General features: G+C 37.4%; 1 protein-coding gene across 1 annotated transcript; it reads right to left on the bottom strand.

Moving 5' to 3' along the window:
- Positions 1-24,265: 24,265 nt before the first annotated feature.
- Positions 24,266-56,465, bottom strand: LOC140146429 (RING-type E3 ubiquitin-protein ligase PPIL2-like). The gene is made up of 18 exons (XM_072168275.1): positions 56,285-56,465; positions 48,032-48,081; positions 46,983-47,031; positions 46,007-46,121; positions 44,741-44,792; positions 43,776-43,867; positions 43,107-43,272; positions 38,397-38,497; positions 36,961-37,005; positions 35,690-35,765; positions 32,457-32,563; positions 31,657-31,746; positions 31,059-31,092; positions 29,855-29,972; positions 29,197-29,253; positions 27,506-27,641; positions 25,249-25,412; positions 24,266-25,038 (listed from the first exon to the last, which is right to left on the bottom strand). Exons 1-18 carry the CDS (start codon positions 56,314-56,316, stop codon positions 24,930-24,932), a joined length of 1,593 nt encoding a protein of 530 aa, XP_072024376.1. The 5' UTR covers positions 56,317-56,465; the 3' UTR covers positions 24,266-24,929.
- Between the last annotated feature and the right edge of the window lie 9,900 nt (positions 56,466-66,365).

A 66,365-nucleotide genomic window follows, 5' to 3' on the forward strand; every position in this document is an offset into this window, starting at 1 on the left:
CCAAAATTTCAGTTGATTCCGTTATGCGTTCGCGAGTTATGCATGATTATGTGTATTACACTGCTCCATAGACAATGCGTTGTAATTTCGTTCTGGTGCACCAGAACGAAATTCAAATTTCACGATATCTTTGCTAAACGAATTAATCTGCAAGAAATATTTTGTACATAAACATTATGTAACCAGAGGTTTCCAGTGATGTAAGAATCTCAACTTTTTTGAGAAAAGTCGGGAGATGAGGCTGTGGATCACGAAATGCCCTGTTAAAGCCTTAATGTACGATTTCCTTTAAATTTAAATTTTGTTATTCTTTATTCAAAATGTTGAAATAATATTAGTAATAACTGACGGGAAGGGTTGATGTCCATTTTAGGTTGAAATAACAAGGCAAAGTGAAAGAAACCCCACTGGTTATTTTGGCCATTTAACATGCAGTTCTATTGGAGGACATATTATCATAATTTTTAAATTATGATAATTATTGGGATTTTGCTCTGTTGACCTACAAAGACAACAAATTTGGCCGATTCCATTTAGGTGCAAGTTGGGACATGTGTAAACATTACAAATATGCAAAACAATTAGGTTTGAAAAAAATTAGGTTTGAAAAATTAGGTTTGAAAAAAAGATCGTACAATTATGGCTTTAAGCTCCTTTTTGCAGCTGCTCCAAAGTATGATCTTGAGTTGTGGTGAGTGAGGAATGCCAAACTACATCCGCGTATTCAAGTAATGGTCGAACATATCCTTTGTAAACTGAACATAATTCCTGGGTATTAAAACCAAACCTTTTAAAGATCCTAAGCATATACAACCGACGATTGGTGTTGGACACAATTTCAGCAATGTTTCTATCCCATTTGAGATTGTCCTGCATCCAAATACCCAAAATTCTTGCTTCAGAAACAAAGTTGAGAGGAATGTCATTGATTTTGATAACATTATTGGGTGGAGTCATCTTAAAGCAGACCTGTAGGGCTTGACATTTCAAAGGATTAAGTTTCAGATTATTATTGGCAGACCATTTCACTGAATTCATCCAAAACATCTTGAATTTGGCTGGATTTGGGATAGATACCTTTCACGTGCCCGTACGATTCACATTAGGCCTATCCTTCTTTGGTAACAGTCACACTCGTATAGTTAAAATAAAGTGAACTTAAATTGCTATATCAACGAAAGGAGGAATCTTGCAGAGTTTGGACTTATTTTACATTGCTCAATCTGAATTAACATACAGTTGAAAATAGGGCTACTGCTCGTTTGCGTGTAAAAAATGTATTTGCTTCGTCAGAGCAGTAATTGCATCATTTACATGTTTTATTTTGTAGCTATCAGTCAACGTTACAAGAGAAACTTGCTTAAGGAGTCAACGTTTATTCTGAATAAATATTTTTACTAATTGTAAGTTAAATATGTTTTTGTTGTAAATCCGGTAATTATTAGGCGAATAGTAATAATAATACCATTATAATGATGAAGGAACGCCTTACTAAGTGACTACGTGGATGCTGTCGAGTATATTTTACACTTTAAAAACTAAAAATTACACACATACGGTTGATTTTTACTGCACCCATTGATAGCAACAGCAAAATGGACAATGAAAATGAAGTGTACTACAAGTTAGCCGAGATCAACAGAGGAAACAAGATAATACACTTATTCTTCTTCGTTGAGTCGGTAGATACAGTTAATATAATTAAACTGCAGTTCACCAACTTTTGGGTCATGGCCGCGGATATATGGTGCGTGTCTCTATCTAGTTGTTCTGCTTGGTTGCATTGTTGAGCCGGTTCTTGAAGTTGGGTGTCAATTGTGCTTACACAAGAGTTCAATATTGCTGCCAATCCGAATACTCAAAAATTCTGATTTATTTACAGATATCTTAGCTTTGTCGTCATACTAACTATCTGGAAGGTTAAACGGAGCAAGTGAAGGTAGGAACATCGGCGTGTCATATTTGATTAAAGTATCGACATACGCTCATTTGTTAAATGTAAGTATATGGTATGTGAGAAATAAGAATAGTCATTTCCAACAATATGAAACATAATTTACCATGATTCTAGGATATTTTTTCAGAAAACCCAGGTTTGGCGTTATAACGCTGTGTGCAATGAAAATCAACAAACGAAGTTTCATTGAGGTTTATGACGACACAGTGATGCAATACTTACCATGTTGCTACTTAATTGGTATGCATTAAACGAGACTTCTAGCTATACCCTGCTGCCATAGAGCACATTGATAAAAAAAAGGGTAGTTTTACCTTTTCACAGAAATTGGTTTCCAAAAAGGCGACTAAAGTAAGTCTTCTTATTTACCATGTTTACATAAATATCTATTTTTTAGACAGTTATAGACGCAAAGACATAGACCTGCAAAATGCCGAAGAAAAAGTGTAACATCGTGTCCAGCTTTATTGTGGATCTGCTGGTAGCCTTTTGTCTTCAGGCAACTTTAAGAATAGAGATCTCATCTGTCTTTGCATTGTCTGAGTGAGTAGAAATGACAAACATATTATTGTATTACAGGTAATGGAAAGTTTGCATGACGGTGTGGCTATTCTATGGTGTAAATGTACCGATTTCGTATCTGTGCCTTTGTGTTATTCTTTGATATGCATATAAACCTTCTTTGCTAGTAGTAGTTATTTTCTTCCCAGAATGAGCAAAGGTGGTCGGGTGCTGATACAGACTTGACATTTAGTATGGAATATTTTTTCGAAAAACATCAAGACTGGTCTGGAAGGGGTCTGCATAACCCGGTTGGGCTAAATATTAATTGGGGTGTGTCGGGATATGGTGTAAAATGTAGCGATTCTGCCTAAAATGGCGGATTTAGGGAGGCTGAATTTGAGCTTTGTGGGGGACACAATTTCGGACTTTATGCAACATTGTTCTGTTATCATCAAATTGATAGGGGTTTGAGGTAATATTTCCTAAACTTCATCAGCAATTGGCATTCATCACAGCTGAAATACACTTGCAATGTACCAATTTTTTGAACATGGGAGGAGCTTAAAATATGGCTTTTAAAAGTGGTACGTACTTTTGAAACTTTAATGGACTCTCTGAGGTCAAATGTTATAAACTTAAGGTACAAAACAACTGCGCGGATTCTTGGTTGTCCACTGAGCTCACGCTGTTTCTTTGTGTACAGTAAGTTTATAACATTTGGCACCAGGGGACCATTAAAATTTCTGAGTGCGTACCACTTTTCAGAGCCATATTTTTAGAGCTCCTCCCACTTTCAAAACTGGTAGATTACAAATGCATTTCAGGTCTGACGAACACTTATTGGTATTTAGGTTCAGTAAATATCACCTCAAACCTCAATAAATTAGATAATATCAGAATAATGTTGCTCAAATTCAGAAATTTTAACCCCCACAAAAATCAAATTCAGTCTCCCTAAATCCGCCATTTTAGGCTAATTCACTAAATTATGAGAACCATAATTTAAACTAATGGAAAGCACATTTTCTGTCAAAAAATTACTTTACACCATCTCCCGACACACCCCAATTAATATTTATCCCGTGCGGTTTATGCAGACCCCTCCAGACCAGTCTTGGAATTTTGCGAAAAAATATTCCATACTAAATGTCAAGTCTGTACAACAAAGATGTTATTTAATTGCGCTGTATAAATCCGAGGCCTTTTGTCCACAGTCCATTCATATCGATCAAGTGTCATAATCATGTTTATTTAGTAAGGCGCAAACATTCCATTAAATTAGAAAAATATTAGCAGCATAACCTTTAGAGATTTATAGCAAAATGTCTCAAACTATAGCCAGTAAATATCAGTAGCATGAATATTCTTCCGGAAAAATGAAGGTCATAAGTTCTCGATTTTAAGATGATCTACAGTCATGGACAAAAATTTGGAATATTTTTATTTTCTAGCATAGCCCTGTTTATAAGTGCAGATTTCTTATCATCAATGACCCGTCAGCCATGCAAAATGGATCACGGGTGTCTGGTAAGATCTTGGGTACCATTCCATATCACACATTACGTAATGTAGGACAATGGCTTCTTATGCCTGACCAATGAACCATGTGGCATCCTTTTTGCAGTTATTTTAGCGATATGATTCATAAAGTTACATTGGCTTTTACATTACCGTGTGAAGAAACCAGCTTTAATTTGTTGCATCTGTCTGTTGCATACGATATTTCTGATCATGGGGTGCGAGATGAGCGCAGATTTACGTAATCGCGGCTACAAACAGAAGGATATTGGTGCCGCTTTAGGAATTACACAAGGTGCAGTTTCTAACATTTTGAAGAGACGTCGAGAGACCGGAACTGCTACACCTAGTTCAAGGTCAGGTCGGCCCCGAAAGACAACCGCCAGGGAAGACCGGTCTCTCCTGAGACTTTGCGGCAATTGCCGCACGAAGCCTGCATCTCGGCTACGAACAGAATGGTTGAGTTTCATAAACGCGCCTGTTACCAGTTAGTGCAGATTCTCGTAGGCGACCAATAAGAAAGCCGATACTTCTGTAAAGACATCGGCATGCGCGCTTGCGTTGGTCACAGAGACACAGGAATTTGACGGTAGGCCACTGGCGTAATGTGATCTTCAATCCTCCTAGATCCTCTACAGACAAGATGGCCGATTCAAGGTCCGAAGACAGGTTGGTCAAGCTTGAGGATTTTATCCTGCCTAGAGTCCAGGGAGATGGTGGTGAAATCACAGTATGGGGAGCATTTCACAGTAGGTCAAAATTACACCTCTACATGCTAGAAGGACACAGGAATCAGGACCAATACCTGCATGTTCTTGATACAGTTATGCTTCCGTTTGCAAGAAGAGACTTAGGGAACCATATCGTGATTCAAGATGACAGCACCACGGCGCACAGAGCCCGACGCGTGAGGGAATTCCTTGAAAATGATGAATGTAGAACACCTGGACTGGTCGGCTTTGAGCCTGGATATAAACCCTATAGAGAACTTATGGGCAGAAATATTCCGCAGGATAGTTAACATGGACAATCTACCAATCACCCTGCAGGAACTTACACACGCATGCTGGCGAGATATTCCACAAGGAACCTTAGCAAACCTGGTCGAGGGAATGCCACGTCGCGTACGTGACCTTGAGCTGACAAGGGTTGGACACACCTAATATTGAGTTGTGTTTTCTCATGCACGAGACGTATCTGAACATGTCACAGTGAGAATTTTAGTTTTTGTTTAAACAATAAAGTTTGCTAGTGTCTTTAATCTCATTTTGTGATACAAAGAGACCGCCAAAAAGTGTTGCAATTGTGTGCTCCTCCCATTGTAACGCGCTTCCTCAGGTAATTCTTTGTTTAATTGACAAACAGTGTGATGTTAACATCAAAGGACATTTGTATCTTTCAATTAAATTCAACTGGGTACTACTCCAGAACAATAAATCTGTTCCTAATATGATTGAAACCTGCATTTGATACAAAAACAAAAATATTCCAAACTTTTGTCCATGACTGTATAAAAGAGCATCCTAGCTATTGTTTCGTCGAATTCATCGAGACAATTAACTAGGCCTACTGGAAATAAAAATCGGTATAATTGCTACTATAATACCTCCATTTTTCATAGGAGACTAGTAAAGGCGGTCGTGACGCGTGATCAGAACACCAAGAAACAATATATTGTTACAATACTGAATACTCCTTACGGCCAGTTCTTTTTTATTTACTTACATTCCTAATTTCGCCCTCATTTTCAGAAACAGTCCTAATAAAACGCAGAATTCGTCCACTTTATGCGGCACTGGAGTTCATCTTGATTTACATAATTCCTCATCGGAATTCGTCATATCTAATGCTTCTGATGAACCCTGCAACCTCACCGTCTCCACACCAGAATTGGGTATTCGTCTTGATGTCATCCACGCATATAACTGGTCAATATATGACTACTTGTACATCAAGACGAATGCACAAGATAAATGCTGGGATACTGACCTACTAGCCTTCACCAGACAGCCGGAACCGTGTAGCGTCATATTCACTACTCATAAGCTAGGGATACGCATTAAAGCATCTACGACGGTTAAATTATCGTATTTCAATGTAACAGGTATTGCAGAAGGTGTACTTTGTAACTTAACTTTATCAAATTTTGACCTCAAAGAATGTCATGATTTGGAACACTTTGACAGTGTATTCAGAGTTTACGAAACGATCATATCGTTTGATCAACTCCTAAACTATAATAAGGCACTGAATGAAATGTATTCAAATATTCATATCAAGACCCTTGATTCTTATTCCTCGATGTCCTCAATACCCCAGCCCAAATATGTCCAAATTGCAGAACTACCCTTCGCACATAAGATAGGCTGCTCAAACGTACTTCATTATAAAACCTTCGAGAGTAACTGCTTAGATATACCAAAAGGTGACCGTTTGTTTCTCATTTATAAAGATAATGCACAAACAATACCTTCTGTGCTAGATGGTTCGGGAAGAGAAGTGTCAAGCATTTCGCCACATTCATTTCAAAATATGTCCAATTTCAATTATTTACTTCTTCCTGGTAACAAATTAACATCCATTGACAAAGGAACGTTTTCAGGGCTTGAGGAATTACAAGTGCTAGATATTTCAGAAAACAGACTGCAAAATTTGTCAAGTGGTGCCTTTGTATGTCTAAGTTCTTTGCAGCAGCTCTATTTGGATGGAAATTTATTGACTGAAATAGACTCTCGGATCTTTTGCCCGTTGACGAATTTGAGAGTGTTGCATTTAAAAAGAAATGAACTAACATCAGCAGCGTTTAATACGGACCAAGCTTTTGCGTTCAAATGTTTGGCGAATTTGCGTTACTTAAGTCTTGCTGAAAATAGAATCTCGGAGCTTTACAGCAATGCATTTCAATCTTTAAATAAACTCTCATTCTTGGAGTTACAAAAAAACCAATTAACAACATTACACGCAGGGGTATTTGGTGGTTTGTTTAATATAAAGGGTCTGTGGATCGATGAAAATTACTTACTTGGTATGGATTCCGGTACATTTGACAAACTTGAAAATTTATCTGTTCTGAAATTGAGTTCTAACGATCTTCAAGATTTGCATCCTGAAGTGTTTAGAGATCTTGATAATTTAACGGAACTAGCCCTGGATAATAATCTGTTGAACAATTTACAGAGAAATATATTTAAAGGATTGGGAAAAATGTACAAATTAGAACTGAATTCAAACCGATTAAGGGTTTTAGATCCATATTTATTTAAAGATCTGGCCAATTTGTCAGAATTACTGTTAAATGACAATAATCTAGCTGAGCTTAAGGTCACCTTTCAGAATTTGCGAAAAGTCTCTATCTTCAAACTATCTTTTAATCAAATAACCTCGTTGGTGCCTGGACTATTTTTTGTTAATGTTGAGTTAACCTCACTCTGGTTGAATGGAAACAAATTAAGTAAACTCGATGTCGCCCTATGCAAAGGCTTGAACAAATTGTCTATATTAGCTCTGCATAAAAATCATATGATGGCATTACCAGCTGATATATTTAACGGGCTGGGCAGTCTTAATAAACTATATTTGCATGAAAACCAGTTAATGGAGGCCGATGTAACCTTATTCAAAGGGTTGTACACATTGTCTATATTAACACTGAGTACAAATCAAATCAAAGCATTGCAACCTGGTACATTTAATGGGTTAGGGAATCTCACTGAATTGTATGTGTATGACAACCAGTTGACGGTAGTCGATGTCACCCTATTCAAAGACCTTACCAAATTGTCTATATTATCCCTGCATACAAATCAAATCAAAGCATTGCAACCTGGTACATTTAATGAGCTGGAGAATCTCATTGAATTATATTTGCATAAGAACCAGTTAACGGTAGTCGATGTCACACTATTCAAAGGGTTACATAAATTGTCCATATTAGGACTGCACACAAATCAAATCAAAACATTGCAACCTGGTATATTTGAGGGGTTAGGGAATCTCACTGGATTATGGTTATATAAGAACCAGTTGACGGTGGTTGATGTCACCCTATTCAAAGGGTTACATAAATTGTCCATATTAGGACTGCACACAAATCAAATCAAAACATTGCAACCTGGTATATTTGATGGGCTAAGGAATCTCACTAGATTAGGGTTATATGAGAACCAGTTGATGGTGGTCGATGTCGCCTTGTTCAAAGGGTTGAACAAATTATCTATATTAGACCTGAGTACAAATCAAATCAAAGTATTGCAACCTGGTATATTCGATGGGCTAGGGAATCTCACCAAATTATGGTTATATGAGAACCAGTTGTCGGCGGTCGATGTCGCCTTGTTCAAAGGGTTGAACAAATTATCAATATTAGACCTGCGTACAAATCAAATCAAAGTATTGCAACCTGGTATATTCGATGGGCTAGGGAATCTCACTGAATTATCCTTGAATGACAACCAGTTGACGGTGATCGATGTCAGCCTATTCAAGGAGCTGAACATATTGTCTATGTTAGACCTGAATACAAATGAAATCAAAGCATTGCAGCCTGGTACATTTGATGGGCTAGGCAATCTCATTGAATTAGGGTTACATGATAACCAGTTAACGGTGGTCGACGTTATCCTATTCAAAAGGTTGAACAAATTGTCCCTATTAGCCCTGAATACAAATCAAATTAAAGTATTGCAACCTGGTATATTTGCAAGTCTAGGCAATCTCACTAAATTATATTTGTTTGGCAACAAGTTGACGGTAGTCGATGTCACTCTCTTCAAAGGGTTGAACAAGTTGTCTGTTTTAGGCCTGCATGCAAATCAAATCATAACATTACCACGTGGCATATTTGATGGACTTGGGAATCTCACTAAGCTATATTTGCAAGACAACCAATTAACTTTGCTCGATGTCAAACTATTCCAAGGGTTACATAAATTGTCTAGATTATTACTGCATACAAATCAGCTGGTTGCATTGGAACCCGGTATTTTTGATGGTCTCAGTAGTTTAACTGAGCTATATCTATATGAAAATCATGTGACGGTCCTCGCTGTTGACTTATTCCAAGGTTTACATAAATTGGTGATGTTATCCCTACATGACAATAAACTAACTGCATTGCAATCTGTTATACCTAAGGGACATATAAGTCATGATTCTAGATCATTACAAGTACCAATTATTATCAACCATTTGTCTCACTTACAAATACTTGATCTAGCCCTAAACAATATTTCGACTCTTCTACCAAATGATTTTGCTGGGTTATATGAACTAAGAAGACTAGAACTACCTAACAACAGATTGCAATTGTTACCATATGGTGTTTTTAGTGATCTTGCTAATTTGACTCATCTATGGCTTGATCTTAATTCGTTATATAAGCTTGAGTCGGAAAATTTTCAAGGGTTGCGTAAATTGGAAGTACTTATATTAGCAGGTAATAAACTTACACAGTTAGATTCTTTTACTTTTCAACAATTGAGTAGTTTGCTTTGGATTCATTGCCCTTTCAATGATATATCAATTATAGAAACAAACGCTTTCAATGGTTTATACAGTTTACACATGCTGAATTTGACTGGGAATCCGCTTGTTAAATTAACCCCAGAATCGTTTAGTGGGTTGGGAAATCACACGGTTATTACAGTAAATTCAGCATCTGTGTGCCAATGCTTCCTGAATCAAAGCGATAGCCCTAAATGCTCTTCGGAGGAAAACATATCTCCGTATTTATCATGTGAACAACTTCTGTTTAAAGACATCATCAAGGCAACAGCGTGGATAATTGGGTTCTTCACACTAATCTCAAATTCTGTGGTTATCATTTGGGGATTTATTCAATTAAGGAAACTTGTCAGAGATGAGGTCAAACAAAAACTACTAATTGTAAACCTTGCAACAGCTGACTTACTCATGGGTTTCTACTTGTTAATTCTTGCAGTAAAGGACAGCATGCATGGACGATATTTCCCCCTGTATGCCATGAAATGGAGAACTACTTCATTGTGTAGATTTGCCGCAGTATTGTCTATTTTGTCAAGTGAAGCATCCCTATTTTTTCTGACACTGATAAGTCTTGATAGGTTCTGGGCATTCAAGAATATCTTTCTTGGTTCTTGGACATTACGTCATCCACTGAGATATAATTCGAGACATGTCGTTTTCCGATATGATCCACGGAATATGTTGTCAACTCGGATGTCAAGAGTTATCGCGGTGATAGGGATTTGGACTGCTGCATTTACACTGAGTATTGTACCTTTGCTTTTAGACGACCAAGACTTTAAGTACTCTGAAGTGTGTATTGGATTGCCATTGACACGGGGTGTTTTATTTGACAGAGTGAATGAAGAATATTCAATCCCTTTAAACGATAGTGAGCGAACAAATCCAAATATTACCTTTCAATCTATAAACATAACAGGATCAACACTTTCCCCATACTATTCAATTGGTTTATTTCTAGGCGTCAATTTCCTTTGCTGCATCACATTGACATTTTGTTATACTGCAATATTGTGTATATTTTCTTGTTCATGTTTAGTTCCACATATGATAATGAATAAACCCAGATGGATATTGGAAGTACGCGCAGCATTGAAAATGGGACTCATCGTTTTAACGGATCTCTTATGCTGGATGCCAATAACTATATTAGGAATTCTTGTCCAAATAGAGTACACAACAGTTTCTCCTACAGCCTTTGCGTGGATCATAGCCTTTGCTTTACCAATTAATTCAGCAGTAAATCCATTTCTATATGCACTAGGACAAATTGTGTCTAATTATTATTTCAATCGCAAACAAAAATCAAATGGGGAGTATGCACCGCTTCATACTGAAACACGTTTTTGATAATCTTGTCAGTTTGTCACTTAATATTATCTTCCATTTGGTTTGGCTCTATTACCTCCTCAAAATTTTCCTGTTTATTTGAGCAATATTTTGCTATTCACTTCCTACTTCACTTTTAGCAAAATGATTCGTGGATTCAATATTTTACAAAGTATCACAGAAAACAGCTGTTTGGTAGTAACATTATGATTCGAAAAGCAAGCCTCTATTTAATGTTCTAAGTTAGACTTGAGTGATGATAACAGTTATCAAATTCATGTTATCTGATATTTTTGCATTATTTATGATGCTAATTTTTTAATTAATTAATTTATTTATTTATTCACAAACTATAATATTAATAATTTTGTAGAAATTGAGAGCGCTAATTTATTGGTTTAATTAAAAATAATATTCTTAATTAAACCAATAGTTTCAGTATTGTTGGGCATTGTGATTTATACATTTGCTCGTGCTATTCATATCATTTATGATTTTTTCCTTTTGGTAAATGGGCATTCAACAAGTCTTAAGCCCCTGCAAATATGCAAATTAGGTTTAAAATAAAAAATAAATGTGAACTTTTTTATCATTATAAAAATCTTCAAGACTTGTGGTAACCATGGTAACTGGATGCATGTGAATTGAGTTGATGTCATGTCAACCTAGCCAATGAAAGCGTGTACATTACTTTACTTGCCCATCCACAAATAGATTAACTTGAAACGTGTTCTTTATTATAAATTTCATGTTTTGTATGTCATGTGCATATTTATATAAATTTTAAACATTTTGCATGAATCATATATGAGCTTGATTGCGGCAAGGAATCCTTGGTATTCCAGCATGACTAATAAAATTATTCGTTGTTTCCCTACCATATCAGTGTTTACGCTGACTGGTTTAGTACTTTCCCTTGTATACTGGTATGTCTCTATTCCTTTTTTGGCAATCATGCTCTTTTAAGTGTTTTAAAGATAATCACGAGATTAGAAACAGATTAGATACTAAGATATGTGTAAAAAACTTATACAACGCTCTGTGATCTTTTTGATGTTAAGCGTATTTTTTTTATCGTATTTGTAATTATCATGATAAGCCCTTTCGCAATTTCGGAAAACTTGGACTGTGCATCATCTGCGCATCAACATCCGGGTGTGGTTGGAGATAGACATCTCAATCTCCTCCATTGACGAAGCGTTTGATGAAGCGCGCATGAAAGGGATTCCCCGATGATTTTGCTTTCCCTCTTTCACACTAGCAGTTTCTAGCTAGCTCATCAATACTTTCCTTATCTTCTGCAAGTGTTCAGAAGACATCAAGGCCAAATAATTTGTAAAACACAAGTAGGAAGTGTTTCTTACAAAGGGCAAAGTTCGCCCTAATTGAAATACTGTGGCGAGTCCTCAATGTTTATCTTCCGAGCATATTGCACAATGCACTTTGAGCTGACACAGCGAAAGGGTTTATTCCCGCGTACTGACGAACCAGAGATAACTATCTACCGTCTAGTTGTATTATAATCACTATAGAGGGCGATGTTATATACCGTATAATTTTTAACAGCACAATTCAGTTTTTGTCAAGGTACTTCATGGGATTTATAGGGACGGTTTATAACAATCTGATATTTGTCAGAATGTGTGAAATCACCAACATAGTTGTAGCTGTGACTGGCAAAATATAATAAACAAGAACCTTTAAATTTGAGCCTACGTCATAGAAGGTATTTGATCAATTTACTTGGTATTGGTAGAAACAACAGCTAACATAAATTACAGTTATGTCACGTTTCACAGACACTTGCAATAAATTTCGGTTCAATGGGTTTTTGTGCAGTATCTAATTTCTCGATTTTTTTACCTTTTCGTTAAATCCCATAAACCTTTGCGGGTAGACATGATATGTCGTCATTTGACATCGTTACTACGAACATCGTTGAGCAGTATGCAGACTCCGAGTATTAGACGTATAATATTGTATGTAACATATCGACGTTATTTAATCTAGTCCCATTCTATTTCCAGTAATGTTTAAGTTCTAACGAATGTTTGATGACGTAAATCGATAATATATTACGTATAATATCTGGTAGAAATATATTATCGATTTTACGTCATCAAACATTCGTTAGAACTTAAACATTACTGGAAATAGAATGGCAATAGATTAAATAACGTATATATGTTACATACAATATTGTAATTCTAATAAAAAGTCTGCATACTGCTTTACTGCGAATTTCAAAGCCGTGAAGTGCGCACTACAATGTGCGCATTGGCGTGACGATATCACAGGTCTACCCGCAAATGATTATGGGATTGACCGAAAAGGTCAATAGCAGAACTGACTCCTGGGTATTAATGTCTTCCCAGAAACACGCTGTGCCCTAGGATACTCATTTTACTACCAGTATGCTTTTATCATTCTCTGTTTTGTAATTTTGTTTTATGTATTGTATATTTGCTATATTCATTGATGGATTGTGGATGTAATTATAATAATATAATAAAAAAATAAGGCTTTGGCTATTGAAATATGTGTGTAAAGTATTCATATGTTAATATTTATTCATTCTTATCTTTCGAGAGTGTTGTCTCTGCCTTGTATTTTACTAATCACTATTAACATTTCATGTATCAAGTTTTATTCTATGAAATAAAACTGAATTGAATTGTTAATTAAAGCAAATCCATATGTCAATTCGAGACCATTTTAGTTATTATCGAAGCATTGTTAGGTTTTAACCCACGTGGAATCCAAAATGTGACCCCTGTATAACCATTTAAAGCCATAACTCTTTTTGAAGCAAGGTGCATTTTTGCCATCAAAGATTTTCTGGTATTTCAAGGTATGCATCAAAGATTTAACTTTTAAATAACAAAAACAAATGCACAACATTAGAACACCGTACACTTTGCAACTGTATTGATTATTTAATATCATTTATCATCAATTTCCAGTAATTACGGACAAGACTACCACATCAAAATGCAACATATTAATAATTGTTATAAAAGGCATGAGATCCAAAGTTGCATATTAAAAAAAAGCAAGCTTGTCAATAAAACCCTAAAACTGATGTGTACCAATCATTCTATGTACCTGTACCGTACTTGTATCAGATAGGTTATCAATGCTCACATCTACTGCTGATATCAGTTTATTATTGCTCACATCTACTGCTGACCAATGCCTGCATCTACTGCTGATATCAGGTAGTTTAACAATGCTCACGTCTACCGCTGATATCAGATAGTTTATCAATGCCACGTGAATGTGACATGATCAATGCCTACACCTACTCCTGATATCAGGTAGTTTATCAATGCTCACATCTACTGCTGATATCAGGTAGTTTAACAATGCTCACGTCTACCGCTGATATCAGATAGTTTATCAATGCCACGTGAATGTGACATGATCAATGCCTACACCTACTCCTGATATCAGGTAGTTTATCAATGCTCACATCTACTGCTGGTATCAGGTAGTTAATCAATGTTCGCATCTACTACTGATACCAGATAGTTTATCAATGCCACGTGAATGTGACATGATCAATACCCACATCTATTGCTGATATCAGGTAGTTTATCAATGCTCACATCTACTGCTGGTATCAGGTAGTTTATCAATGCCTACACCTACTCCTGATATCAGGTAGTTTATCAATGCTCACATCTACTGCTGGTATCAGGTAGTTAATCAATGTTCGCATCTACTACTGATACCAGGTAGTTTATCAATGCTCACATCTACTGCTGATATTATCAATGTTCCCATCTACTGCTGATACCAGGTAGTTTGTCAATATAAACACCAAAAACTGCTGGGTACCAATCATTCTATGTACTTGTATCAGTTTTACCAGGTTATCAATGCTCACATCTACTGCTGATATCAGTTTATCATTGCTCACATCTACTGCTGGCCAGTGCCTGCATCTATTGCTGATATCAGGTAGTTTAACAATGCTCACATCTACTGCTGATATCAGTTTATCATTGCTCACATCTACTGCTGACCAGTGCCTGCATCTATTGCTGATATCAGGTAAGTTATCAATGCTCATGTCTACTGCTGATATCAGATAGTTTATCAAGGATTTTATTTTCTTCTGAGGTTTTTTAGTTTATAAATGTCCACATCTACTATTAATTTCAGATAATTTTAGCTAATATCTAATATCTGATAGTTCATCAATGCCCACACCTACTCCTGATATCAGGTAGTTTATCAATGCTCACATCTACTGCTGGTATCAGGTAGTTTATCAATGTTCGCATCTATTGCTGATACCAGATAGTTTATCAATGCTCACATCTACTGCTGATATTATCAATGTGCACATCTACTGCTGATATCAGGTAGTTTATCAATGCTTACATCTAGATCTACTGCTGATATCAGGTAGTTTGTCAATGTTCAACTCTACAGCTAATATCAGGAGTTTTTAATGCTCGCGTCTACTGCTGATATCAGGTAGTTTATCAATGCCCACATCTACTTCTGATATCAGGTGGTTTATCAATGCTCACATCTACTGCTGATATCAGGTGGTTTAACAATACTCTCGTCTAACGCTGATATCAGGTTTATCAATGCCACATGATCAATGCCTACACCTACTCCTGATATCAGGTAGTTTATCAATGCTCACATCTACTGCTGATATCAGGTAGTTAATCAATGTTCGCATCTATTGCTGATATCAGGTAGTTTATCAATGCTCACATCTAGATCTACTGCTGATATCAGGTAGTTTGTCAATGTTCAATTCTACAGCTAATATCAGGAGTTTTTTAATGCTCGCGTCTACTGCTGATATCAGGTAGTTTAACAATGCCCACATCTACTTCTGATATCAGGTGGTTTATCAATGCTCGCATCTACTGCTGATATCAGGCCACCTACTGCTGATGTCGGGTAGTTTATCAATGTTCACATCTTCTGCTGGTATATGGGGGTATCAGATAGTTTATCAATGCCCATAATCTACCGCTTATATCAGGTAGTTTATCAATGCTCATATCTACTGCTAATATCAGGTACTTTGTCCATGATTTATTTACTACTGAGGTAGTTTATCAATGCCCACATCTACTGCTGATATCAGGTAGAGTATCAATGCCCACATCTACTGCTGGGATCAGGTTGTTTATCAATGCCCATATCTACTGCTGGTATCAGGTAGTTTATCAATGCCCATATCTACTGCTGGTGTCAGGTAGTTTATCAATGCCCATATCTACTGCTGGTATCAGGTAGTTTATCAATTCCCATATTTACTGCTGATATCAGGTAGATTATCAATGTCCACATCTACCGTTGGTATCAGGTAGTTTATCAATGCCCACATCTACTGCTGGTATCAGATAATAGTTTATCAATGCCCATATCTTCTGCTGATATCAGGTAGTTTGTCAATGTCCACATCTACCATTGGTAACAGTTAGTTTATCAATGCCCACATCTACTGCTGGTATCAAATAGTTTATCAATGCCCATAATATACTGCTGCATATATGCTGGTATCGGGTAGTTTATCAATGCCCACATCTACCGCTGATATCAGGTAGTTTATCACTACCCACATCTACCGCTGATATCAGGTAGTTTACCAATGCCCATATCTACTGCTGATATCAGGTAGTTTATCAATGTCCACATCTACCGTTGGTATCAGTTAGTTTATCAATGCCCACATCTACTGCTGGTATCAGGTAGTTTATCAATACCCATATCTACTGCTGATATCAGGTAGTTTATCAATGTCCACATCTACCGTTGGTATCAGTTAGTTTATCAATGCCCAGATCTACTGCTGATATCAGGTAGTTTATCAATGCCCATAATCTACTGCTGGTATCGGGTAGTTTATCAATGCCCATACCCAGCAAACACAAAAACGTTTTAAAAAACGTTTTAAATAAGTTATATTTTGGCTTTTGGTTTAGGTAAAAACGTTTTAATAACATTAAAATGTCGGGTTATATAAAGGTCATGATAACGTTTTAAAACGTTTTGTATGAAAACACACTACAACAATATTTTTTAATGTTTTCAAAAAATGTTATTGTAAACTATTTTTACAAACATTTTTGCCAAATATTGTGTCAATACTTAAATAACATTATGTTAAAATGTTTGAATCCAGCAAACACAGAAATGTTCTTAAAATGTTTTTTCAAAACCTTTTAATAACATTTAAATGTCGGGTTATAAAAGGTCATAAAACGTTTTTAAAACGTTATTGAAAATATTTTGGGCAAACATTTATCGCAAAATATTTTTTAAACCCCAAAATAACATTCTGTTTAGAATGTTTTGTATAAAGTTTTTAAGAATGTTTTTGGAATGTTATTAAAACGTTTTTATACCCTTTATATAACCCGACATTTAAACGTTTTCTGTAAAACATTTTTGTTTGCTGAGCAGTAGATTATCAAAAATGTTTTTAAGGTTATGAAACATTTTATACTCTTAATATACCCTTTATATAACCCGACATTTAAACATTTTCTGGCAACCTTTTATAACCTTTTGCGAATGATGTCGAAAACGTTTTGTGTTTGCTGGGATCTACTGCTGGTATCAGGTAGTTTATCAATTCCCATATTTACTGCTGATATCAGGTAGTTTATCAATGCCCATATCTACTGCTGATATCAGGTACTTTATCAATGTCCACATCTACCATTGGTAACACTTTAACAGTTAGTTTATCAATGCCCACATCTACTGCTGGTATCAGGTAGTTTATCAATGCCCATAATCTACTGCTGGTATCGGGTAGTTTATCAATGCCCATATCTACCGCTAATATCAGGTAGTTTATTAATACTCACATCTACTGCTAATATCAGGTACTTTGTCAATGATTTATCTACTACTGAGGTAGTTTATCGATGCCAACATCTACTGCTGATATCAGGTAGTGTATCAATGCTCACGTCTACCGCTGATATCAGGTAGTTTATAAATGCCCACATCTACCGCTGATATCAGGTAGTTTATCACTACCCACATCTACCGCTGATATCAGGTAGTTTACAATGCCCATATCTACTGCTGATATCAGGTAGTTTATCAATGTCCACATCTACCGTTGGTATCAGTTAGTTTATCAATGCCCAGATCTACTGCTGATATCAGGTAGTTTATCAATGCCCATAATCTACTGCTGGTATAGGGTAGTTTATCAATGCCCATATCTACCGCTAATATCAGGTAGTTTATTAATACTCACATCTACTGCTAATATCAGGTACTTTGTCAATGATTTATCTACTACTGAGGTAGTTTATCGATGCCAACATCTACTGCTGATATCAGGTAGTGTATCAATGCTCACGTCTACCGCTGATATCAGGTAGTTTATAAATGCCCACATCTACCGCTGATATCAGGTAGTTTATCAATGCCCACATCTACTGCTGGGATCAGATAGTTTATCAATGCTCACATCTACTGCTGGTAACAGGTAGTTTATCAATACCCATATCTACTGCTGATATCAGATAGTTTAACAATGCCCATATCTACTGCTGGTATCAGGTAGTTTATCAATGCCCATATCTACTGCTGATATCAGGTAGTTTAGCAATGTCCACATCTACTGCTGATATCAGGTAGTTTATCAATGCCCATATCTACTGCTGATATCAGATAGTTTAACAATGCCCATATCTACTGCTGGTATCAGGTAGTTTATCAATGCCCATGCATATCTACTGCTGATATCAGGTAGTTTATCAATGTCCACATCTACCGTTGGTATCAGTTAGATTATCAATGCCCACATCTACTGCTGGTATCAGATAGTTTATCAATGCCCATATCTACTGCTGATATCAGGTAGTTTATCAATGTCAATATCTACCGTTGGTATCAGTTAGTTTATCAATGCCCACATCTACTGCTGGTATCAGATAGTTTATCAATGCCCACATCTGCTGCTGGTATCAGATAATAGTTTATCAATGCCCATATCTTCTGCTGATATCAGGTAGTTTATCAATGTCCACATCTACCGTTGGTATCAGTTAGTTTATCAATGCCCACATCTACTGCTGGTATCAGGTAGTTTATCAATGCCCATATCTACTGCTGATATCAGGTAGTTTATCAATGTCCACATCTACCGTTGGTATCAGTTAGATTATCAATGCCCACATCTACTGCTGGTATCAGATAGTTTATCAATGCCCATATCTTCTGCTGATATCAGGTAGTTTATCAATGTCAATATCTACCGTTGGTATCAGTTAGTTTATCAATGCCCACATCTACTGCTGGTATCAGATAGTTTATCAATGCCCACATCTGCTGCTGGTATCAGATAATAGTTTATCAATGCCCATATCTACTGCTGATATCAGGTAGTTTATCAATGTCAATATCTACCGTTGGTATCAGTTAGTTTATCAATGCCCACATCTACTGCTGGTATCAGATAGTTTATCAATGCTCACATCTGCTGCTGGTATCAGATAATAGTTTATCAATGCCCATATCTTCTGCTGATATCAGGTAGTTTATCAATGTCCACATCTACCGTTGGTATCAGTTAGTTTATCAATGCCCACATCTACTGCTGGTATCAGATAGTTTATCAATGCCCATATCTTCTGCTGATATCAGGTAGTTTATCAATGCCCACATCTACTGTTGGTATCAGTTAGTTTATCAATGCCCACATCTACTGCTGGTATCAGATAGTTTATCAATGCCCATATCTTCTGCTGATGATATCAGGTAGTTTATCAATGCCCACATCTACCGTTGGTATCAGGTAGTTTATCAATGCCCACATCTACTGCTGACATCAGGTAGTTTATCAATGATTTCATCTACTACTGAGGTTTTTTAGTTTATAAATGTCCACATCTACTATTGATTTCAGATAGTCTACTACTGAGGTAGTTTATCAATGCCCACATCTACCGCTAATATCAGGTAGTTTATCAATGCCCACATCTACCGCTAATATCAGGTAGTTTATCAATGTCCACATCTACCGCTAATATCAGGTAGTTTATCAATGCCCACATCTACCGCTGATATCAAGTAGTTTATCACAACCCACATCTACCGCTGATATCAGGTAATTTACCAATGCCCATATCTACTGCTGATATCAGGTAGTTTATCAATGTCCACATCTACCGTTGGTATCAGTTAGTTTATCAATGCCCAGATCTACTGCTGATATCAGGTAGTGTATCAATGCCCATAATCTACTGCTGGTATCGGGTAGTTTATCAATGCCCATATCTACCGCTAATATCAGGTAGTTCATTAATACTCACATCTACTGCTAATATCAGGTACTTTGTCAATGATTTATCTACTACTGAGGTAGTTTATCAATGCCAACATCTACTGCTGATATCAGGTAGTTTATAAATGCCAACATCTACCGCTGATATTAGGTAGTTTATCAATGCCCACATCTACTGCTGGGATCAGGTAGTTTATCAATGCTCACATCTACTGCTGGTATCAGGTAGTTTATCAATACCCATATCTACTGCTGATATCAGATAGTTTAACAATGCCCATATCTACTGCTGGTATCAGGTAGTTTATCAATGCCCATATCTACTGCTGATATCAGGTAGTTTATCAATGTCCATATCTACTGCTGATATCAGGTAGTTTATCAATACCCATATCTACTGCTGATATCAGATAGTTTAACAATGCCCATATCTACTGCTGGTATCAGGTAGTTTATCAATGCCCATATCTACTGCTGATATCAGGTAGTTTATCAATGTCCATATCTACTGCTTGTATCAGGTAGTTTATCAATACCCATATCTACTGCTGATATCAGATAATTTAACAATGCCCATATCTACTGCTGGTATCAGATAGTTTTATCAATGCCCATGTCTACTGCTGGTATCAGGTAGTTTATCAATGCCCATATCTACTGCTGGTATCAGGTAGTTTATCAATACCCATATCTACTGCTGATATCAGGTACTTTATCAATGTCCACATCTACCGTTGGTATCAGTTAGTTTATCAATGCCCAGATCTACTGCTGATATCAGGTAGTGTATCAATGCCCATAATCTACTGCTGGTATCGGGTAGTTTATCAATGCCCATATCTACCGCTAATATCAGGTAGTTCATTAATACTCACATCTACTGCTAATATCAGGTACTTTGTCAATGATTTATCTACTACTGAGGTAGTTTATCAATGCTCACGTCTACTGCTGATATCAGGTAGTTTATAAATGCCAACATCTACCGCTGATATCAGGTAGTTTATCAATGCCCATAATCTACTGCTGGTATCGGGTAGTTTATCAATGCCCATACAGGTAGTTTATCAATGTCCACATCTACCGTTGGTATCAGTTAGTTTATCAATGCCCACATCTACCGCTGATATATCAGGTAGGGGAGAGCGGGGAGTGTTCGCCCTAGGGGCAGGTTCGCCCACCCCTTGTTTCTCAGCACTACGGCTTTCGGGGGATTTGGTGCTGGCAAAATTAGGTGACATAGGTAATTATAAACTTCTCATATTAGCTACGCGACATATAGGGACGTGTTCATCGAACTGTAGACAAAAAAAAAAAATTACACCAAAACGTAATTTTTGTTGCATTAATAATGTTGTTTTATCATTGATACATAAATACAGATGGTTTTAATGGAAATCTGTGTTGGGAACATATGGGATTTCTCAAAGATTTAATGCAGTTATAAACTCCTTATTCGATTTGTATTTTGCACACCCTGAAGAGAAATACAAAATATGTGCACAAGGGGCACGTTAAGCCCTTTGAGGATGGGGCATGTTAGCCTATATCTCCCCGGGCGGACTTACCCCCCAAACTGGAGGGCGGACCTGCCCCATCAGCGTATTATACAAAATATTGATAATTATACCATTAAACAAGGTAAAACTACTGAAAAGCATGTTTTTTAAGTTATGTGGTATCAGTATTACTCATACCACCGCTTATGTCCTAATCCATAATCTCCCGGTTGTAAACATGATACGCTTAAGCCCACTTTGGACCCCTACATTTTACCATGACCCGACCCCTGCAACAAATTTAGTGACTCCCCAGAAGAGAATGAATGCCCTGTATACTCTTGCTAAATGTTTGCATTGAATATGTTATTGTTATGCAAGTGTTTAAATCTTTTTTTGTGATTGGGGTGAACTTACCCCACCATATGGGCGAACCTGCCCCAATATGGGGCAAGTTCGCCACTTTGCAAAACTTTTTTTTTTTCTCTATCCTGTTGCTATTGTAAGGCCTTTAGTTCTGGGATTGTGGTCGTATATAGCTAAGACATAGGGCTTTCACATGGGCTAATCAGGTCATCCCTAACCTTAAAATTGACATCGCTAGGCTGGTTAGAAAAAAATAGGGCGAACACTCCCCGCTCTCCCCTAGTTTATCAATTATTTTATCTACTACTCTAGTAGTTTATCAATGTCCACATCTTCTACCGATTTCAGGTAGTTTGCTAATGATTTCATTTACTACTAAGGTAGTTAATCAATTATTTTTATCATTATTATTATTATGATGAATGTTTTATCACACAATTTATTGTTCAAAATGAAGGATAGCATAATTTTAAACAGCCATTGGTAAATTGTGATATTATTTTCAATCACAGCAATATGTTTGATATTCATGCAGGGAAACGTACTGTTTATTTATATTAGTCTAGGTCTGTATTTCAGGTAGTTTATATCTCGTTCTGGTATACCAGAACGAGATTACTACACAGTGGCCTATGGAACAGGGTAATAAACATAATCATGCATAGGCTAATTCGCAAACACAAAATTGGAATCAACTGAAATTTTGGGAATAAGCATTTTTCGTGAATATCTACTGAAAAATACCATAAATTATGGAGGATGCCAGAATCACGAAATACTAAAAATTATAACCTATTACAATTGGGACCAAGTTTCAAAAAGTGAGCAAAGGAGAGGCTTTTTAAGTTGCTGCTTTCTTTACGTAGTCATTGTTTTTTGGTGGATAGGCTCATACTTTAATCCAACAATTTAACAGTTATGGGACGTATAGGTTTCCATAATTCCGGGGTTAAGACCAACCGTAATTCCACTTTTCCTTTGTTTTCTTAATAAAGGTTAGCAATATTCACCTTACCTTGGGCCCACATCGTTCTAATAGGTGCCCATCCCAAGGGGGTGATGTAAAAATAGTGAGATCCAGGAGTTCCAATAGACCAAAAATGGTCAAATATAGAGGTAAATAAGGACAACCTGTGATTAAAAAGGTAAGTGTGTGAGACCTTGCACAGTATTGTAAGGGAACAACATTTTAGTCCCTGAACATTCACGTACATGTAGATACTTTTTACTACTAATAATAAAATGTAGGACCTTAAATGCAACTATGCAGATAGAGGATTCAGGATTTAAGCCAGTATTAAAGAAATAATTATAACATCCCCATCCAACACTATCTTGCTGACTGATTTTGAGACTCTATATTAAAAGAGGTATTTCGTGATTTTAGGGTATAGTTCAATAGAAATCTATGAAAAAGTTTATTTCGAAATTTTCAATTGATTTGGACATTGAATTCGTGAGTTTTGCATAATTACATGTATTACAGTATCCCATAGGATACCGTGTTTGGGCTGTCAACAGCCGGAAAATACAAATTAATTGATATCTTTTTCAAGCGACCGTATGTGCAAGAAAGTTTATGTACACAAATATTATGCAATGGTATCAACTTTAACATGAAACTGAAATTTTTTCACACACTGTGAGCGCAAATATCCCTGTAAAATTTGTCTGAACAGGTAGTGATGCTCACTGGGTAAACTGTTTTCTTTGACCCCCCCCCCCCCCTAAAAGTCCAGGACTGCTACTGGGCTGTGGATCACGAAGTGCCCATTTAAGAGACCTCTGGAGTTATAGCTTTATTTTGATACCCTATATATGGCTGGTTTCACAAGTTTCTTCTGTTTTGGATGAAGCTTGCAATTTAATTACCCAACCAGTATAACCCCTTCATAGTGAAAAACACATAATTGGAAATAAACGTCAGATTCACACTTTCATTTACAAATAGTTTACACTTTTATTATATATATATGTGTACATCCATATCAATGATGCACTTTGTCGGTTGTCGTGTGTCTCATTTCACATAATAGCTAGGAATAAATACCAGACTCATTTTCTAAGTGGAGGTCACTTCAAATCATCCCCAAGTCACCATGGTTAGGGAATGTTCTTTGTATTCCTAAACCATGTGACTTGGGGATGATTTGAAATGACCTCCACTTGATATGAGGCTGGTATTTATTCCTAGCTATTATGTGAAATGAGACACATGTAGCAGACGACAAGTGCATCGTTTTGATATGGATGTACACATATATTATAATACAATTATAAACAGACTATGTTCTCAGTTGTTTATAATACACATGAAGATTACACGTTTTCCCACATTTTTTCCCCAGAAAACCATGGCTGACTCTGACATCACTATTTTGGAATTAGCATGCTCACTAACCAAGAAAGTTGTCGTTGTTCTTATTCACAGGGGTGTTTACAACAAACTATACAGTAAAGTTAACATCCCTATACGACCTGTCAAGCATCTTATTCAAGGTTTAAAAAAATAGAAATACCTGAATTTTCATTCGTTTTAGGGTGTTCAGTTTTTGCAGTCACCTTAAACAGTTCTGCTAAAAAAACACCTGCCGAACACCTCCCCCTCCCCATTACAAGTCAAAACGAGTGGGTAAACCTACACTAGTTTCAAGGTGTTCTCTGAGACAGTAATTATAAGAGAAGATACTATGACCTCCATTCTGACCACAAACACAGCCATCGCATTGCGGATTATGGGCACTACCAACATGACCTTATATGTGACCTACATAGGAGTCTCGTCTCTTCTTGGCATGTTTTTGCTACCAGGCACTGAGGTCTGTGATACATAGGAGTCTTTACTCGTCTCTTCTTGGCCTATTTTTGTTACCAAGCACCAAAGTCTGTAAGTTCACAAGTAGATTTCGCTTTCTTCTGCTGTGATTCATAGAGGAGTCTTTACTGATCTCTTCTTGGCCTGTTTTTGCTACCAGGCACTGAAGTCTGTAAGTTTATGAGTAGATTTTGCTTTCTTCTTCTGTGATACATAGGTTTCTTTGTTGGGCTCTTCTTGGTCTGATGGTCGTTTACTTGTGCTGTATATAAAGGAATGTAAAAAGAAGTGTGTCAAGATCCGTGAAAGACTATAAGTAAGTAAGTAAGTCTATCTACAGGAAAAAAACAACACTTTTTTGTGTTTGCATTTTTGGACAAAATCAAGGTGCATTTTTTGGCATCCAAATGTATTGGACCCTAAAGTGTAAGTACTGCATAAACCTTAGTCTGGTCTATCTATTAAGTTTTACCTTGGACTGTCTTCCTTGGATGCTTTTGATATATATTTCCCTATCCCTGATCTATACACTGTAGGTTTGTCTTCTGAACTTAATGTCACAGCCGACGACTTGGCAGGGGGCGCTTTCAGTTTAGCTTCTGCTTCATCTTTCTTCTGCTGTCTTTCCTTTGCGATCTAAAAAATGAAATCATAGATTTATTATACAAGGGTGAGTTCTGATTTGATGGGTTCTTGCAACAATGAAATAAAGAGGTACTTTTGTAGCAAGAAATAAACATCGTAAAGACCCATTCAGTGATCCCAGCGCAAGTGAAAAAAAATTTAAAATTTTTATAAATTGTTTAAAAGCGAAGGATACGTCATTCAAATTATCATTTGGTATTTTTGAAATGACAAATTTGGCAAAAAGCGAAGAAAACAGCAGTACTGACGAAGTTGAAGCCCCATTCAAATACATGTAGCTAATTTAGATACTGTCAGTATCTAAATTACAGATTCGTAAAATGTCTTATTTTGTCTTTTAAAAATACATGGCTTTCAGCTGAATCACTCGCAGGCTACATTAGCACATCTATGACAATGACAAAGGTACCAAAATCTGAATTTTGATGATTTTTACGATCGTCCGGTTGAGCAAATCACTGAATGGGCCTTTGAATGGCACAAGTTTGCCATTCTACTGATTTCAAGCTTGGTTGGTTGCTTGGGTCGCTCCTGTCATGACTGACAACTTGTGACTTCACAGATGCAATGCATAAGTTTACAATCTTCAGCAAGAGCATAATATAAGTGGAGATGATGCCTAACATTGTCACCCATTATAGATGTAAATGTGGCAAGGCGACACTTTTTTGTTTCTTATTCCGATACATCATCCCGTATCACATACACAATGTTATAATTTTCTCATTCTGACAAACCGCAGATTACTTAGTTTAAGCAGACATGAGACAGAGGTTCAATCAAAAAAGAGGTAAAGCAATAAAAAGGAGGAAAATTAATGAAGTCTCCTATACTTTTGTACAGGGAAGAAAAACTCAAAAAGAAAGAATTCCTCTAATCCCAGGAAAAATCTCATCCCTATTAAGCCTTTGTATTATACCCAATGCAGAGGGTGACATTATCAATTTTTTTGCAGTTCAAAGGTGTTTTTTCCATGATCAATAATTGCATGCAGCATAGCCAGCCTTATAGTCATTTATCAATTTTATGTCCAAATTGTTTATTCTGATTTGTCACATTTTTGTGCCCATTTGCCACATTTTTAGTCATTTTAATGACACTTTAGCTATCTTTGCCATCCCCATTTTATCCCTAAAAATTGATGTGGTGGCAGTGTACCCCCCCCCCCACTCCTCCCTGATTATGCCACTGCTACCTCTACATGGCGAATTGTGTAAATCACTTCACAAGGAGGGATGTTTTTATGGTAATCTGGTATGGGCCAGTATGCACAAATCATCAAAATACATTTGGTGGCTAGATTGCAGAAATAGCAATCCTGCATGATTTCACAGGCGGCATATGACATGATAGAGAGAGACGTCAAAACTACTCGGAAGTAAATGAGACTGAATTTCGCAGCTGCCGTGATCACTGGTATGTGCCATCATTTCAATTTGCACATTGAGTGATCGGAGCCTAACCAACACGGCGAATTTGAAACCGTCACAGCGACTCTCACCCAGTAATAATCAAAAAGGTCAGTTTTGTGGGGTTCATTATCGAACCCCAACAGTTTTAGCTTGTATTAATATTATTTATTAACATAGGCCTACTTGTTTGTGATATTTTAAGCGTTTTTAAATTTCAAAATAATCCCATTCAATTACACGGCTGACAAAGGAAATATACTGAATTTAGAGAATGCACGGCTTTCACCACCTGTGATTTCACTGACGTAAAACAACTCGGCTCCGCCTCGTAGTTTTACTTAAAATAATGATGTCGCCCGTACCTTTATTCTCTAATTACAAATTATATTTAATTTGTAATATACATGTTAAACATTTAATTCTCGTTTTGGGGGCTCAAGCACACTGATATATGAAACTTTTGAGAGAGAGAAAAAATCAGGACTCAGCGGGGATTGAACCCTGGTCACTGGATTACCATGACAAATCTCTCACTGTGTCTAAGCGGCCAATTATACTGAATATTAAATAATGAAGGAAGCTGCCTCCTTCTTCATTTTTTTTAACATTTAATGCTGTTCACACAATTTTATTTGTATTTAAAAAGCTTCAATTTCCCCCTCTTGTACTTACCTCTTCATCTACTTCATCATAGGGGTTAACAAATACCAACGTGTCTTGAATCACAATGTCCTCTTTTGGTTTGTCTGTCTTTTTGTCTGTCTCCACACTCTCCATAGCTTGTATTGTATCTAACCCTCCAACAACCCTGAAAATGAAAGTCATGACCAATTTTTGAATTATTTGTTATTTGTATGGCACTTTTTACAGAGCAGTCACATTGGGCTATTCAAGTTGAAATCCACACTACCTCTGTGTAAGATTTTGGAAATATGTTCCATAGGGGGAGTATGTTTTTCAAATGTAATTGGTCAGGATTAAGGTGGTGTTAAAGGGAAATCATGAATTCCAACATTTTTGCAAATATCTCCAAAACCTTTCATGATACAATCTCAAGTGAGTTTGTACTTATATAGGGATATGTTGGCCATGTTATGAAGGTAAAGAAACCGTTGCCATGGTAACAAGCAGTCGCTATTGGCTTCTGACCAATTGCATTGAAAGTTTTTTCCTGTTTTTTCGCAAATCACTTCATTTGTCCCAATAAAAGTATACTCACATGTTGAGTCATGTTCCTGCGCACCACCACTGATTTTCCCGTGAAAAAAATTCCAGTGGAATTCCCCCTACGGGAAAATCAGCAGATGTCCGTTGATGAAACAATATTTGCGGGTAACTTTCTTTTTATTTATTTGGACATGTGCAATTTCAACCATATGAGGGCAGTATCCAGGTCTGAAATTTCTCGGTCCCTGAAGAGCAATAATCAGAGGAGGTAGGGTGCTGAAAACATGGCCGAAAATTTAAAAAATTATTATCTTCTTCTGTGCCAAAGATGAAAACGATCCATATACCTTTAATTTGCATTTAAAACCACCTTAATCATTTTAAAATACTCTCCCTGTATTATGGCTTTACTTATATCTTCCACAACTGGAGTGAGTATTTCAAATGGAAGTTACCCAATTGTCTATTCTATTCAAAACTCATACTCCCTCTGTGGAAGACTTTCGCTAAATCTTCCACAGGGGTAGTGTGGATTTTAAATGGAATAGCCCATTTAAGCAAGTCAAGCCAAGCAATTGCTGTTTTAGAGGATATCAGATTTGTTGCATATGTTGTTATATTTGGTACCAATGTACAGCTATAGGTCTCCTCTATCCAGTAATACCAAATTAAGTACAAACATTCTCCACATAATGTCGCTATGATATCATAATGTGGGGGCGCCCTTGCAAAGTTTGGAAATTCTGGCTATGTACAAATGTATAGGCAAAATTGATTTTCGGCTAAAAATTCTACAAACATGCGATTTTCACCACATTTTCTCCTAAATATAAAAGGAATTGACTATTTCAACATAAGTAGCAAGTAAAAGGTCGGTAGCTCTTGGAATAATTTTACAAGAGCAAAATGAAAATCATGGATTTTACTGTAGGAACCAATGGTGGGCCTCACCAACCCTCCAATGGTAATTTTTGATGGTCGGTCCTACCCCCGGGTAAGGTGCTGCATAAGGTAAAAATTTCATCACTAAAATGAGCGCAAAGGATAGATCTATGATAAGTTTAGGTCGTTTGGGCATAATCATGCATGTTTTTTATGACGGATGAAAAACCTTGGGGTGGTACACCCCCAAGCCCTTCGTAGTTCTAGGGTTAATATATTCTCTTCTTTTTTTTCAAACTGTAATTTTCACTTACCTTCCAAACACAGAATGTTTTCCATCAAGATGTTTACATGATCTAAATGTGATGAAACTGTAGAAGAAAAGGAGAGGAAAAACAAAGAAATCAACATACTGAAAAAACACAATAAGTGCCAGCTAGTGGAAATTGTTTGCCCATACACCCATATTTCCTTTAGCCAGCCAACACATAATGGCATGATTCAATTCGCTGCCGTAGTGCAAGTGGTTCAAGCTTGGGCTTGTAGACCTGTTCCGAATTATGATATGCCATAGGCTTTGTGTTGTGATCATTTCGATCAGTGGTTCGTAACAAAGAAAGCATGAGCCAGTTGACCTTGCAACAGTCATATTCTAATGTGCACTACACCAGTGAATACCACCGCCAGAGAAATGGGTTATTCCAGTTGAAATCCATACACCCAATATCCCACACAGGGAGTGTGAATTCCAAATAGAGTCACCCATTTAGGTAGTCCCATTTCAAATTCACACTTTCTGTGTGGGAGATTAAGGTCATGTCTTCTAAAGTGGGTTTAAGGATTGAAACTACAATTACCCAATACGCAGCTGTGTCACTACCAAATTCAAAGTAAAACAAGGGCAAAATTTTCTAGAATCCTCGGTAGAAACATGCTAACAGAGACATAGAAGAACCTTGTAAAAACACTTACAATTGTGATTTATTGGTATCAGGCCCTGAGTTTGCCATGCTTAGTATACCTCTGCCTGTGTGAGACAAATTAGGTTTAAATTCATCTTTGAAGGTCTTCCCCCATGCTGATTCACCTCCTGAAATTAAACAATAGAAAAACTTAGTGATAAGCATTTTGAAAAAATGACTCCAATGCTAATTTCATCAGGGCTCCTACTGTGAAACTTGTTAGGAAAAGAGATATATGGCCATAATTTTAAATTTTGGCTACAATTACCGAATAGGGTATAACTTGCTAGACTTGAGTTCAGTCCTCGTTTACAGAGTTTAGGGTTAGGATTTAGGGTTGGCCTAGGGCAGTCTTTTAATAAGACTAGTAGACTTGCACCCTATTCGGTAATTGCTCGTAATTTTAATACTCAAAATGGAAGACCAACTTATTGATATTTTGATAGCATATATCAGAACATTGTAATTATAAACACCAGACTCTGCTACTGAGTTAGACTTTAAACTCCTTTTGTTCTCACTTTTGTTGGGTATGCACACAGCCTTTCAACCACTCATGCACGTCAGTTCTCTATCTAATTAATTTTGTACTTTGAGGAAGACATGACCTTCATCTCCAACACAGGGAGTGAGAATTTCAAATGGAGGTACTTCATTTGAGATTAAGGTGATGTCTTCCACAGGGGGTGTATGGATTTCAACTGGAATAGCCCAAATATACACCCATATCATTCAGTAGAGTAGGCATGGACATCCACAATTGACCTTTTCTGTAAATCCCATAAGCCTTTGTATTTGTACCCGTATATACATCACTCTTGTGCATATTGTCAGCGTACATTGATACTGTGTATTTTACCGCCCTGAATTGTGCAGTAATGAAGCGTAATTATGATCGGTACATCGGAGTGATGACGTCCTGGTTGATCAATTCCTGTGTGTCCCTAGCTACACAGTTGATATCCATTACACCCCCTTGTGGAAGACATGACCTTAATCCCCACATTCAGGAAACCCTATTTGAAATTAACACTCCCTGTGTGGAAGATTAAGACATGCCTACAATAAGGGGTTTACAGATTTCAACTGGAATACCAAATTTTCTCAATCATGTTAACAATGTTTGTACATTTAGTTTCTCTCATTCATTTATTTCATCTTTTGGTTTTTGCTCTGATGATATGAGTCATGATATTATGTCATGCTATCCTTACCGGTGCCTGTTGCTGTTGGATCACCACCTTGTATCTGAAATGAAAAATAAGGTAAACATTTTACACTTTTTCTAGTCCCAAATAAGTATAATATTAATTTTTTATAACTAGAATTTTGTGGTTCTCGAGTTGCGCAATGCAAAGCGCCAGCCGCAATACCTCCACCTTGACACACATAATTTGAACCGGTGCAAATTCATTTGGAGCTTATAAATAAATAATAATAAATTTCGGATTTATATAGTGGGTGGACTAGCTTGGTGGAAAAAATTCAAAAAAAGGTCTTGACATTTTCTTTTATGAAAAAATAATTAATATGATCTCAAAGTTTCCTACTAAAAACGTATAATATGTGACATGATCTGGTCCATGGGGTCCAAAGGCGGCAAATTTGATATTGAAGTAAAAAACAATAAAATACATAAGAAAATACACATTACGAAACTTCAGAACTTTAGAACCAAGTATGCTGGACCTTTAGGTCTTTTCAGTATATGATAGTCTAGTAACTCAATTTCCAAAAATGCCTCTTTTGGCCCCCATGCAGCAGATAGTGTCACATATGATACTGAATTGTAAATAAACCTTCGCAACTTACCATGAAATTCTTAATAGATCTATGAAACTTGGTCCCTTTGTAGTAACCATTTACACAAAGCTTCATAAAGTTTTCACAAGTTGTAGGCACCTGAAATTAACCAAAATGTTGGAGTACAACTATCATACAAACGTCATGATTTTCATGTTGAGAGATATAACAAGACCAAACAGTTAGTCAGTCTGCAAGTAAGCAAGTAAAATACACTACTATAGGGTGTACCTTCGGTTCACCAAAAAGTATGACTGAGAAGACTTGGATGAGGTTATCATAATCCAATATTGACAGCTCTTGAACATCAAATGGCTTAACCTCAATTTCAGGGGTATTTTTTTAGAGGAGAATGTTGTTTTTTGTAAAAAGGTTTAACAATGTCATCTGAAGTGGAAAGCCAATTTTGGTGCTGAATTTTGCACTTGTGTGATACGAGTACTTGCACGAAAATTCCAACAGGTACCTGAATGTATAATGACAGGTTAAGTCTCCGCCGTAAGTCTGACATAGTCGTTCTTTCCCACTTTCTTAGTGTATAATTACCGTATTTGTTCCATTAACTGCCCACCGCCGATATATAAGTGCCCACCCAGTGACTTTGCAACAAGCAAACTGAGATTAGTTTATTAACTGCCCATGCAAATCTGAATCATGGTCTGAAACATATGACACACTGATGATGATAGATGAATATGTTGGGCCTTTTTTACCTCTTGTTGGCCTAAACAATGTAAAAAATAAGCGTCTACCCAAAATGATTTTGTTAAGCGCCCTGGGTGGTTAATGAAACGAATACGGTAGCTTACCATGTCACAATGTAACTCTACATTGAGTACACCTTTGTTAGTCACAAGTCTGACATAGCCTTTCTTTTTCACTCTCTCGTAGCGTATGATATCCTCATCAATAATTGCTGAAATATAAATGGGGAATGATTTATAAAAGTTAATATTATGATTAAGCATCATTCATTTAATCTTGTGCGCTAGTTGGTAATGTTTGAATGTTTCTATGTTCCAGTGTAGGATACGGAAGCCACTGAGCCCTGTTTATCAGGGATATTCTGTGTAACTCAAGTGGTTAGAGTGTGCGCCCGACAAGTAAAAAGTCCCTGCACTGTCAGGAACGTCTGGAGTTGTTTTCTCTGTTTTTTCTGCCTATGCATGCAGGGTTTTCTTTAAGCATTTTGCTGAAAGGGTATTTTCACATTTTTTTGACCCTTTCAATTGTGAATTTTTCCTCTGAAGGAGTCAAAAACATTGTCCAAGGGGTATTTTTATAATACTATTTTTGAAGACATTTTTAACAATATGTGTGTTTTTGGAGCCATATCCAGGAGGGGGGAGAAATCTCCCCCAATATTTTGCCAGGGGGATGGTCCATACAATCATCCCCCCCCAATGATGACGCCTGTATGTGGGTTTCTGACCAAATTAACCTCATATTTGGTCATTTTAGTCCCAAAAGTGCAAATTGTTGCGTGCTTAGTGCGAATTTATTCCACTTTTGCACCATATTTCAACAGTTTAGCTTCAAAATGGTAAAAATTTTTGTACCATAAACTTATTCTTTCGCCAAAAGGTGCTGGATTCATTATACTTCAAGACATTTTTTCACCCCCCCAGTCAATAAGAAATATACGCCACTGTTTGGAGCAGTGGCAGATCTAGAGCAGTCAGAAGGGGGTGTGGGCAATTTTAAAAGAAAATAATAACATTTAAAATAATAATAATAATAATAATAATAAAAGAAGTAAGAAACTTGTGCAAAATGAAGACCTAATTGAAGCAATTTAGTGGATCATTTTGGCACTATTAATGTGTAAAATTTTAGTTTAAAAAGCCGAACATTTGTGAAATGAGCAGTCCATGGAGCCTTTCGTGGACGGCAACTTTTCCCTATTACGGTAGGCCTATAAATTGTGTTAAACATAAATTGGCAAATGTCGAAAGCAGAAGTGAAAGTGGCCGTTTGTTTATCAACTACGCAGGGTGATGTTCTCCCCTCAGAACTTGGAAAATTTGCAAAATGAAGACCTAATTGAAGTGATTTGGTGGACCATTTAGGCACTATTACTGTGTAAAATTTTAAGTTGAGAAGCCGAAAATTGTGAAATGACGGTCCATAAAGCCTTCGTTGTCACGTTTTCCCTATTACTATAAATTGTGTTAAACATAGGGCCTAAATTGGCAAATTGGTGCATCATTTAAACAGAAAAAAGGACCCGAACCCAATTTGCAAGATTTCAAACTGACACTCTACAATTTTAGAGACTCGCAATCACTAAAACATGCATGGATCGATGCTGCCAAAATGTGATGGGCCCTACATATCGGGAGTATGTCCTAAATGCCAAAAGCCGAGAATAAATGCACAATATCGGGTGTTTCTCTATTCAAATCTTTCAATATCTGAACGCGTACGTTTTCAAGATTTTGTACGCATTGGACTTTGGGACTTTGGATTTGAAGGAGTCAGCAAAGTGCCTGAACGCGTAAATATGTGTGTTTTGTGCGTTAAAGAAAACCCTGTATGCATGATGTTTCCACTGTACTGAACTGTTAAATTGTGCTAGCGTGCGATGCATGGTTCTTCATTTCTGTGTATAATAATTATAAGCTAAAACCTGCATATGCATTGAACACTTCCTAATTCTTCTGAGTTCTGGGAACACAAAGGTAATCATCAATCACTGATGACCAATGGGTCAAACAGTATAAATTTGTATCAGTTCTGCCCGTATACACCTATTATATATAAAGACTATTGTAGGACGTAAATCAAGTTGTCCTCCCAGCTTATTTAGCATCACAAAGAAATAGCCAAGAACTGACAAACTGAGTTGTCACACCCCCTCCCCCGGCAAATTTAATGATTTGGACAGACTGTTAATTAATAATAGTAAAAGTTCTGTGAACTTTCAACTGGGTCACATTGTTGTGAAGGCTAATAAATAGCACATATCAACTGCTCAGTGCTAGAAGTGGGTTACAAGTGCAATAGCTGCCATGTGTAGCTGCCATGTGTAGACGAGTACAATATGAGCACTGAGCAGTCGATATTTGAACTTAACATGAACCCCAGGTGTTATGATTAAAGGTAATACATTTTGACAGCCTGTTTCATTCAAATGGCGGACGCTTGTTTCTGATATTCAGCGCAAGTGCATTGATTGCCTAATTTCTCAATCAACAAGCTTAGTAGTACACAGTTTTTAATACATGACAGAGAGAAAAAAATTGTTGGCCCTAAATTAATGGCAAAATTGTCACCAAAAATTCTTGTAAAATAGAAGCAATATATACAAATAGATGCATCCACTTCAAAAATTGAATCAATCCGGCAGTCGCAGCGAGTGACAGAAAACATGTTAGGGATCACACACCAGTAGCAATTGCACAATGCCACCAGCGTTCCAGTCATACAAGGCAACTGGTAATGATTTGATGCTAGGCGATGCTAGCAAACTTCTGTCTGATTGATGCATCAGCAATGTCATGTCATATAACCATGATCACACTACACTCGTTGCAACTGCTAATTAAAGTTTGTTCGATTTATATAAGGCGGAAAAAAGAAGACTCGTAACATCCATGTATTGATATAGAATTGCGTGCACACTGTTGGGCGCAGTATGTACACTAGTTGTGCATTGCGTAATGCGTGACTGCCGCACGCTTATGTGAATTTACACGAGCGTGAGTTGGGGCTTTATTGATGCGCGCAGTAACAAAAGCCGAATAATTTCCGCCTTATATAAGCCGAACAAACTTTAGCATAAGGGCTATTCCATTTGAAACCCATACACCCCCTATGGAAGACATGACCTTAATCTGACACACAGGGAGTGTGAATTTCAAATGGGGTTAACTGAATGGGTGACTCCATTTGAAATATACGCCCCCTGTGTGGGATATTAAGGACATGTCTTCTATGGGGGTACATGGATTCGAACTGCAACAGCCCTATGACCAAGGCAATAGCTGCACAAAAATGAAATAGGAATAAAATGGATCAAACATACAAACAAAATACATACCTGATTCATGAGCTGTCTCAGGGGTCATAGCAGTTGATGTGAATCCAGCTGCCACCATGCCAGTACTGTAATGAGCCTAGATAAATGAATGAGAAAGAAATCTTACTGAACATGTTCATCATCCCAGGACTCTTATTGAAAATAGCGACAAATTTCATAGTTCTAGTCCAATAAAAACAGCACTTGGTGTGGACGTTTTGAAATCTGTCAGATTTCTTTATCAACACTGATGTTGAGAAAGAAATCTGTCATTAAGGCAATGAAAAAGGAAAACCCTGTCCTACGGGTGGACGGACCTGCTAAGTAGAGTCGGTTAGTTTTATCTGAAATAGGCTACGGTTCTCAAAAATTACCAAAAGCTTGAAAAATCTGAAAAATTCTGATTATTTTTTTTGCAAACATAATTAATATGAATATTTTCTGAATTTTTGTTCAAAAATATTTCAGTCAAAATCAATCCATTTTAGCCAACAATGGCTGTTTTTTAAAATCATACAGCTGAAAAGGTATATATGGAGAGATGTGGTGCAGCGGCTAGAGTACTTACAGAACTTGCTTCTGGTGTACTTACATGTCACTATATAGGCAAAATATCTAATTCTCGATCATGAGATTGGGTACGCAGAGACCTTTGCATCAAGTGTACTACGCAAAGACCACATGCTTACTAAGCAAGCACAGCTTTTGAGAATTGACTACAAATACATCACATACTGTTGTATCTAAAAGGGCTGCCTTATGTGATTTTCTATTATTGTCATCTACTTGTGATGACATGCACTTTAAAATTAACTTTATATATTAATGTTGAGGTATTATCACAATATTACAATTTCATGTCCATTCATAAAGAATGAAGTATGCTGAAATATAAAATATCAATATGAAATACACCAATGATAATAAAAATCACACAAGGCAGCTGTTTGAGAAACGATAGAATGTGAAGCAGACGACGATATGTATGAGGTGTATTAGGCTATTCCAGTTGAAATCCACACTACCCCTGTGGAAGATTTTGGAACTATCATCCACAGGGGGAGTATGAGTTTTGAATAGAATAGATAATTGGGTAACTTCAATTTGAAATACTCACTCCAGTTGTAGAAGTTATAGGTAAAGCCATAATACAGGGGGAGTATGGGTTTCAAAATGATTAACCCTGACTAATTACATTTGAAAAACATACTCCCCCTGTGGAAGATATTTCCAAAATCTTCCACAGAGGGTGTGGATTTTAAATGGAATAGCCCATTATATATGATACTTACTGCATTCAGAGTGTCTGCTTTTGGTTTGTCTTCTTCTTTTTTATCCTACAGATAAAGACATGGTAAAAAAAACTTGAAAAAAAGGCTGTTTTTTTAAACTAAAATAGATACTTGCAAATCGATGTTAAGTGTATTATGAAAGTGTGAAAGTAAAACAATTCAAACAACAGGACTGTAGTTTATCAACACTTCTTGACTTTGTGGTCATCTGCTACAAGAGCCACAATGGTTGAAGTCTTGACCCTGGTGCAAGAGGTATTGGGTTCAATCCCCTAGTGGAAGAAACACATAGGTCCGTATGCACAAAACAAGTTAGACCAGGTCTAACTTTAGACCTGGTTGAACTATGAAAGTTAGACTTAGAGAGGGATCCCTATAATCTTTTCCTTTCCTCTTAGCAAAGTCCAAAAATTAAACTGCAGCCATCTATTATTAAGCTACATGCATTTGCCCTCAACGGGATCTACAATAATATAGAATAAGGTTTGTTAATTCCAAAATATGAATCAGAGGAGAAGGGAAATGGTGGACATCCTTAGTCCACCCTGTAGAAGGCTACAGTATGTAGAGAGGGTGGTCATGTAGTTTGGTGTGCTAGGCTATCGGTTGGAAGGTTGGAAGATCATGAGCTTTTTCATTTATCCTCTATCCCACTCATTGTGGCCATAAACGTGCAGACACCACAGTGGGTGCATAGCATGCCGTGGTTCGGAGAGTCACATAAAATGGTGCCCCATGTACCAGAAGAGCAATATCTGGACATAGTTGCAGGCCTTTTCGTAAAGAGCAGGGGATCGGCCCGGGCCTGTTGTCTGCCACACTCAGCATTGAGGTCAACTTGTGCTGCCCGTGGCCCGCTTTGAGGGATCTGAGTACCCAGAAAGCGTAGATAAATGCTGTTTTATTATTATTATTATTATTAAAAAGTTCCTTCTCCGTAGCACTTATCTCCATAGCTAGACCTGGTCTAACTTGTTTTGTGCATACAGACCTTAACGATTATCCACTCTCTCTCTCTGTTACTGCATTGGAGTGATGAGTGCAAACACCATTAGGTCATGTTTCCCTCCAACCCGTTGTAAGGTCAGACTATACAATATACAGGGATGTGAGAGGCAATAGACCAAAAAACAGATGAAAAACAGCATAAAAAGGGGGGTAAAAACACCAAATATAGACTGAAAATAAAAGAAAACATGTGAATTATGACAACAAAAAAGAGGAAATCAGCTGAAAAGAGGAACTCTCACACCCCTGAATACAATTGGTTTACTACTTACAGCAGGCTTGTAGTCTCTATAGAGCTCTGACAATGCATCCCTAGCAGTAGAATTTGTTGCATTCATATAATAACTTGCTATGAGTGCAAACACTGTTAGGTCGTACTCCCCTCCAACCCCCATAAGGTCATACTATGTCATTTGTTTTCTACTTACAGCAGGTTTGTAGTCCCTATAGAGCTCTGACAATGCATCCCTAGCAGTAGAATTTGTTGCATTCATATAATAACTTGCCCCTGCTTTAGCTTTCTTCTCCGCTGTCACAACAAACAAAATGATAAGAATGTTAATTAGTGTAAAACAACTTCCATGGTTCTGCATGTTTTATAAAAGTGGTTTTAATTTGTAAATGTAAAACCACAGATAAATTGTTGCTCTTATCAAATAGTTCCTCCAAAACACACAACACTACACTCTCACCTACCTACCCGTAATTGCCCACAAATTTACATTCTCGCACTATCCCTCATATCAACAGCAAGCTGATTTTTTACCAATTTTAAATGTGCTTTTGCTCAGTGGTGGCACCCGTAAAAAATTTCTACGGTGGCATTGGGGGAAACTGAATTTCATGAAATCATGTTAAATCGCCAAATGAGAACCAAAATGGCAGATTTTTTTGTGTGTAGGGGTGTGTATGACACACAGTACAAAATATGCCAACCAACACAGGTCACTATTTTGTAAATTTATGCAATTTAGCAGACGTATCTCTCAAATGCATTTGGCAATCAATTAGGACCTACTGCATGTCCTCAAACTGAGGACATCGCTCGTTTGCAGCTAGGTCTATGGTTTATATTAAGCATCTTTTATTAAGCTGCTTTTCATATACAAAGCGCTTTACAACACAATACATAAAATCAACAAAAATATCATTACATTGCCAGAGGAAAAAAAAAACATAAATGTAGCAAGAAATACAATAATAAAAGTTTAAAAATACATAGTTTGAATGTGAAAAGTCTCATTTCCTCGGTTGCAGGTAAACATGCACCTCCACACATATACCCACCTTCAGTCTGTACTTTGATATTATTTTGTACATGATAAAACTGTGTAGCTGCAAGTCTTTCTCTTTAAACATGCACACACACCCCCACACCCCACCCCACCCCACCCACACACAACCGCCACCACCGTCCCCACCCCATCGACACATATACCCACAATTAGTAGGTTTTTAGGGGGTTCGCCGTCGGACAAGTTTAGAACTGTCAAGCTTTCGTCAGGAGTAGCTCTGACTTCTTCAGGACAAAGTACCTAAGAATGAGATATGTAGACCGCCCCTTGTCTACTGATGACTCTGAAAAGAGCCGTTTGCTGAAGACTGCCCTTGTCAACAGAAACTAGCAGATCTCGCCTATCTGCTGATTTTGTAAGTTTTGGTGGCTCTGAAAAGAGCCGTTCAATGAAGACTGCCCCTTGTCTACAGAGAACTAGCAGATCTCGCCTATCTGCTAATATAAAGTTTTTTTTGGTGGCTCTGAAAAGAGCCGTTTGCTGAAGACTGCCCCTTGTCTACAGAAACAAGCAGATCTCGTCTATCTGCTGAATTTGTAAGTTTTGGTGGCTCTGAAAAGAGCCGTTTGCTGAAGACTGCCCCTTGTCAACAGAAACAAGCAGATCTCGCCTATCTGCTGATTGTGTAAGTTTTGGTGGCTCTGAAAAGAGCCGTTCACTGAAGACTGCCCCTTGTCAACAGAAAACAAGCAGACCTCGCCTATCTGCTAAATTAAAGGTTTGTTCGCTCTGAGGAAGAGCTGTTCAATGAAGACTGCCCCTTGTCAACAGAGAACATGTAGACTGCATATACTGTAATAGAAGTATACGGCTTACCAGGAACCGTTTGGCCACTCATGGACCAATTGATTGATTGTATGCACGATGAGCGTTTATATCACTTAATTGCGGACGTGGTACAGATTAGCGGCTCTGTGATTGGTTGTTTGAAAATAGAGAGCGCCACATACGATGTGATAAGATTAGCGGCTCTGTGATTGGTTGTTTGAAAATAGAGAGCGCCACATACGACTGATGTCTTTGCCGTCGTTTCTATTGATAGTAGAAGTTTCATTAACTCTGATTTCCAACGCTTCACGGGTCAACCTCATCCCCAAGTGAGAAACTTGTGCCAGTTGACAAGCGATGAGATCGTAGAACTTATGAAGTTATGCCTCACATCTACGTACTTCAAATGGCAAGGGAAATTCTATGAACAAAAAGAGGGTCAGGCAATGGGTTCACCCCTCTCCCCAATAACATCTAATATCTTCATGGAACACTTTGAAACCAAAGCACTAGATACGTATCCTTTGAAACCCGTTGCTTGGTTCAGATTTGTTGATGACACATTCATCGTCTGGCGACATGGCAAAGACGAACTGGTCAAATTCCTAAGTCATCTCAACAATCAACACAAGTGAATCCAGTTCACAATGGAGATTGAGGAGGCGGGTGGCATACCTTTCCTTGATGTCAAAGTGCAGAGATCAGACACTAGCTTGAGTTTACGCCATATACCGAAAACCCACTCATACTGATCAATATCTTCATTTTAACTCTAGTCACCATATGTCTGCCAAGAACAGTGTTGTCAATACACTGGTTCACAGAGCACTGACTCTGTGTGATGAAGAACATCGAAAAGATGAACTCAAACACATTGAAAAAGCGTTGAACAAGAATGGCTATCCCTCAAACCTCATTCACAAGGCAATCAAGAAACAGACAGGAGAACGATCAGAAGAATTGGTGGACGATGAACACAAAGGCGTTACCTTCATGCCATATATCAAAGGTGTATCAGACAAAATCTGTCGGTTTCTAAACCGATCAGGGTCAAAACATTCTACTCTAGGTCGGCCAAATTAAGAGACATCCTAAGCCACCCAAAAGATCCTCTGCCCAAGGATGCGTGCACCATGTGTGTACTCTATACCTTGCAGTTGTGGTGAGCAATACATAGGCCAAACCAAACAACCACTAAAGGTCAGAATATCTGAACACCGAAGAGCCACAAGACAAAAGAAAGAAGAAGGCTCGGCATTAGCTGAACATGCTTGCAAAGAAGGCCATGAACCTCTGTGGGACGAAACAACAAAACTGGCACAAGTTTCTCACTTGGGGATGAGGTTGACCCGTGAAGCGTTGGAAATCAGAGTTAATGAAACTTCTACTATCAATAGAAATGACGGCAAAGACATCAGTCGTATGTGGCGCTCTCTATTTTCAAACAACCAATCACAGAGCCGCTAATCTTATCACATCGTATGTGGCGCTCTCTATTTTCAAACAACCAATCACAGAGCCGCTAATCTGTACCACGTCCGCAATTAAGTGATATAAACGCTCATCGTGCATACAATCAATCAATTGGTCCATGAGTGGCCAAACGGTTCGGTAAGCCCTATACTTCTATTACAGTATATGCAGTCTACATGTTCTCTGTTGACAAGGGGCAGTCTTCATTGAACAGCTCTTCCTCAGAGCGAACAAACCTTTAATTTAGCAGATAGGCGAGGTCTGCTTGTTTTCTGTTGACAAGGGGCAGTCTTCAGTGAACGGCTCTTTTCAGAGCCACCAAAACTTACACAATCAGCAGATAGGCGAGATCTGCTTGTTTCTGTTGACAAGGGGCAGTCTTCAGCAAACGGCTCTTTTCAGAGCCACCAAAACTCACAAATTCAGCAGATAGACGAGATCTGCTTGTTTCTGTAGACAAGGGGCAGTCTTCAGCAAACGGCTCTTTTCAGAGCCACCAAAACTTTATATTAGCAGATAGGCGAGATCTGCTAGTTCTCTGTAGACAAGGGCAGTCTTCATTGAACGGCTCTTTTCAGAGCCACCAAAACTTACAAAATCAGCAGATAGGCGAGATCTGCTAGTTTCTGTTGACAAGGGGCAGTCTTCAGCAAACGGCTCTTTTCAGAGTCATCAGTAGACAAGGGGCGGTCTACATGTCTCATTCTTAGGTACTTTGTCCTGAAGAAGTCAGAGCTACTCCTGACGAAAGCTTGACAGTTCTAAACTTGTCCGACGGCGAACCCGCTAAAAACCTACTAATTGTTATGAATTCCCGTCGTAAAAGCCTATCCCACAACATATACCCACCTTCTGTCTGTACTTTGATGTTATTTTGTACATGATAAAACTGTGTCATGTTGAACTTTGCAACATTAGCTGGATCCTGTAGCACTATTAAGTCTTTCCTTTTAAACATGCACACACACCCCCACACAACCCTCACCCCACCCCACCCACACACAACCCCCACCGCCCCCACCCCACCGACACATATACCCACCTTCTGTCTGTACTTTGATGTTATTTTGTACATGATAAAACAGTTGAACTTTTCAATATTAGCTGGATCCTGTAGCACTATATTAGTCTTTCCTTTTAAACATGCACACACACCCCTACACATCCCCAACCCCACCCAGTCCCACACACAACCCCCACCACCTCCATCACCCCTCCCCCCACCGACACATATACCCACCTTCTGTCTGTACTTTGATGTTATTTTGTACATGATAAAACTGTGTTATGTTGAACTTTTCAACATTAGCTGGATCCTGTAGCACTATTAAGTCTTTCCTTTTAAACATGCACCCCCCCTACACATCTCCCACCCCACCCACACACAACCCCATCACCCCCCCCACCGACACATATACCCACCTTCTGTCTGTACTTTTGTACATGATAAAACTGTGTAATGTTGAACTTCTCCACATTGGCTGGGTCCTGTCCTGTAGCACTATTTAGTCTTTCCTTTTAAACATGCACACACCCCCGTACACCCCTCCCTCCCCACCCACACACAACCCCCATCACCCCCCCACTGACACATATACCCACCTTCTGTCTGTACTTTAATGTTATTTTGTACATGATGAAACTGTGTGATATTGAACTTTTCCACATTGGTTGGGTCCTGTAGCACTATTAAGTCTTTCCTTACAAACGTCTCATCTGTCAATAGCTCTTTCCAATTCTTAGTCTTGATATTTAGCTCCTCAACTGCCTGGTTTGAATACAAAATATTTAAAAAAATGTTACAAGCAAAAGATTATAACTTACTGGCAGGAATGGATCAAAGTTTACTTTAACACACAAATAGCGTGTATATACATGCTAAGGCACTCTGCGTACCCCTTCAAGTACAAAGTCCAAGTCCAGTGCGTACAAAATCTTGAAAACTTCAAATACCACTGGAATGCTCTACAATTTTATCATAAAAATACCCAATATGCTGACATTTATTCTCGGCTGTTAGTGGTTCAAAATTATTTTTATACAAGTACTTATTTCTCATACAAAATAAGTTCTCGATCTGCTATTTCCGTGGCTGCTGCCATCTTGAATTTGAACCCGGAAAGGAACCAGAAATAAGTCATACTTCACAATTTTCGTCCACATTTGTAAGCTTTTCATTAAAAATTTGCTCCTAATAAATGCCCCCTTTTCGAAAAAATGTCACGCCCTGGGATGTTTATTAGGAAGAATACAATACATTACTCGTCTTACCTCATACGCAAATACATTGCCTGTAGTCTTGACCGCTACTATGTGGGAGTTATTGGTGAACACTTTGAATGTCACTGGACAGTGGTATTTACCTAAAAAATGGAAGAATAGGTAAGACTTTAAAAAAGGTCTCAAGTGCCAACTGGAAAATTTTAGTGATCATGAAGTGCCAACATGTTACGGGAGGACTTTGCAAGGGAGCGTGTGTGTGACCGAGCAGATAGCGGATGGGGTCCAGGGGCTTGCCTTAGGGCACCTAGTGAGGTCCAGGGGCAAAGCCCTGGCGGGGGAGCAGGGGGGCAGCACCCTGGAAGCTCCATGATTGTATGTTTTTTCAAGGTCAGATTGGGTATTTTTCACCTTTTTTTTGTTCAAGATTCATGTGAAATAGTAAAATTACTATGCGCTAATTTGACTGACTCCAATCGCCACAAGTGGTGCCCGCACCGCCAGTTGAGAAGGCCTGAATTAGGGGAAGGTTCAGGGTTAAGATTAAAAAACAGTGCAATAAATGTGTTGTGAGCTTTTAAAATGATTAAACAGTCTGAGAGTGCTTCACATATGTATTGGTAAACTGTTACAAAGTTCAGCAGTTGCTATGGAAAATGTTGACCATACTGAGTCGATGGTGATGAGCAATAGGTGAAACTGTGTAGTAGAACAAAGACTATGTGTAGAAATATATTGACTAATAAGTTCTTCAAAACATACTGAAACAGATCCTGAAAAGACCCTGAATACGTTTATATCAAAAGTAAACCTTTGAATACGATGCAATATTTAACTGGCAGCCAATGAAAATCAGAGAATTGGGGTAATGTGATCATATTTTCAAAGCGAGACTAACCCTAACAGATATAAGCTTCATAAGAAGGCTTTCTTGGGTTATCCAGAGTTGTCAAACCCTGACAAATCAAATCCAACGGTGTAGGGATTAAAATATTGTTTTATAAAATTCATCTTACCGTTGGAATTTTTGTGGAAGTTCAACTTGACCAGAGATTTAGCATCCATAGGCTGTAAAACACACAAATCAAATAATGAATACATATTTTTAAATATTATTAAACATCATTGTATCAGTAACAACAACTGTCTTTATCATAGCATACCATTTTTTCAGTTTCCACAACCACTTAACAAAATGGTGTAATATTTTCAAATAAAATTAATAAGATAATAAAATAAAAATTTTCCCTGCAGACAGCGAGGGACAGGGTCTTAGCTAGGATTTGACAAGTGCCTCTCATTTTCACAAAACCCCCCTTTTCAAAATTTGACTCTGAAAATATAAACTAGACCTCTGCACCTTCTGGGGGGTTCAGTCAGTTCAAATAGCTATTGCTATACAGCCTTGATTTATTAGTCTTGTTTTGAGTTCCCAGAACTTATTCAAGCATGACTATTAGAATTAACCATCTGCCAGATGCATTAACCTTGCCTGTCCCAGGAGCAACCTGCCTGTCCAAAATGACAGGTGTACAGGTGGATGGATAACACCTTGGGGAGGGAGGGGATCAGCTATGAAGCTACACTATAGTGTGTCTTGTCTCAAGTTAAGAGTAACGCCCTGTTGGATTTCGCAGTGGAAGATTCAAATCAGTACTTTATGTGATTGCCTCACTTGCCTCCGGACATATCGCCCTTCTACGCGTGGTGTACACGCCCTGCTGGAATAGGTTAGCATGCGCAATTTGAATCTGCCACTACAAAATACAACATAACGTTAAGTCTCAAATTGAGACAAGACAGACTATAGAAATAGTAATAGGATTTTGTTGATATATTTATTTTGTCGTCTGCATCACATAAATGTCGTATCTCAAAAGGCTGCCTTGTGTCAATTTTTTAATTATTGTCATCTATTTAAAATATTAATTTTGAGGTGTTATCACAATATTACAATCTCCATGTGCATTCATAGAAGAAGCATGCTGAAAATAACAATATGCAGGCATAAGACTCTACTTTCCTAAAAAAAACTGAAAATGTGCATGAAATTGGTCAAAAAGTACCACAAAGAGGTTAAAAATAAATATGGTTGACTAAAAAAAAATGAATTGTTTTAAAACTGAAAATTCTCATGCCTGAATGAGAACCCCAATGATAATAAAAATCACACAGGGCAGCCTTTTTGAAAAATAACAGAAGCAGACGACAATTTTTAATTTGACCCCACCCCACACCCTCCTACCTCCCTCCACTAGCCCACTGTGTTACTGTTTACCTACCTCTCCTGTAATAGGATTGGTCTTGAATTTCTTAAGATAAGGCACAATATGAACCAAGTCAAACATAACACCATCTTTGGTGCAGTACGGATGCTCAAAAGGCTGCAAAGATAAGCTGTAAACATGAAAAAAATAAATCAAAATGAGTTGCATAGTCCATTTTGTTTCCATGGCGTCTTATTCCTGACCGACCCTAAAAGTAGACCCGACCCTGAAAAAAAAATTCAATTCAATTTTAAAAAAAGAAGAAAAAAGTTCCAAGGCCTTTATCAAATCCCTACCCTAATTTTCTTTTTATGTTACGCCAATCAAACAATTTTTTTAGGCCTTTAAAGGAAGCCAATTACCAAAACATCCGATTCCAAAATTTGAGTTACATGTAAAAATTGTTCCAGTGGTTTGGATATCAGCTAAGCAAAGAGTTATATCACAATGGTGACGAATGGTCCATAAAACAGTACATGCCACTGTGGTGGTACACCATTATGTGGGGATAGGCTACCACTTATTTGTTCATAGTATCCATAAAAGACATATCACAGGCATAACATTCACCTGCGGTTATGTGAAATCTGTTTTCTTCCGATGCCAATATCTAAATGGGGCTATTCCATTTAAACTCCATGCTCCCCCTGTGGATGATTTTGGAAATATCTTCCACAGGAGGAGTATGAATTTCAAATGTAATTAGCACATCAACCAACTTTATTTGAAATTCATCCTCCCTCTGTGTAAGATTCAGCTTGAATCTTTCCCAGAGGGTGTATGGAATTAAAAATTTAATGGAATAGCCCACATGCTAATCCAGTTGGAATCCATACACCTTTGGAAGTAGGCTAGGTGTGGACACATGGCCCATTATTCTATATCCCCCCCCCCCCCCACTGAGAATAGCTGAGGTCATGGTAATTTTATAAAGATTCACCCAACTTGGCTTTTTTTATTCCTGGCTTTACTAAATATTCAGTTTTCTTACCTACAATGGTCAAAAGGCAGCCTCTTGAAATCTGATTTACCTCCTTTATCTGCAAAGAACATACAACAACATAAGCTCAATTAAATTCAAGATTCAAAATGTACATGAGTTTCATTTGTATTACAGCACACCTGTATTTTGAATTTTCAATTGCAGCTACAATCAGTTTTAGATAATCCAGAATTAATCCAAAATTTAACAAGTCTTCTTTATCATACACTTTATTATGGTCCACTATATACAGCATCTTACCTTGATTTTCAACAGAAAATTCCTAAAAGTTGGTATAAATTTGAGTCTCTCTTTCGGCAAACATGGTATAATTCTGGGTAAGTTTTCTGAGACTTAGTCGTACATATATACCCACCCAAACAAAATTTGAGAACCCTGGCCCCCTCACTGGGTTTGTGATGCAAAGAAGGATGCACACCTTGATTTCGGATAGTTTGTTTGATAAATAATTATTTTTTTGTCTTGTCAGTCTCAAATTATTGTCAGAAAGCATAGCATTGCATGTTTTTAGCCCATTAAATTGCAGGCCTAAAAATCCCACAAATTTAGGATTGGCTCAATTTATGTACCGGGTATATGTACCTCCCACTACTGTTCAAATTCCCCTCAAATCAGTATTAATGTACGGTACAATATAATAATGATTAAAGTAAATTATACCACAATTCACCACTTTGGGGTTCAATTCCTTAAATAATGGCACTGATAGCTACACTCAGAGCCAAAAATGAAGTATAAGTACTCAAACCGGGAATTTCATGAGTACATCTCTTTTCTTTCTGTACCGTAGGCCCCCTACATGTGTATGTAAGTACATGTAAACTGTCTATGTATCCACATGGATTCGCCAGGTTGACGTTTTACGAGAATCTTTGCACGAATAAATTTGCGTCAGATTTCTGAGCCAGAATTGCAAAAATATTAAAATTTGACTTTTATTGCCAGTTAGCACTAACTAAAGGATTATGACTTAGCTGTTTCATTTGACAAAACAGGATAATATTTTCTTACATGTAGGCAGTAGGTCCTGTACTTACCTGCCTTCTTTCCTCCAAACAAGGTGGCCCATTCCTTGGAGGTCAGATACCTAGGAGATGAAAAAGACAACAAAAAATAGCTTCAGAATCAATATCACTAGAGCGGTTCTCGACTTGCGCGGTTCTCGACGCAAAGCGTCGGCCGCAATGCCTCCACCTTGACGCGTATCATTTTAACTGGTGCAATTTCACCGAACTGGCCATCTCTAGATGAGAGTGTAGGTTTTGAGAAAAAGTGTAACAAATGAAAGATCCTGGACCCATTTTGTCTTCATCAAAATGGTTTGATTTTGGCACCAGAAGCAAGGAAGTATTTTGATACTATCCGAGTGGAATGTAAGGCCAAAATGACCTTCCAAAAATTTAACTTTATATGTTGACTGTACCCACCAAGTTTCATGCCCATACGACAGTTTTAAGTTATTTGACCTCAGATGACCCCTGATGACCGTCCAAAAATTTGACTCTAAATGTTGACTGTATCACCCAGTTTCATGCCCATACGACAGTTTTAAGTTATTTGACCTCAGATGACCCCTGGGTGACCCCTGGTGACCCAAAAAAGATGTCCAAAAAATGTGTCTCTAAATGTTGACTGTACCCACCAAGTTTCATGCCCATATGACAGTTTTAAGTTATTTGACCTCAGATGACCCCTGGGTGACCCCGGATGATGGTCCAGGAATTTGGCTCTAAGTGATGAGTGTGCCCACCAAGTTTCATGTCCATATGACAGTTTTAAGTTATTTGACCTCAGATGATCCCTGGGTGACCCCTGATGACCCAAAAAAGATGTCCAAAAATTTGTCTCTAAATGTTGACTGTACCCACCAAGTTTCATGCCCATATGACAGTTTTAAGTTATTTGACCTCAGATGACCCCTGGGTGACCCCGGATGACCCCCAAAAGACCATCCAAAAATTTGACTCTAAATGTTGACTGTACCCACCAAGTTTCATGTCCATACGACAGTTTTAAGTTATTTGACCTCAGATGATCCCTGGGTGACCCCGGATGACCCCAAAATGACCCTCAAAAAATTTGGTTCTAAATGTTAACAGTACCCACCAAGGTTCATGCCCATACGACGTTTTTTGCTAATTTGACCTCAGATGACCCCCAGATGACCTTGGGTGACCTTGACCCACTAACCAAACCTACTGGAATTTGAAGACCGCCAATGACCATCCCTCCACCAAATTGCATCACTGTACATCTTATCAATTCCGAGATATTGCACCCGCAAGCTCGGACGGACGGACGGACAGATGGACGGACAAACAACCAGGAAATATAATACCTCCGGTGGAGGCATAAGAGGCATAATAATGTACGGCTAATGAAAGTTGATTCACAGTTTTTTACCAGCATGTGTGTTCGTGACATTATGTTGAGACGGGAAATACCCAAATAGAATGAACAAAAGCGCATCGGTAAAAAAGCCACTTATTTATAAATATAATGACACCTTGAAAATAATGAATAATGAAATAGTTGCCTCATTATGAGCTGAAAAATATGGGATGATAAACTCAGTATTGAGTTTTTAAGGGATTTGAAATGCAATGCATGATGAATGAGCCTGCTATAAATGTAAACAATGGTTACCGGTATCAAGTATCAGGCCTTATATTAAGTATGCCTGGACCAGGAGTTAAAATGAGCTTCTGGTCCCAAAGATGGCTCCTGGTCCTATAGTTTGTAGTGTAAAATATTGGACACACCAGGAGCCAAAACTTGGCAACCATGGGGTAAAAAAAGCCTGGGTGCCTGGTTAATATAAGCCTTGTCAAGTATGCATATATGGCATGATCAGATCATGAATGATGGATGACGCTATGCAACTTGTAATCAAGTGCTACCATCATTAACAAAATTAGGAATAAAAAAAAATAAATAAAAATAAAAAAATAAAAAAATAAAAAATTGTGGTTTTTTAAAAAATATTTCACGGATTTGGAGAGTCCCTTGACCTAACATCAAGTGCTACCATCATTAAAAAAATTAGGAAAAAAATAATAAAAACAAATAAAAAAAATAAAAAATTGTGATTTTTTTAAATATTTCATGGATTGGTAAGTCCCTTGACCTAGAGTGAAGTACTGCAATCATTTGTGGTTGATTTTAAAAAATTTGGAAAAAGGTTACCAAAAAATCACAAGTTTATATCCAAATGGGACCGATTTGTAACTTATGTTCACTTCAAAATCTATTTAAGATACATAGAATTGTGTACAAAACCAATGCATTTTTATATCTTCAATAGATTATGCAGTGAACACATTACAAAACGGTCCCATTTGATACAAACTTGTAATTTTTGGTTAATTTTTCCAAATCAACCACAAATGATTGCAGTACTTCACTCTAGGTCAAGCTAGGGACTCTCCAAATCCGCGAAATAGTTTTTAAAAAACGCAATATTTATTTTATATTTTTTTCAAATTTTTTTTAATGATGGGAGCACTTGATGTTAGGTCCAGGGACTCTCCAAATCCATGAGGAAAAAATCGCAAAAAAATGTCAAAATTTGGAGCCAAAATATGCAAATTGTATGCGCAAATAACGCAATTATGTATTCTTAGCAGCCCTAATGATACCCATCCGGTATCATCTTATCTTGTATGTGAGCCCAGCACTATTAGTATAAATATGTTTTGATCAAGAGTTTTTTCCCCAGTGAATTACCAAAATTAAAATTACAGCAATTTTTTCATCGCTGTTTCAAGTCAGTTTTGCAGCTCGGAACTCGGGATTACAAAATTTAAGTAAATTAAACTGTCAATTTTTGATTGCTTCCTATCAATTACGTAGGTTTTTTCAACAATCAGATATGTTTTTAGTGTAAAGTTGAGAGTCGTATTTTACTTTTGGTGCCATATTCAAGCACTGCCAGGAAGTGATTAAAAGCACGATCGATATGCATGAATTAAATTGTTGTTGTGGACGATAATTCAATGGTAAAATGTTCTACATACACCTGGAAGAATTTAAGAAGCTCATTATCTAGATGCAAATTTCAAATGTGCGCATGCCCAGTCTGCCAATCGAAATTAAGTACAGTGTTGTTATTGCCCCCCTAGTTCACCGCGTAAACTTGTATGGCTCAAAAGTCGGACCGCTCGCCAATAAGTTTACTGTCATTGCGTATTGTGAACTTGTTGACGTTTTAATGATCCCTGATTTCTGGTCGATTATTTTAGCTGTGTCACGGCACATGCATGATGCTGGTGGGAGTGGGAACCAGCCTAGCCTTCAGGAACTTCTGTAAAAAACACGATCGCCGATATCGATGTGATGTGGGACTTGCACAGGATTACACAGAGATATTTTTTTAAAAAGGACAGTCTTAAGGACATACGTGCAACACTTTTGATGTTTTGGGAGACTGTGAGGGATCCGAATCAGCGGATGACGGAGCCTATTCTTGACTTCCTTCAACACGCTGCCACGCCCGTACAGTAACAGGCTTATACGGTGTACAGATAGTATCAGTTCTGGTTCTGGTTGATTACTCCAACTAAGCGGGATCCCACATCAGCGTCGGAGGAGGTGACCTAAAACTAACTTGAGGTGGAGTCGGTGTCGTTTGTGAATGTGGACATCGTATAAATTCCTTGTACTAGTGAGGACAACACTTTTTAGGTTTATTCTAGGAACATCTACAAATTTGGTATCACTGTAAAGAGCATTAAGAAACTTAGACAATGGTACCAAAAACAGCTCTATAGCTCAAAGTATGGGGGAGTTATACCTATTTGAAGTTGTGAATGGTAGCGGAATTTGTCTGTCATTTTTTGTTTATGGTACCTGGGATTTATTTGTCTAGCACTTGTATATTTTTACAAGCAGTGATCGAATTTAGGAAAAATAAATGGTTGTCCCACGAACAACCAGATTACAATTTCTGGTTGTCCGTCTAAGTTTTTGGTTGTCCGTAGGCCTACAAATGTGACTTTTGGCTAGATTTATGGTTGTCCGGCGGACAACCGAATCAGTATTTTTGGTTGTCCGGCGACTTTTTTAGTTGTCCCGGGCAACCGGACAACCAAATTTTCGAACGCTGTTTACAAGTAACACTTACAAATCTGGTATCAATGTAAATGGCATTAAAAAAGAAAGACAATGGTGCCAGAATCAGCTCTATAACTTAAAATATGGGGAGGTTATGCCTATTTAATGTCATGTGAAGTTTACTGGGTTTTTTTGTGAGTCCATTTTTTGCGTACAATACACGCGGGACAATACAGCATTATTATTGCCTCCAAGAAATAAATAAATAAATATTGTAAGTAAATAAACAAGTAAATTTAGGAATGAATGAATAGAGGAATAAATAAAAAAAAATAAACAAATGAATATATAATCATAATCTAATGTGACCCATGCAACACATGAACATGTTCTGCCAGTGCCATTAGTTACTTGTCAACCTCATGACACTGCACTACTCAACTTTAAAAAAAAAAAAAAAAATACAAAGGAAGTGAAAAAAATTGAAAAAAAATTACACAGATTTAAAGTATCATAGAGTTGATTAAAAGTAGTAACAAAAATAATATCACTTGAATTAAGGTGGCCCTATCGGCTAATGCAAAAATTTAGATTCTCTTTCAATTTAAATATGTTAAAGCTCTTACCTTGTAGATTACAAAACTGAAAATTTTGTTTCAATCGGACATTCGGTTCTCAAGATATGGCCTGTCAAAATGGCGCGAAACCAACAAATTGGCAACAACTTTCTTTTTATTTTCTATATTTTTGACAAGTCCAGTTGCCAGATAATTTTCTAATTATATATGCATGAATTATGCAAAGTAAAGTTTTCAGAAACAATTAAAAGAGCTATGGTACTGAGGCTTGTTACATGGGTAGTACACACAAGGTGCTACAAAATTACGGTTGCGTTTGGCAAATTTCAATTTGCATAATTAATTAGGGACACTAATTAGAAAAGTTGATTAGGGCCCTAATTAATTATGCAAATGGAAATTTGCCAAACGCTAATCGTAGGTTTGTTGCATTTCATGTGTACTACCCATGTACCAAGTTTCAGTGCCATACCTCTTCTAATTGTATCTGAAAACTTTACTTTGCATAATTTATGCATATATAATTAGAAAATTACCTGCATGCCGAAAATAAAGAAAATAAAAAGAAAGTTGTTGCCAATTTGTTGGTTTCGCGCCATTTTGACAGGCCATATCTCGAGAACCGAACGTCCGATTAAAATAAAATGTTCAGTTTTGTAATCAAGAGAGCATGGACTTTCACATATTTAAATTAGAAAAAAATCTATATCCGATAGTGCTACCTTAAGTGTGCATTTTGCCTTTTACCACATACGACTTGACCCGATATGCGCTACATCTCCCACTCCGGCGCTAGCCCGATCAGGAACAACACGTGCACTGCCACCTCACCACTTCTCCCCGTATTGTCGTATTTTCATGGCCAATTGCAAATACGGGTCATCACAGTAAATTCCCTTTGCGCATCTATGCGCGATGGATTTCTGCAGAAGAATGCCCACAAACATCTTCAAAATACTCTAAAATTTCATATTATATGGGTGTAATACAGGTGTAATGACCTCCTTCTGCTCCATTTCAACAACTTTTTACGCCAAAAACCATGAAAATCTTACCTAAAAAATAGACCTCAAAAACTGAAAAATTAGGGCTTTCCCAAAAACAAACCCGTCGTGTTTGGTATGAGTGCAAAGGTCACAAAATTTCCCACAAAATGATGACATCATCCAGGTAAGTCTCGTGGAGTCTCGTGGATAAATCCAAATCGAGATTTTGTGAATTTCAAGCAGACGAAAAAATGGCATCCTGTCGATTGAGTCGCTTCGGTGGTAACTCCTGAACTTCAACAAGTTCATGACATTAAAAAACATGTTTAATGTTCTTTTTTTGTTGAAAACTTTACATAATCGGAAAATTTCATCTTTAACTCTGTAAAAATAATTTCCTATTGTATTTGGAGTTTTGAAAGGATGAGAAATGGTGAGTTGTTTTCACCAAGTTTCACACACAAACAGATACAAATGCGTAAATCATCGTATGCGCTGATCTACTACCTGTACTATTGAATCCCCCGGCCTGGCAGTGGCAGTGCCAAAAATCTTTCTCGTACCGACGACGCCGGCTAAGTGTGCAAATTATGTGAATCATGTGAATGCACATTAAACACATACACAGCACCTATTGGAACTCCAACCGACTGCCCCTAACAATAATTAAAGCAATGTGGGCATACAATAAAATGCAACCAAATGCATAGCCATACGTATTGTAACGCGGCTGGGCCGCGGTGGTGAATACTGAGAATCCGGAACCTGGAACGACTGGACAAAAAGACAAACTGTACGAAATGCCATCTAAAATGGTGAACTATTCTTATTGGGCAAATTTCACTGGTTCTTAAAAATATTACTCATGGCGGGAGCTTTCGACTGATGCCAGCTTGTCTATCAGTTTGGCAATTGAGCAATTTAGGCCAATCAGAAGTCAAATTTCTTTGTGATATAAAAATCAATAAATAAATTCAGAAAATAATAGGCTTCAGCCTATTTAATTAATTTTGAAGTCACTGGCAGATTTTCCACGTACTTTCCTTGATTCTGCTTAAGATAGAACTGCACAATTGATAGAATAAACAGGAAGTTCCTTTTAATTCATAAAACGACGAGTGTGCCTTTAATCCATAACACCTAAATTCAGAGCCACCATCTGCATGGCATGCATGCACATCATAATGCAAGGCTAAGCTTAGCCTTTCTTGAAGACTAGGAACTTCCCCTTTTATATTCTATCGTAATTAAATTAAGATGATTAAACCATTGTTTAACAGTCACGATGAACCAAGATGTCCAAGAGAAGCAGAAGGCCCAAGAGCCTAAGTAAGCTTAAACTTTCCAGGCCACCTACAGGCGCTAAAAGTCGCAAGGAAGCAGCCTAGGCCACCTAAGCTTACCGATTTATGACGATTTGTGACTGTAACGATGCTAAAAATGGTGCAGTTCTATAGGCCTATCTTCGAGGGAGACAATTAAGCATTCATGGGAACCAAAAATTATTAAACTACGAAGTGGAGAAAGCTAGGCTAGCCTTGAAAAAGGCTCGATGATGAGAACCCACTTTACACTGCTGACATGGCTGCATGTCGCCTGCTACATTTTGACCATCATTTTTGGCTGAAAGTTCCCATAAATTGCATTAAATGTCTTCCACATCGAAGCTGAAATTTAGTGAACCAATGTCAAAGAAAGCGAGGCTACGGCAGTGAGTGGCAATCACTTCCAATGCCCGATGAGTCTCATTTCAAATCTGCTGTGACAGAGCTGACCAGGCCCAGGGGCGTGACTGCCCCTGGCAGCGTCAAACCAAAAAGTGAGCAATTTTGGCGAGCAGCCGCTTTTATAGTGAGCAATTTATCGCGAAATCACGCACAAATCGAGAGTTGAGTGAGCAGAAAAATCACTTTCCTTGCTCGCGAGCAATTTATCGTCTTTTCTCGTGAGCAATAAACAGCACATTCTGCTCACGAGAACTCACTCACCGAAAAGGTTTCTGATTGACTGAAAAACATGAAAAACAAACGCGGCGCAAACCCAGACAAGCGAGAATCCGACCAGACATCCCCAGACGGGTCGATCTCCAGAATAAAAAGCGAGTTGCCAGGGTCAAGAATTTGACAGAATCTTTACTAGATTCAGAGAATTACACCCAAAATCGACAAAGAACTGGCAACTAGTAAACAAATCAAAACTTTCCCAGATCGAAAATATGCACGAAACAAATCATTTTAAATCAATTAATTTGAGCTGAAATTCAATTCAGATTTCAATAAAAGTAATTTTGATAGTATTTCCACCTGTGCTTTACAATAAACTTTTATTAATTTGCACAATAAAAGAATTTGGGTCATGAAAATCTGGCGACCAAAATCAGTGACTGGTGAGTAATACAATACTCTTCATTCAGTAAGCTTATAAAAATGCATGACCAGAACATCGAAATCGAGGACGAATCAAAATTGATCAAATTTGGTTATAAAAATCATGATAACTAGTCCAAGAGAGATAGGTACGTGTAACAATACAAAAATAAGACCATAAGCCTCACACGAGCTCAAATAACCAATTTTTAGAGAATGAGCGAAAATCCATTTTCGTTACAGTATGTACAATACATTTAATTCAACATGTTCAATGAATAAATGTCAATCTAATTTTCTAAACTTACATTTTATCGGACTGATGTTGTCGTTTACCCATTTTTCCTGACTCTTTTTCAGTCTACACACTTCAAGTTATCACTAAAACGTATTAATCTATCAGAATTCTTCTTAAATCGTACAAAAACAAGCACAATAATCATGAAGTACCAATTCAAAATCACCGATTAGGGAATCATAAATAACATTCGCTGGAGTTGGTAGTTGATTGACAACGCTCTGGAGTAGGAATACTCTTCTTTACCAGCCGTATTGAATGACCATACCATTCGCTCAAAAGCGAAATAAATAAAACAAGAAATGTCTTTAAAAAAGACAATGCCTCCAAGATACCAGTGGGCACCTTTTGTTATTAGTTAAGGAGACACTTATAATGCTAGCTTTAAGGTAACGCTATTGGATATAGATTTTTGTCTGATTGAAATATGTGAGTCCATTCTCTCCTGATTACAAGACTGAAAATTTTATTTTAATCGGATATTCGGTTACCAAAATATATGGCCTGTCAAAATGGCGCGAAACCAAGAAGTTGGCAACAAATTTCTTTTATTTTTGATAGGCCTATGCAATGTCAGGTAGGCCTTATTTTCTAATTATATATGCAAGAATTGTACAAAGTAGAATGTTCAGATCGGCTACAAAATAAGATATAAAACCCATGAATGCCTTTTTCCATGCAAATTTCCATTTGCATAATTAATTAGGGCCCTAATCAACTTTTCTAATAAGTGGCCCAAATTAATTATGCAAATTGAAATTTGCCAAAACGCAACCGTAATTTTGTAGTAGGTCTACAGTGTGTGTTCTACCCATGTACCATGCCTCAGTAGGCCTACTATAGCTCTTTTAATTGTATCTGAAATCTTTACTTTGCATAATTCATACATGTAATTAGAAAATCATCTGGCAACTGGACTTGTCAAAAATATAGAAAATAAAAAGAAAGTTGTTGCCAATTTTTTGTTTTGGGTTCGCACCATTTTGACAGGCCATATCTCAAGAACCGAATGTAATCTACAGGGCATAAGCTTTAACATATTATTTAAATAGAAAGAAAATCTAAATTTGTGCATTAGCCAATAGGGCCACGGTCACCTAAAGTCATCTTGCAATCTTGCAGATAATTCTGATGTATGAAATAAGACCTTCAAACTTTCAGATATGAAGAGTTCCAGATGCAGGCAGCCGTTTCTGTTTTTAAATGCATATATGCCTAAGTTGTATCAAGAGTCATTTCTCGTGGATTTTTTGACTGAAAATTACGATTGTAACGTTTCAGATTTTTTTAATGCTTGTTTATTATATTTTGTATTCAGGACTAAAATAATATTAATATTATTATATTTAGGGGGGGGTCTTTTTATAGGTCAATACTCTTTTGTATGTGTAATTAAATAAAAAATTAAAAACATTATTGTTTTGTTTTGTTTCCTTCATTTGTGCTTTGTCTTGCATCGAAAGGGCCAATATCAACACCTTGTTTGTAAGAAGTATTGTGTGGGGAAAGATGATTCTTGCATTTTATTTTTATTTTATCTTAACAAACAAAAAGCAAATTTCTCAGTCAAAGTCTTGAAACGGTCATGGGTATGCATGCAAAAATATTGCAACAGTACTCAGTAGAACATAAAACACAACCACGCATGGGAATTGGGGAAGCAAATACTTTAAAACGAATTATTCCGAATTATATCAACGCAATAAAATTGCAATACTTTAGTACATGTATTTGAACAGCAATGCCCGGGCAGCAATGAAGCCGGCCATAGGCGCGGCTAGGCGTATCATACCATACATTGCAGTTCAAATGCATCGGATCATGATTGTGGCCTAGTCGAGCCTAGCATGCATGCCAGTCGGTCTGCTAACTCGCCGTGTCACAAAAATACCTCCAATTTTGCACAAAACAATCCATGATGTCAAATTATCACATCCAAAGTGTCGCCATGAACGTCAGCTTCAACTTCTCCAGCCAAAGTTTTTGCATTAATAATCAGGTTTCATGTAATCATGAAATTAAACCTTGTTTGAGGTGTATTCCCATTGCCACAGCATAACGGTTTTCCAACTTGTCTTCAACGATAAAGCTGCTGATCACACCGAAGGCATTGAGGTGGTGTGGCTGCTGATGGCGCTGAGGCTACAACCTATAATTAAAGACCGAATTAAAAAAGACTAGTTTGCGTCTGACGTCATGACAAAGGCGCGCCGTGATTGGTTGCTGACCTGCGCAGTATGGCATTTTTGGTCTGGTTTACAGGACGGCATACGCAAGCTAGTCTTTTTTTAATTCGGTCTTCAATTATACAACATATGAGTTTGAAAATATTCTAATGCATAATTCATTAACTTGATAGACCCACGCCATTGGCGCCACGTGCTAGGCGTTTCTAGAATCCCTATAGAATAAGATTAATTTTAATGCTAATTTATTGCACATGCTGAGGAAGCGTGATTACCTTTTTGAACATTCGGAAATGGCGATAGGCGAATTTATGTATGGCGCAAAGAGGTGGGGGATATATATTGGGCTCTCGATATTGGGCGGAAATTAGAGTACTTGTCGGAATATAAATTTGTACAATCGGCCTACATGCCGCGCAATGTGCGGCATTTTAGGTGTAAATTTCAAAGCATACTACCTCCTGCGGAGGCAGAATAAAAAAAAAATAAAAAAAAAATAAATAAATAAATAAATAAATAAATAAATAAATAAATAAATAAATAAATAAATAAATAAATAAATAAATAAATAAATAAATAAATAAATAAATAAATAAATAAATAAATAAATAAATAAATAAATAAATAAATAAATAAATAAATATATAAATAAATGAATAAATAAAAATCAATCAATCAACCAATCAATCAATCAATCATTCATTAAAAGAGCATTTCGTGATCCACAGCCTCATCCCCCCACTTTCCTCAAAAAAGTTATGCCTACCACTGGATACCTCTGGCTTTAAATGTTTATGTACCAAATATTTCTTGCAGATTAATTCGTTTACCAAAAATATCGCCAAATTTGAATTTCGTTCTGGTATCACAGTGGCCTATGGAGCAGTCAGTGTAATATACTAAATCATGCATCGCAAAATCGGAATCAACTGAAATTTTGGGAATAAGCTTTTTTCGTGGATATCTACTGAAAAATGTCATAAAAAGATGATGCTAGGATCACGAAATCAAATATGCTCTGTCGCTTGCCCCCTCCCCTTTGACATCTAGTCCCCCCCCCCTTGACGGGTGCCAAAAAACCTTTTCCCTCACCCTTTTGACGTGAAATATTTTTGGGACCAGGAACCCGAATTTATATATAAAAAAACTTCATTGTTTGCCGGATAATAAATATATTAAATGCGAGCTTGCACTAAATAGTGTTTTCCTAATGTTTCCCTATATAGCCTACAGGGCGTAATATAAGGGACCGTTCACAAACACTTGTAAGGGGGGGCCTGATGCAAAAAAGGGGGAGGCCTTAAAATTTTGACCCTCCTAATGGGAGGCCCTGAAAAAAAATGTCCACAAATTTTTCTGGGAACATTGAGTTTATATGCTTTTCTATGGGGTTGACCGATAATTTTCATGTCAAAAAGGGGGGCCCTGAAATTTTCGAGGTCTGTAAAGGGGGGCCCTGAAAAATTTTCGCGATAAAATTTTTTTGCATCAGGCCCCCCCTTACAAGTGTTTGTGAACGGTCCCTAAGTGTCCAAAATATTGGTGCCAAATATCAGTGCTCGCCTCCTCCCCCTTAAGTGACCTGCCAAAAATCGCTTGACCCTTTCGACCTGCCAAAAAATGCTTGCTCACCTCCTTTTTTGGGCCTGCCAAAATATCTCCCCCTATAATTCACCACCCCGGGCACACCGACATCGCCTGGCTAATAATTATTTGGTGCAGCAGAGACACTAAAATGAATACACGGGATCGATACACGTGAATTGCTATGCACGATTTTGATATCAGCAAAAAAATCTTCGGATACCGGGTTTATAGAAAATGATGAATATCTCCCGTAAATGATTTTTTCTCAAGAAACCAGATGTGGTTTCATAAACTTGAAAATACGTGTTGAACAGATATGAAAGTCGTTAGTTTGCGCTTTGAGAAACGGCCATGCGTCTTGAACTCAAAATCTGACCAAAATTCTAATTTTATATTGCGTTGGTCCTGTATGGACTACATCAGCGCGCAACCTATAATCTGCACTCACAACAGTGTAGGCAGTATGACCATTGACCGCAATGTCGTATACAAAGCTTACTCACACAGCGAGAAATCAATTACCCGCCTATTGTCAGTAGCCTTAGTCAGGTCACTTGGCTATATGCGTCTCATAAGGTCGGCATAAAATGACCTTTCGTGGCTGTGGATTCAGCATACCATGGCGATTTCTACCATGGAGATATCGGGGCGATGCCACTGTGCCGGGGTGCACAGAATTATTTCCCCACCCCTAAATAAATATTAAAATAATTACTTTTTTTCATTACGTCAACAGATAACGCAATTCAAAGTTTATAGCAAGGCGAATGTAGGCCTTGAAAACGATATAGCCAAGCACAATATTTGACCAAAATGTAGCATTGGCTTAGGAAGATTTTCAACATTGGGGGGGCTGAAAATTGGACAATTGTGGCGAGCCCGTCCTCCGCTATTTTATCGAATTTTTTTAACTTCACCTAGGATTATCGGAGGGCTGAAAGGTATTCCAACCCTCGCACCAAAATTATTGAGGCCACCCCAAGTTCCTAATCCTAAGCCTATACGTGTAGGTTGAACTGGGAGTGAGTCAAAACCTCAAGTGATCCTATTAAAGGAGTATCATTCGTGATCCTAGCATCCTCTATTTATGTCATTTTTCATTAGATATCCACGAAAAAACCTATTCCCAAAATTTCAGTTGATTCCGATTTTGCGTTCGCGAGTTATGCATGATTATGAAAATAAAACAGAACCATAGACAATGCGTTGTAAGGGACCGCTCATTATTAATGCGGGAGGGGGGTCGGGAGAATGTTGAGCTTTATGGGTGAAAAATACCTAACCCCCCCCTATTGCGATGAATCAATTTCACGTAACCCCCCTATTGAATCAAACAAAATCACATACCCCCCCCCTCCCACCTTCAAGCAAGTTAATTCAGTCACAGAGATTGGGATTTTGACATTGATTTCTTGAAGTAATAGGGAATCCAGCTTTTTGGCGACAAAATAAGTGTATTGTACAAATGCGCGCAAAGCGCGCGCACATTTTTGCCATTTTGAAGCTGAATTGATGAAATATGATGCAAAAAAGTGGAATAAATTCGCGCGAAGCGCACAAAAATGTGCAATTTTGTGCCTAAAAATTGCCAAATTTAAGGTTAATTTGGTCACGTCAGACACCCACATAGGCCTACAGGTGATTGTATGGACCCACCCCTGGCAAAATAGGGAATTTAGCCCCCAGGGATCTACCCTATGCCAATAGATCTACTTTTGATGAGAAAATTTATAGGTGTGTGATTGGAGGTGGGGTGGTCATGTGGTGAGGAGTGAGAGGTGTGTGTACGAGGGGTATCAAAAGTTTTAGAAATCGCCCAGAAGTGAAAGAGCTATATCAATGAAATTTTGTCAGTGCAATCACTGGTCCTTATGTACATTATGGTCCAAAAATGGTCACATAGGTATGTTTACTTTTTTTACAGCGGATGCTAGATGCCAATAACCTGCTGCCCCAGTTACTGCGCATAAACTGCAAGATTGAGAAAATTGAGGCAAGCAGCATTATTAAGATCCTGCTTTTGAAGGGTTGCAGTGCCTAGGAAATTGACGATGAAATGAAAGTTATCTTCGGTGGTGATTGTGATATGTCACTGTCGCTTTTTGGAAAAGGAATTTTTATTTCATCACAGATTTTCTGGGCACTGTAACCCTTAAAATGGAACTTAATCATGCTGCATGTCTCAATTTTCTCCATTTTGCTGGTTATGCGGTTACATAGGCAGGTAGTGACATCTAGCTCCTGTAAAAAAAAGTAAACATACTTATGAGACCATTTTTGCACCATCGTGTACATAAGGACCAGTGATTGCACTGACAAAATTTCATTGATATAGCTCTTTCACTTCTGGGCGATTTCTAAAACTTTATGATACCCCCGGGATGATACCCCGTCGTATATATGTAGCATGTGGCAGTAGCGTAGATTTCTTTTTTGACATGGGGGATGGGGTAGGAAAAAGAAAATATTTCTTGAACTTGGTATAGTGAATCCAGCACATTTTGGCCGTTGACTATGTTCATAACTACAAATGCGTGCGAAGCGCGCGATTATTTTTGGCCCAATTGAACTTGAGCTAAAATGGTGACATATGGTGCAAAATGGGAACAATTTTGTGCGAATAAATCAAGTTAGACAATTATGTATGGTATGATTGATATTGTTACTATATACAAGACCTTCCAGGATTCTTGGTATTAAAAAAATAGTGAATGACTATTAAATTTCACATGACCCCCTATCAGGAAAAATAAAATCACATAACCCCCCCCCCCTTTTTGTCAAAGTGAAAATCACCCCCTACATTTTTCCCGCCCCCCTCCCACATTAATAATGAGCGGTCCCTAATTTCGTTCTGGCGCACCAGAACGAAATTCAAATTTCACGATATCTTTGCTAAACGAATTAATCTGCAAGAAATATTTTGTACATAAACATTATGTAGCCAGAGGTTTCCAGTGATATAAAAATCTCAACTTTTTATGAGAAAAGTGGGGGGATGAGGCTGTGGATCACGAAATGCCCTTTTAAGATCTGCCCTTGACTGGGGGGGCTGTTCATGTTCTCATCAAGTGAACCAAAGGTTAGTCACATCTTTCATAACAATGAACTATATTTTTTACTCACTAAAATTTTGGGAATTTCCAAAAAACTAGAGACAATATTTTTCTTAAAATTTTGTGATAGCATTTAATGTTCATTAACGTTTAAAACCTAAATAAACTGTTTTTGGACATTATTATTTGTAGTAATATATTACTTTCAATGAACAAAAGCTGGATTTTTGAAAACTCTCAAAAAGTGGCGGAAAATGGCATTTTGATGAAAAATCATAATGAAAATAGATATTTCAATTTTGTTTTTGATTTTAAAGGCATTGGTCAAGACAGGGAGGTAAATAATGATAATTTACTGGGTGGGCAATTTAATTTATTTTTGCCCTCAAATAATGATAATTTACTGGGTGGGCAGTGATAATTAATGGCATCCAGGCGTTTGGATGTTCGGAAATGTAGACTTGTTTTTGCGTACAATTTGGCTTTGATGTAAAAAGTGGACATTACCCTCCCCCTAAATGCATTTTATGCCAATTTTTAGCATATTCATGTAGCAACTTTCAAGAAAAATTGTATACCTTATTATAATTTCACTTAGGGTATTTAGAAATCTTATACTAATTATCACTCACCATTACTCCTACCTAGGAAAAAATGAAGTAAAATTAGATGGTAATTATTATATGGTGCCCAATTTTTGGTGGGCAAAATAATTTACTGGGTGGGCACCTTTGGGCAATGGGCAAGTTGAATTTACTGGGTGGGCAAAATAATTTACTGGGTGGGCAAATATGAAAAATGGGGGTGAAAGTGTTTAAAAACATTTCAGGAAAAATAACAAAATTGTGGTCACAACTCAGTTGGTGAAAGCTTATCTAATATCTGTTCAGAATTAAAATAAAAAAAGGTTCATTGGGTGAGAGAAAACAAGAGACTGGGTCATTAGGTGATAGGAACTTGAAAAATGCACGGGTCAATGTGGCCACACATCTCTGTCAAGTGAGTGCCCCCCGCCCCTTCATGGATTTACAGTATCCAGAAGCAAGTAAATTGAAGCATTAATGATACAAAGACACATTGGCAATAACATAATTATGTGAGGTTATTTATCTAAGGTTTATTTCACAAGTGAATTTTTTTTGACAGTGATAACAAAAAAAAAAAAAAAAAAAAAAAGAACAACATTGGGCTATTCCAGTTGAAATTCATAAACCCCTATGGAAGACAGGAAATCTCCCGCGCAGGGCGTGTATGGAGTCACCCATCCAGGTAACCCCATTTGAAACTCACACTCCCTGTGTGGAAGATTATAGTCATGTTTTCAACTAGTCTGCACAAAAAGTAACTCAGCTGTTATAAATACGCCTGTAGATTCAGAACTAATAATTGTTTTCACAATATTTCAACATAGCGAGAAGGATGATTTATTTACACACATTTTGACACCCCATTCGTCAAATGTCGTTCAATATGAACAACACAGTAGTGCTTTTACAGAAAAATACCCAAATTTAAAAGTTGTAGTTTACAGCGATCAATGGTTATAATGCCAGCACTGTAAACACGTAACGCACCGCCATTATCTTCGCGCTTACTTCAAATCAATACAAATAACTGCAACTTTTAAATTGGGGTATTTTTCTTTCAAAACACTGCTGTATTGTCAATATTGAGCAAAATTGGACAAATGGGGTATCAAAATGCGCGTAAATAAATCATCCTTCTTTTTATGTTGAAATATTGTGAAAACAAATATTAGTTCTGAATCTATAGGCGTATTTATAACAGCTGAGTTACTTTTTGTGCAGACTTTAGTATAGCCCATATACAACCATATGCATGTACAAGTTAATATCTTGTGAGTACTTAGTACTGATTCAAAAGTACTAAAAAGGTGGATAATATTTATTTGTGCATGTACATTAACATGTTATACCTCTGTTTATATTTGCATATTTGAACATGAAATGAACCCAATTTGTAGCAACTTTCACTTCAAATTGTATGAAACACTATGGACCACAATGGCCTCAACTCAATGGCATAGTCTAATAACCCCAATTAAACAATCATAATGCAAAATTTGACCTCAAGTTGCATAGTATGTGTTTTTGTACTCAAATTTTCAAAGGTCATTCAATGAATGTACAAATGTATTGGCGTTAAAGAACTTTACCCTGATACATGTAGATGAAAATGTTACAGATCCTAGTGACACTGAAACATTTTGTGCGTTGCGCACACAGATATCCTGGTAAAATTGGGCTGATGCTCACTAATGCCCACTGGGCAAAATGTAATCTGCGCCCCCGCCCTCGCCAATAAGTTCAGGCATGCCACTGAGCCAAAAACTCTGCCCCTTGGACCCCAACAATATGTGGTCAAAACTTGTATGAGCTTTGCTCAGTTTTGGTCAACCCTCCATTTTCAGTGTATAATAATTCTTGATCATGTTTTCTCGTAAATAAAACTGAAACTGTAAATAACCCATACACATACACAGGAAGTTTTTAAGGCACTTTTATTTAAAAGGGCATTTCGTGATCCACAGCATCATCCCCCACTTTTCTCAAAAAAAGTTGAGATTTTTATATCACTGGAAACCACTGGCTACATAATGTTTATGTACAAAAAATTTCTTGCAGATTAATTCGTTTAGCAAAGATAACATGAAATTTGAATTTCGTTCTGGTATACCAGAACAAATAACAACACATTGTCTCTGGAGCAGTGTAATACACATAATCATGCATAACTCGCTGACGCAAAATCAGAATCAACTGAAATTTCGGGAATAAGCTTTTTGTGGATATCTACTGAAAAATGTCATAAAAAGAGGATGCTAGGATCACGAAATACTCCTTTAATAAGCACAATTAATTGAATCCCCTGACAATATTTCATACATTAATAATAAGCACCACATTTTGAAAGCTTCCACCATTATAAATACTGATACATGTATACCTTTTATTTCCAAGTCATTATACAAATTTTGTACATATGAAAAAGAAAACAAAAAACACCTCCCTCCCGCACACACACATACATGTACAATTACAAACAATGACATGGTAATCCTTACCCATCGATCGTGCATACTCTGGCTGTTAGTATTACATGATTTATGGGCCTACATAAAACTCTGATTTGTACTCATTTGTGTACAATTGATAGATTTTTACATCTGATCTTTTCAGTCACCGCACTCCCTCTTTTGTTAGTTCCGCAGCAATTTTTACTTGGGATTTCGTGATCAATA

The sequence above is a fragment of the Amphiura filiformis genome, chromosome 2, assembly GCF_039555335.1.
Source record: "Amphiura filiformis chromosome 2, Afil_fr2py, whole genome shotgun sequence".
NCBI classification, from domain to species: domain Eukaryota; kingdom Metazoa; phylum Echinodermata; class Ophiuroidea; order Amphilepidida; family Amphiuridae; genus Amphiura; species Amphiura filiformis.

Bases quoted from the DNA above. Each gene is read 5' to 3' on its own strand.
- LOC140146429 (XM_072168275.1), bottom strand. From the start codon at position 56,316: ATGGGTAAACGACAACATCAGTCCGATAAAAT. The intron at 43,868-44,740 runs GTAAGATGAATT...TCCATTTTTTAG, and splicing joins CTTCCACAAAAATTCCAACG to GTAAATACCACTGTCCAGTG. The intron at 25,039-25,248 runs GTAAAACTTAAT...CTTTATATACAG, and splicing joins TCCAAGGAAGACAGTCCAAG to CACAAGTAAACGACCATCAG.